Source organism: Astatotilapia calliptera, chromosome 19 (assembly GCF_900246225.1).
Source record: "Astatotilapia calliptera chromosome 19, fAstCal1.2, whole genome shotgun sequence".
Taxonomy (NCBI): Eukaryota; Metazoa; Chordata; class Actinopteri; order Cichliformes; family Cichlidae; genus Astatotilapia; species Astatotilapia calliptera.
In genome coordinates this window covers 18,978,429-19,050,517 of record NC_039320.1, presented here as the reverse complement: position 1 = coordinate 19,050,517, position 72,089 = coordinate 18,978,429, and the positions used below count along the sequence as shown (strand labels likewise).

Genomic DNA, 72,089 nt, shown 5'->3' with positions numbered 1-72,089 from the left:
CACTTTGAGATGATTGGAGATTTGTGACATGGGGCATTATTGAGCTGGAAGTAACCATCATAACATGGATAAACTGGTAATAAAGGAATGGACATGGACAGGAATAATACTCAGGCAGACTGATAGAACATAGGATGGATCCATGCCGTTACGTTGATTACATTCCCTTCTGATCGCATCATCTGAGCGTCACAATATAAACAGACACTCATCAGACCAGACCAGGAATGATTATTCCAATCTTCTCTTGTCCAGTTTTGCTGAGCCTGTATGACAGGAGCTGCACTCAGTGTGATTATACTGCTGTACTGAAGCCCATCTGTTTCATGGTTTGAAGTGTTGTGTTGTGAATTCAGAGATTTTCTTTTGCCTATCTTAGTTGTAGAAGGTAATTATTTGAGTAACTGTTGCCTTCCTATCAGCACAAAACAGTCTGGCTATTCTTCTCCTCCCTCTACCATCAACAGGACATTTTCACCTATCCACCTTCCACTCACTGGATAAATTAGTTTCTTCAGAAAGTTCTCTATAAACCCTAGCTGTGTGGGGAAATCCCAGTAGATCAGAATTTTATGAAGTGCTGAGAGCTCCCGGTCACAACCATGTCACATTCAAAGGCACTTAATTCACCTTTTTTCCTCATTCTGAATCTTGATTTAAGTGTCAGCATGTCTTCTTGAATTTCTAAATGCATCAAATTGCTGCCAAGTAAGTAAAGATCATTTTTTATAGTACTTTTGACAGACATAAAAGTCACAAAGCTCTGGGAAATACTATATCAAAAGAGAAACATATTAAAACAGAACAAAAATAACTGATTAAACAGAAAAGTTTGTAACTATTTTTTCAAAGGAGTCCACAGGGTCAGCTAAATCAAGCTGGATTAAATATCTGCAATATCAAGCAGTCGAACAGTTGTACCTAACAAACTGGCCAGTGAGGCTTACATGTGATTCCTAGAGTTATAAAAGTAGAATGGCAGAAGGCCTGATAGCAGGGCATTGTGCTATCAGGCATCTCTGAACCATACCTTAGTTATGTTGCAACAGGCTTCTTTTTCACTCTCATACTCACTACAGAGGAGTTTAGATGAACTCCAACCTGCTGCTGACCTTCTACCGCTCGTCCATTGAGAGCCTGCTAACCTACTGCATCACGGTATGGTACAGCAGATGCACCAAGGCGGATAGAGTGAGGCTTCAGAGTGTGGTCAAGACAGCACAAAAGATCATCGGCTGCCCTCTCCCCTCCCTGATGGACATTTATTCCTCCCGCTGCCTCAGCAGAGCAGCAAACATTATCGAGGACAGCTCCCACCCTGGCTTCAACATGTTCAGCTACAGGTTCATCAACACAAAAACCCACAGACTCAAAAACAGTTTCTTCCCCAAAGCCATAACCACCCTGAACTCACACATGCACCGATAACACAGCCCCCCCACCCCCCCCTTCTTTTTTTTCTTTTCCTTTTCTTCCCACTTCCTCTATGGACCACCACTGTGCAATACCAATTCTATGTGCAATAACACAACTGTATATATACAACACTATTTATTACATATTACTTTTTTTTAATCCGGCTTGTATATTTGTACATTTTATATATATATATATATATATCTTTTCCCTCCGTTAATACTATCCATATGTATATAGCGCTGCAGAACTGTGCCCCCCCCAGCATGTTTGCACTGAGTAGGAGATGCTCTGTATCTCATTGTACAACTGTATAGTGACAATAAAGGCATTCTATTCTATTCTATTCTATTCTATTCTATTCTATTTATTGCAGAGTCCACCCACTTCGTGTCGCCAGGATTTTTTTCATCTGTAGTCACTTGAATCTTCCTTTTATGGTCTCTTGTCACCACTCTGTTGTGAAACACTAACTCATTGTAGCATGTTAAACGAATGCGTTTACTCATTACTAATGAGTAAACTCTGTCCTGCCCTGCTACTCATTAGTAATGAGTAAACTCTGGCTCACTTTCCATAGTTTGCCTTTTGTCTGTCTGCTCACCCCCAGCTGGTCACAGCGGATGGCTGCCCTCCACTGAGCCTGTGTCGGCCTGAGCATTTCCTTATCATTGTTGCCAAGTTCTTGCTCATAGGGGGGCGTGTGAATGTTGGGATTTCTTTAAAATGCCACAAGGCAGCTATTATTGTGAATTGGTGATATATCCTTCTGAAACCCAGCCTGTTAATTTATATCATCTTTAACATCTTTAAATATTAGCTACCCTAATACCCTCTTTTAGCTCCAAAGAGGCAGGACATCACAAAAACATTTAACCTGAAAGATGCTTGTTTCCTCAGTTCTTAAGAGGATGATTTGAATTGCCTGCATGGTACACAGATCTGTCATCCACTGTACAATGAAGCGATGTGTTTTTCATTTTTCATACAATACTGCTGAGTATGTTGTAAAACATACAGCATGCATCTGATTTTGTAGGACAGATGTACCTGTGTAATAATTAACCTCAGCCTGACGTCTGTGAAGGTTCTCAGTCATCCAGGTCATCGTAGTCAAAGGAGCTTGCAAAGAAAAGCATCTGGACTTCTTTAAGTTGCTTGAAGACGTTTCACCTCTCATCCGAGAAGCTTCTTCAGTTCTAAGGTCAAATGGTGGAGAGTCCCAGATTTAAACCTAGTGGGAGTAACCCCCCACAGAGGGACAAAAGGACCCCCTGATGATCCTCTAATCGCCTGAGCCAAGGTGTGAAACTGGGCGTGGGTCCCAATCAGCCAGAGTTTCGGGTGAGTTCATTGTGAAACCTGGCCCCACCTTATCATGCGAATTCCTGAGGTCAGATGGCCCAGGATGTGAGTGGGCGTTAAGGCGTCTGGGAAGGGATCTCAAAACTGGATTATAGATGGCAGAGAGTTGGTGTCGTAAACCACCAGCTCTGTTCAAAGATGGTCGCTCACAGTGGACATAGATGGCTTCTTTCACTCCTCTTTCAAACCATCTGTCCTCTCTGTCCAAAATGTGAACATTGGCATCCTCGAAAAAGTGTCCTTTATCCTTAAGATGCAGATGGACTGCTGAGTCTTGTCCTGTGGAGGTGGCTCTTCTGTGTTGTGCCATGCGCTTGTGAAGTGTCTGTTTGGTCTCTCCAATGTAGAGGTCTGAGCATTCCTCGCTGCACTCCATTTCAGACCCAGCAACACGCTCAGACAAAAACTGGTTCACCCGAAAGACAAAACGCCAAAACACAAACTTAACAATGTGGTGTATGCTGTACAGTGCAGCGAGGAATGCTCAGACCTCTACATTGGAGAGACCAAACAGCCACTTCACAAGCGCATGGCACAACACAGAAGAGCCACCTCCACAGGACAAGACTCAGCAGTCCATCTGCCTCTTAAGGATAAAGGACACTCTTTCGAGGATGCCAAAGTTCACATTTGGGACAGAGAGGACAGATGGTTTGAAAGAGGAGTGAAAGAAGCCATCTATGTCCACTGTGAGCGACCATCTTTGAACAGAGGCGGGGGTTTACGACACCAACTCTCTGCCATCTATAATCCAGTTTTGAGATCCCTTCCCAGACGCCTTAATGCCCACTCACATCCTGGGCCATCTGATCTCAGGAATTCGCATGATAAGGTGGGGCCAGGATTCATAATGAACTCACCCGAAACTCTGGCTGATTGGGACCCACACCCAGTTTCACACCTTGGCTCAGGCGATTAGAGGATCATCAGGGGGCCCCCTCTGTGGGGGGTTACTCCCACTAGGTTTAAATCTGGGACTCTCCACCATTTGACCTTAGAACTGAAGAAGCTTCTCGGATGAGAGGTGAAACGTCTTCAAGCAACTTAAAGAAGTCCAGACGCTTTTCTTTGCAAGCTCCTTTGACAACCTCAGCCTGACTGTTACTAAAGTGGAGCTTCTGGTGTTAAAGGCCTTTCTTTATTATTCACGGATTCAAAGGTTAAAGTCTAACTTCTTGTATTATCTGCTTCATTTAAGGGTTGGAGGAGACACCCCTTTAGTTTGCTACCCAAGCAGTTTTCAGGGTCAAATCTTTTTCAGGGGCACCTGGCAGACACTCATGACAGCTGTCCATGAACTCATTGCAACTTAAATGAGTAAATGTAACTAATCGTTTAAATTGTTGACATACATAAACAAAATTGAAAAGAGTATCACTGTTTTTATGCTATGTACATCTTCTACAGCCCTACATTTATGATAACAGATGAGAACACAAGTCCATTAACTTCAAGACATGAGCTCTGAACTATGAAAAATAAAGACAGCCAGTCTTGCAATGTATGACCTATACCACTCAAGAATACCAAGGTAGAAAATTATCTCTGCCTCTGTCAGCAGGTAAATGTAGCCCAGCACCACGTTGATTACTAAAACAAGCAGTATTTCACTCTCTGGCTGTATCCCAATTCAGGGTCTGCAGCCTTAAAGTACACATTTCAAGGCCAATTACGTCACAGCGGCGCGCCGAAGGCTGTCCCAATTCAAAGGCTGCTCCTTCATTTCTGTCAAACAAAGCTATGACACGTTTCCAGTGGTTAGTATCATGGTTGCTAGGCAACCTGGGCAGCGCAACGGAGGCTTTTTTTTAAAAACTTTATTGACAAACAGTATCAGCGCAACGGAGGCTAGACCGTCCCATTACACAAGCCTCGCACTTCCGGCCTTAGCGGTCTTTGAGTACGCGGCCCTTGAGGATCGTTGGGGCTGCGTACTTTAAGGCTGCAGACCCTGAATTGGGAGACAGCCTCTGTCTCTCTCAGCTCGCCTGTCTCCATTAGCGATGGTAAATGCGATTCTTTTTACTGAATCGAGCTTTAATGAGTCACTCACCAAAGTGAATCGGGTTTCTTCAGTCATTTGAGTCACTGAGTCAGGTGACCAGAGAGTGCAAAAATGTACATTTTCACTCAAACTTAATTTGTTTCTCTTTTAATGTAAATCCTACTGCTGAGATGAATGATTGTAAAAGAAAACAACTATTTTATAGAGCAAAAAAGATCCCAAAAGTTCTAAAGGGAACATTTATTTATATTTATTTTATTAGTATTTTCCTTAAATGTGTCAAATATATTTTCTCATCTAAATGTCCACTGAGCTGTGAGCCAGGGGGCGGTAATGCACCTTAACATTGGTTGCCAACCAAGAAGAAGAAGAAGCTGTGAGCCAGGAGGGAGTGAGTGATTCGTACTTGCTATGATTCAGCAAAAACCCAAATCCTGAATACAAAAAACAAAATCAAAAACTAGACACTAGAAACAAGGAACAGAAACTGAGAAACTAGGAAAAGGCACAGCAGTGCACACGGGGGATACACAGCAACAGGGGAGTTGTACGACACGACAACAAACAGGGGAAGACTGAGGACTAAAGTACACAGGAAGGTTAACAAGAGGATGGGGAACAGGTGGAAACACAGCTGGGACTAATCAGACATAATGAGACAAAGCAAAACTCAAACCACTGAACACAGGACACGAGACTATCAAAGTAAGACAGGAAACACAAGAGACATCCACAAAGACACAGACCTGACACTGAAACATGACTGACTGGGGAGGCACAGGGAACAAGGAACACAATTACAATAGTTAATACATATTGACCTTCACTAATAATCTACCAAGGCAAATTAGTGCCAGACCTCACCATAGTTAAGCTATTATCCATGTGACTGGCTGAAATTATGTCAAGAATGTGGAGATCCTTTGAACCTTCATGTGGGGTCTCACTGGAGAAATAAAGTCCCCCAACTTAACTCTTAATAGTTTGAAAAAGGATATATTTTGAGCTGGATAATTTATGAATGGGTGGGCTTTTAATTTGGTCTGATCTTTGTTTAAAAAAAAAAAAAGAAGAGGAACATTTTTACTGGTGTTTCTTGTTTACAAAAGTGGAAACCTGAAACTACACAGCAAAAACACGTTTTGGTAACGTATCATGCACATTTTGTAGTTTATTTGAAATGAATGAATATACCTCATCATTGACAAGGAAAGGTGATTAGACAAAGAGAATTTTTGAGAAGACAAAACCCCCACTCGGCAGTACCAAGTGTCTTATGACAGCTTACACAGAGCAACGAATGAGGCATTTGGATATGCATGTTTCTGGCATATTTAGAAGGCTCCATCGAGTCCCTCCGCCACCTTTACTGCTGTGCAGGTTATTTAAATAAAACAATTCCAGGTACAATTTTACACTACAGATAACTCTGGCTTTCTCTTTGTTACGATGGATGTCAGACAAACAAAGAGTGCATTTGACCATGCATAACTTCCAATGAAAAACAAAAAGGAACAATGGACAAATAGTCAGTTGTTCTCCTTATAGTGTTAGTAAATATGCTTGTAAATAGTAATATACCTAGTCACTAGTCAATGTTCCTTTAATGCAACTACCCTTATAACTATCTACTAGTGTAGGGCCTTGGAGAGAGTGAGACTACCCTTTTGTGCTCATGCAAATCTAAGAGTGCCAGGACTCGTGGATGACTGGCTGCTGGGAGTCCTGTGCCAGTCTTCTTTTATGCAGATCACAGTGTGCCAGACCTCGCGGACGATTGGCTGCCTGGAGATCCCATGACCACTCCATGACCAATTGACTGGCTGATTGTCTGCACCTGGGAGTATAAAAAGGCTGAAGATCCTTCACACTATGGGGAATTGCTGCTCTGAAGTGAACATGCAGTGTCCTCCTCGTCTGCGTTGCATGTGAAGCTTGTTTGTTAAAGCTGTTTGCTGTGTTGCTCTTTGTTTAAACCTGGTATACAGCTGAACTTAGTTTCATTAGAGTTTTGTGATGCTGGCTGGCTGTTACTCTTGCCTGTTCTTTTCATTGTGTATTAATTGTTTCCCCGGTGGTCTGTTGAACAGCCCTGTCGGTTTTCAGTTTAATGTTTGTAATAAAACCCCTTAGTTACTCAGATTTCGTGAGAGGGCTTGTGTATGTTTCTCCCCTCCTGTCGCCTAGCAGAGGGGGTCGTAACACTAGTCACACAAACATACTGCAACAGTAAGACTCAGTGATTAGACACAGGGGTTACAGGTGGGTCCCCAACAGTCAGCAAAACAAGTCATAAAAAACAACACAGGTTGTTTCCTTAACAAGAGCATCCGAGGACACACACCCTAACGTTCACATAGAAAGGTGCACACCCCTAACTGTACCCCTATAGTTTCCACCTTTTTCTTTATCTCTGCATGTCAGAGGTCAACTGAAACAAAGTCCACTTATATAAAATCACCCCATCAGACACACGGTATTTTCCTCGTCATTTCACAACTGCCGCAAGGTATATCGTTTTAACTTTTTTTGTCGGACCCCAGACACAGTGGTGTGAGGTAGTTAGCACAAAATTTGGCCATGTAGAAAGCATCGTTTGTTTGGAATGCATCATCACTGTTCATAAGAGTTGAACCCTGGCTCTGGACATTTTCATGACAAGTGACAGCGCAGACATTTGCTAACACTGTGATGTGAAGCATCGTTAAAGTGTCACTTCAGTAATGTTGACTCATGTTTTTTAATAGATGACTTTAAAACACTAAACTCTAATTTCAGTGGTTTATTTTAAGTTTACATAATATAACATGTGATAAGACGATGAGTTTTACTTCTCACGGGCCGTGTTATGTGTATCTATTTATCATGTATGCTACTTTGCTCTGTGGACTGTAAAATGTTTCATTGTGTTCATGAAATAAACCAGACTTTCACTGTCTGCATCTTTTACTGTTTTTCTGTTTGTGTTCACTCCAAATTGACAAAACCTACAGATATCCAGAGTTGACTCACTAACAATGTGGAGCAGTCTCAATGTATTTAGCTGCTTTTTCCCTGAACACAACCAACTGAGAGAAATGTCTGCAGTCCTCACTTTGGTCGTTGCGAATGTTGAAGGAGATTTGTTCCATAGACACATTATACTAGTGTTTCCTACACTTAATCCAACACCACTATGTTCCATTTAAATCCAGGTTCCTTTTATAGTTTGCAGTGAAATTTGTTAAACCATTGCTTAATGGGACAGAAGTACAAGTCACTCTTTACTAACACATTTGTAGATACGTTTATTGCTGAACAACACAGCTAGCAGTCTCACACACTCTTTAGATTTTTTAAGTTTTGTGCGTAATGGTTTAGTCTCTTAAACCTTACCCTTTTCTCCTCAGTATCACAACAGTATGACTCCCAAAGTACGGCTCAGTAAAAAAACCAATGATTCTAAAGCCGTAACACAAAATACAGTTGGAAGATGAATGATTGCAATTTTATGATGCATAGTAAAACTACCCCCTCTTCTTCTTCTCTGAGTTGCTGTTGCTCTTGTGTGTGTGTGTATGCCTTAGAAGTCATATAATACATTAGCAATACCTGAAGGGCAAGCTTTACTTACACAGCCTCACACACAGTAGGTTTTTAAAGTTTTTGGGTACAATGGTTTAGCCACAGATGTAACTTCTACTTTTGATAAAGATCACTCCATCTGCATATTTCTTAAGAAATGAAGCATCTTTATTAAGCTCTTATAAATGTTTACACATTAATAGACACCGTGTGCTCTGAGACATTATAGTCTTCTACTTCTGCTTCCATTGGTTTGCATTTTAAACTCCCAACCTTTCAGGTTGTTATGAACGACTTATATTTCTACCATTTTGTGATATAAAAGTGAACCATGTGGCTTTTTTATTTTCTGTGTGATGGAATGACTTAAGACACGAGTTATTTAAACAATTCTAAATGACAGTGTGATGGCCATGGTACTTTATGTAGGCCAAATATGTTAAGGATAATGTTTATCAATGTAAAATTGCAAAGAACCTTTGAATAGATTATAACATCTTGTAAACAGTTACCTCAGAACCTGTACTGTCAGACCTATGTATGTAAGGTAAAACTTTCCACAGTACTTCCCCTTAAGTAAGTAACTAAACACATAAAGTCACCCTTACCAATATTCAACTGCTCCTTGAAAAAAGTAGCACAAACAGACAACTGACTCAGCAATGATAAGAAGAAAATTAAAAGTTTTGGTTTTTGTGGCTCGAAAAATTAAAGAAAGTGTGTTTAATAATTCAACAAGACCCGCACCTTCAACACATGTACATTCAGATTTTGGATCAGACTTACATTGCTGTTGTTCAATAGTTTTTAGCCTCTCTCAAAATTTATTTTATGACCTTTACGTTTCCAGCCGATAAGGACAATTACTGCATTTCAAATGCACATCCAAAAGCTTTAAACATCCGCTTTGTCTGTAGCGACAGCATCAAACTACAGAGCGTTGTTTTTACTAAAATTCAACATTTTCAGATTAAAATTTGGTTGCTTTTTTTTTCCCACTGTAACACCCCCCTCAATTTTTGTGATATTCTTAGAGATTTCATTTTTTATATTTATGCTTTTGGTGTGAGGGTATCTAATATACAACGTTGTCACTGTGTTTTTGTACTACCAGCTGTGAGGGCTCTGCTTTTGCTTTGAGCAGTCTGTATGTATGTGCTCTGCTATAGAAGTCAGCAGTCTAACCAGGTTATGGGCAGAAATCTGTGCCATCAGAAACTGAATTTGATATGCTTAAATTTGAATTTGAATTGCTCAGATTGAATCTGAATTGCAACTTGAATAAATGCTTTTAAAAACTGCATATGAATTAGCCTAATTTGAAATTCAATTTATTGGTTTGAAAATGATCATGAGTAAATTGAAATTGAATTTTATATTTTGAAAATGAATTCATTTGCTTTGAAACTGTATTCAGTTTTTTGGGACTTACATCCGGTTACGGTTCAAGAGTAATGAGCGCAGATTAATAGAACTACGTTTTACTAGCGGACCGAAAGTGTTACTGATGGGAATCTACAGCATCTTGAGTTGAATTAAGACTTCAGAAGTCATTCGTCATGTCGAATGACCAGCAGATAAAATTTTCATTTTTTTTCCACATCTGTTTTTTGGAAAGTTCAGCTTTTTCACCTCTTTTCAGCACAAATTTGAGCTTCTTCATCTCTTTTTAGCAGAATTTTCAGTTTCTTCACCTCTTTTCAGCAGCTATTTCTACTTCTTCGGCTGTTTTCAGCAGATTCCACTACACAGCATTCATACTGCATTTTCACGGCCAATAGTGTTTCCTAGGGAAACACTATTGGCTTACAAAAGCTTTATATTGTGGTCTGTGACAAATTGGTTATGCTTGAACTCATTTAATACTTGTCCCCTGATAATTTATTCCTTGTTATTTTACAGTTGACCATAATGCTTTAATTTAGACATTGCTGGTGTAACCTTGCTTAACATACTATCCCAGGTTTCTTTGTGGTACCATTAGTTACATCCATGCATATGTTTTAAAGCAAAAATACTACTAATAGTCAGGTCATTTGAATTTTCTTCTGTTCACAGGTAAATTTCTAATAAATTATGTTTCTTTGTACTTACTTCCTGTTTATACAGGGTCATGAGGTCATGGATTGCATCATTGGGTACAACCAAATGAAGGGTTTTTCATTTTGTACAGTATTGTTTATTTTCTTTAAAGTAACCTTTTGAGTTGTATTGTATGCAGTGTTTTACTTTTCAAACCATTTATCTGAGTATGAGTTTGTCATTTGGATCCATAATCTTAATCCTGTTTTTTGTTTAAAATCGTATTGTTTGGTCTAACCTATTTTTCAATGGTAGACACCAAAGAGGTGTGTGAAGTCCTGTATAAAGCAAGTGAGATTTTGCCTACCAGGTTTGTTTGGTTTTTTTTTATATAACTTTTTATTTTGTACTTTTTCCAATTTTATAGTACATGCAAACAAAAACACGAAAAAAAGAACACAAAAGAAACAAACCAAAAAAAAGAAGAAAGGACACCCAATCTGTGGAAGAGGGGAAAAGGGAAGAAAAAAAAAAGAAAAAAAACAACAACAAGGAGAGGTCCCTGCCCTATGGGGCTGAGTGAGTCTTATAGGCTATCCATTTTGTCCACTGTTTTCGGTGTTTATCAGATTTCAGTCTCAAAGTGTAGGTCATTTTCTCCATTATATATACAGTGGGGCAAAAAAGTATTTAGTCAGCCACCGATTGTGCAAGTTCCCCCACTTAAAATGATGACAGAGGTCAGTAATTTGCACCAGAGGTACACTTCAACTGTGAGAGACAGAATGTGAAAAAAAAAATCCATGAATCCACATGGTAGGATTTGTAAAGAATTTATTCGTAAATTAGGGTGGAAAATAAGTATTTGGTCACCTCAAACAAGGAAAATCTCTGGCTCTCACAGACCTGTAACGTCTTCTGTAAGACGCTTTTCTGTCCCCCACTCGTTACCTGTATGAATGGCACCTGTTTGAACTCATCATCTGTATAAAAAGACACCTGTCCACAGTCTCAAACAGTCAGACTCCAAACTCTGCCATGGCCAAGACCAAAGAGCTTTCGAAGGACACCAGGAAAAGTAATGTAGACCTGCACCAGACTGGGAAGAGTGAATCTACAATAGGCAAGCAGCTTGGTGTGAAAAAATCAACTGTGGGAGCAATCATCAGAAAATGGAAGACATACAAGACCACTGATAATCTCCCTCGATCTGGGGCTCCACGCAAGATCTCATCCCGTGGGGTCAAAATGATCATGAGACCGGTGAGCAAAGATCCCAGAACCACACGGGGGGACCTGGTGAATGACCTGCAGAGAGCTGGGACCAAAGTAACAAAGGTCACCATCAGTAACACACTACAACGGCAGGGAATCAAATCCCGCAGTGCCAGACGTGTTCCGCTGCTGAAGCCAGTGCATGTCCAGGCCCGTCTGAAGTTTGCCAGAGAGCACATGGATGATACAGCAGAGGATTGGGAGAATGTCATGTGGTCAGATGAAACCAAAGTAGAACTTTTTGGTATAAACTCAACTCGTCGTGTTTGGAGGTAGAAGAATACTGAGTTGCATCCCAAGAACACCATACCTACTGTGAAGCATGGGGGTGGAAACATCATGCTATGGGGCTGTTTTTCTGCCAAGGGGACAGGACGACTGACCCGTGTTAAGGACAGAATGAATGGGGCCATGTATCGTGAGATTTTGAGCCAAAACCTCCTTCCATCAGTGAGAACTTTGAAGATGAAACGAGGCTGGGTCTTCCAACATGACAATGATCCAAAACACACAGCCCGGGCAACAAAGGAGTGGCTCCGTAAGAAGCATTTGAAAGTCCTGGAGTGGCCTAGCCAGTCTCCAGACCTCAACCCCATAGAAAATCTGTGGCGGGAGTTGAAAGTCCGTGTTGCTCGGCGACAGCCCCAAAACATCACTGCTCTCGAGAAGATCTGCATGGAGGAATGGGCCAAAATATCAGCTACTGTGTGTGCAAACCTGGTAAAGACCTATAGTAAACGTTTGACCTCTGTTATTGCCAACAAAGGTTATGTTACAAAGTATTGAGTTGTATTTTTGTTATTGACCAAATACTTCTTTTCCACCCTGATTTACGAATAAATTCTTTACAAATCCTACCATGTGGATTCATGGATTTTTTTTTTTTTCCACATTCTGTCTCTCACAGTTGAAGAGTACCTCTGGTGCAAATTACTGACCTCTGTCATCATTTTAAGTGGGGGAACTTGCACAATCGGTGGCTGACTAAATACTTTTTTGCCCCACTGTATGTCCTCGATTACATCAGTCCATTCTTCCAATTTTAAAGGGTCACTTTTCAGCCAGTTTTTTGTTATTACCTTTTTGCTTGACAACAACATAATTTTAAACAATTAATGGTCCTCCTTTCTTACATTTTCCCAAATTCCAAAATACATTACTTGTGCCTCACACAGCACGTCATACTGTCACGTGAGCCGTGTGGTGTAGGAGGAAAAGGACCCAAAATGCAGGCAGTTGACTGGTGATGAGAATGAAGTTTTATTTGCAGAAGTGGAGTGACTGAACAGGTAGTGAGACAAGACGAAAGACTGAAAAAACCTAGACTGGGAAAACTAAATAACAAACCTAAGCATGAAACGGGGAGCGGAGAATGCAGAGAGCCGTAGTTACACCGAGAAACACAGACGATCCGACGATGAACAGAAGCCAACACACACTATAAATACACACTAGGTAATGAGGAGATGACATGCAGGGGTGGACACAGCTGACACTAATGGACATGATGAGAGGCAGACCTACAAAGTAAAACCGGAAACACCCAGACTGTTTTGCAACAAAAACACAGGGACCTGAACGGAGCACGGAGGGGAGACACAGGTAGGGATAATAAACACGACAACCAACCCAAAGAATTAATACAGAATCAGAATAAACACCAAACACAAGATGAACCCAAAAAGAAACACAAAACGCTGGGTCAACGACCCAGGATCACGACACATACCCCAGCACTTTCGTCATTGTTACCGCAATGCTTTCCCAGTAAGGTTTAATATTTTTACACTTCCAAAACACATGAGAATGACTGGCGTCCCAGTCTCCACATAATCTCCAGCATTGTTGGGGTGTTTTCAGCTGCTTGCTTTTGATATAAGGAGTAATAAAGAACCTAATCACATTTTTCCAGCCATATTCTCTCCATTGTCTAGAGCTAGTGGAATTATGCTGTGTGAGACATACGGATCGCCAGTCATCCTCTGACAACTCAAGATGTAATTCCGATTCCCACTTTTGTTTGATATATAATGTTTCATTCCTATTCAAATTTTGCAGGCCATTATATAATTTGGATAAAATTCTTGATGGAGGATTTTTATATGCACCTGTTATTATTTCTATTATATGGCTTCCTTCTCTCAAGAACGTCTTCCTAATTTCTTCATTGTAAAAATGTCTTAATTGAAAATACCTAAATAAATCTGATTTATCCAGTCCAAATTGTCTCTGTAGATTCTTGAAGGATTTGAATGTTGTCCCATCTATTAATGTACACATTGCTGTAATTCCTTTATTGACCCATCTTAAAAATGTACTATCCCATTGTCCACTTTGGAATTTTCGAGAATATGCAGGCCAAATCAGCAATTTACAGGCTTCTATAATTCTATATTTCTTCACTATAATCCACCAGAGTTTAATAGTGAATTCAGTAATGAGATTTGTGTTCGTAGACTGGATAGTTTCTTCTCCCAATCTTGCTTGTGGATGACATGATAAGCAATAATTTATCTCCATATGCTTCCATTTTGAGGTGTAATCCGGTGAACACCAGTAAACAATATATCTCAGCTGAGCTGCATAGAAATATTCCTTGAAATTCGGGAGGGCAAGTCCTCCTTTTTCTTTTCTTAATTGGAGTATTTTAAATCTTATTCTTGGCTTTGTCCCTTTCCAAATAAATCTACTAACTAATTTATCCCATCTACCAAATTGTTCATCTGGTATATGGATTGGCAATGAAGTGAATAGATACAGTAGTCGAGGAAGCACATTCATTTTTATTACCTCTATTCTTGAGCTAAGCGGAGCCCATTTAATCAAATCTTTTTGGATTGTATTACTAATCTTTACATAATTTGCCTCGTATAGTGTACTTATTTCACTAGTTAGATAGGTTTGTTTTTTAAATGCCATAATGGAGATGCCAGAAATAAAGGACAGTTAAAAAAAACTTGACTATGCTGATGCTGTCTATTTATCACCTTCTTTGCCACTTGGTCTACAGCACCTCACATGGTCCAAACTCCAACATGATACTACTTCATGATCTCTTGCAGTTGCAGTGCCAAGAAGAAAAGAACTTGAATTACATATAAATTGAATATGTGATTCCAGATTTCCCTGGCACACATTAACACCTGAATGTAACACAGCTGTGTTATCCCATGTTAATAGTTTATTTCAGCCCTGCCGTGTCATTAAATTATGTAAATTTATTTATGATGATAAAAAGCAATAACAACAGTCACCAAAAACCACAATTCCACAGTAGTGATCAATCCTGATCCCAGGTGCCAGTGATTCTTCTTCCAGAGACTGCTGTCCACTTTAGCTCACCTGCTATTCACAGTTGCTCACCACACTCCCCACACCTCTTATTCACAGACTCCTACACACGAGAAAGAGCAAGTAAGTTCATCGCAGGCAAACAAGATATATGACAATCACTAAAGTCTGAGTCATTCAACAACCAAATGCCAGCAGGTGTACGGAACTGAAAAAGTTTTGTGGGAAATTCCACTGTACTGCAGATACACATGCACACATGTAAAACACACAAGGAAAAACAGGACTGAGGCAGAGAGGATGAAGTGGAGAGAAAGGCAGAAACAGGGAGGTCAGCAAGGTGAGGATGGGGATCATGACATGTCTTTAGTCTCTTCTATGAGTTTTGATTTATTTTCCTTTTGTTCCTTATACTTTTTTTTTAAGCTATAAGAAGACAGCATGTACGCGACACAACTACATGAAACACAGAGACTAAATACACATGAGGGATGATCAGGGGAAGTGGCCACACATGGGAGCACAGCTGACACACATGAACCTAACGACAGGACAGGAGAGGTGAAACTAAATACACTGACATTGAATGCAGACTTTCAAAGTAAAACAGGAAACATGGAGATTAGACATGACATGAACTAAACATAACCACGCAGACATGACGCATGAACCAGGGAGACTTAGTACAGGGGGAGATGACATAAACAACTAAGGAACAAGACTAAAGAGCAATCTAGAAATTAACTAGGTGAGCTAAACTAGGGCACAAATGAATACAAAAGATACATATAAGAACTCAAACACTGGGTCACAGACCTAGCCCATGACAGCGTCGGTCAATCTGAATAAGCATCCAATTAAGTTATTGTACCTCCTGTTACAAAACCACAGTTACAGTTGAAAAATAGAAATATTATGCACATGATTATGTGATTTGAGTGGATTTTTGTTTTTTTAAACATTCAGTTATATAAGACGATCTTTGCCTGACTTCTGCTGATCTGTTCAAAACAGTTCAAAATCTTACCACAGATATGTAAAATGTCATTTTTGTAATGCACTGCACTATGAGAACACAGTTACAATGGACTGACACAATTTAAATGCACTAGAATCCACTCAAATATATTATAAACGTCATCAAAATCTACCCAGAAGTGTGGAGTAAAATATAAAATATTCGTGTAAAATGAAAGTAGTTACTGCCTGAAAAGATATCGCGAATTAAACGAGTGCGACGTGATACACAGAACACCACAAGCCATTATTTCTGTTTTTTTTTTCCCGTCTACGCGTTGCGGGCGAGGTAGTAAAATCAGTTACTAGGCGCAGTAGGAAATAAACGGAGATGCATCTGTCGTCTCTCGAACAACAGCAGGAGGAACGCCCTGACTACACCGCTTCCTCAAGTTAATTAACGGTAAATATAATATTTCAATGGAGTATTAAAACTAATACAAACGTTCTTATAATGCGTGTCCGATTTCTGTTAGAGCTAAGTTTCTACTCATTGCCTTAATTCGATGCTTTAAACTGGATCTATTTCCGAGTCGATACCACTTAAATCTCTATTCGACTCTTCTTTACTGTTTAACACTTTATTTTTCACTGCACAGTCTTTGCCCTTACTCCCAGCAAATGGGCGATAAACCAATCGGTGCCTATGCCATTCCCAATATGCGCTGGCTGACGTCGGGGCAGCATGAGTACGAGCATTTTTTTTTTTTTGTCGATGCCCGTGATGCCGCCCCCCACCACGATGCCGCCCCGGGCAACCGCAGGTGTCGCCCGTATCTAAAACCGCTACTGGTCCTGAGGGTCGCTGTTGATCATCTTAGTCATAATGTGGGGAAAAGAAGAAAAGGCATTGCTCTTGTGGCATCATAACCTGGGCCTGGGGATAAGGATGCAACTGTTTTTGGTTCTTTGTCAGACTGGTTTGAATGTTTTGCCCTCAGGATTAATCATTTTTTGTCTGAGGATAAACTGTAAGGACAAAACTCAGTGACCATTGCTGTTTCGCTAGCTGGGCCCACGTCCTCATTTTATATTTGACAGTGTTTTTATCGATAAAGGCAAAAGGCTTAAACATGAATTGAGCTGCGGTTTGGGGAAGGCCTCAGAGTGGACTGGTGGCAACTCTTGGGCCATGTACTAATAAGAAGTGAAAGAATTAAAAAAGGGAAGGGAGTGTGGTCCACAAAAAGTTCAGTTATGTTTATTTGAACTGAGTTAACTATGGAGTTGAGTTTCTTATTTCTTTTTGTCAATATTGTTTGGTCACAAAAATGGTAAATAAATCGCTCACTACACTGGACAGGATCTGTCTCCTGCCCTTCTTTAGCCACTTAGGTCAAGTTCTACCACAGGGTCCCTTGATTTTGTAAAGGAGCGTCTAGTATGGGTTGTCTACAGAAAACTGAAGGGGGATTCAAAATGGAAGTTAAAGTGAATCTTATTGATATTTGGTGCTGCAAAAGAACTCAATAAGTCAAACAATATCAGGTCATATTCCATTTTCTTAAACTAACTTGTTTAATAGGATTTACGTTTTTTCTTTCTTTCTTCAAGGACACTCTTTAGCTCTATAATGTTGTGGTTTACATGTTTTGTAAAAAAGTTAACTTTTGTGTAAAAATCTGCCAAATCAATTATATGGTGAACTTGCAAATAAAGAAATGGGTATCTTGATGCATGCTCAATCATCCAGGTAAGTATATCCCAAAAGGTTGATTCTGTTGATCTGGACGTAGTGCTTTCAGTGGGAGAATCGTCACTCATCCAAGTGACTTCTTTAGTCTCAGCTGACTGCAGGTTTCCCCAACCTTATAAACAGTACATTTGCACAATGACTGAAACTAGTCCACTGAATGAACAATAAGCTGTGAGGTCAGTTCCTTGATCATTAATTTGCAAATTGTCATGACCATTGATCAACTAGCACTAATCAAAGCCCATTGATTAATGACCATTCAGTGGGCTGTGCTGGTCAAATGAGTGCCAGTGATACATTGGGCAATTTTTTTTACCATCTGGTTTAGTGTTATTTAACCATCTGTGGTAAAATTGTTGTACTACACTGGTATGCCGTTGGTGAGAATGCTCTCAATAGTACAGTGGTTGACATTGACTAGTATCCTGGGACACAGGTGAGCTTTCTAAAGGCCTTTTTTAATGGGAGAACAATCAGGCAGAATTCAGTTATTACATAAAATGAGCCTGGAGTTTGGGTCTTACATCTATCAAGAATATTTCAGTAAAAACACCTGTAGAGGTTAAGCCTACGCTTGAAGCCACTGAGGTGTTTGTTATCACTTCCTGTTCCTGCTCAAACACAGTGGTGTTTCTGAGTAGCTTATTTGCTTAGCAAATTAAAAACTTTTAAATACATTCTTTTTTCATAGTACAATCTTCTCGTGCTTCATCCCAAGCACACTTTCTGTTATGCTGCAATAGGCTTCCGGGGATTCCCATGATGCATTGAATTTTTCCTTTCCAGTCACCTTTCTCACTCACTATGTGTTAATAGACCTCTCTGCATTGAATCATATCTGTTATTAATCTCTGTCTCTCTTCCACAGCATGTCTTTATCCTGTTTTCCTTCTCTCACCCCAACCCGTCGCAGCAGATGGTCCCGCCCCTCCCTGAGCCTGGTTCTGCCAGAGGTTTCTTCCTGTTAAAAGGGAGTTTTTCCTTCCCACTGTCGCCAAAGTGCTTGATCATAGGGGGTCATATGATTGTTGGGCTTTTCTCTGCATCTACTGTACAATATAAAGCGCCTTGAGGCGACTTTTGTTGTGATTTGGCGCTATATAAATAAAATTGAATTGAATTGAATTAACGGGGGTGACGCGATTTCACTGGTATGCATGAATTAATTAAACAGTCCAATAACTCCAGCAGTACTTACCTTGTCCTTTTGGTCTTTATTCCAACATCATTTTAACATAACAGCGCAGTGGTCATAAACTGTGTGCCTTCTTACGATTAACAACACACCTGATGCTGATTATGTGCGTCTACCTTAACCTTTACATGAACCAACCATACGAAAACAAAAAAAGGTGACCTTTAGCGGCAACATAAGGTATTAACCCAAAAATGGCTCCTACAACATCAAAGTGGCTACTTAAATGAAATATAAAGTTTGAAAACAGGTTTGTTGATGTTCCACAAACATCGCAGCAAGAAAATTTCTAAGGAATTTTTACATTTCTCTTTGTAATTGTGATTCTACACCTTCTCCTCAGGTTGGAAATTAGCTTCATCTACGCTGGCTGGATGGATGCAGCAAAATCTCTCAAAAAGAAGCTGGCTCTCCTCTTGATTGTTGCATTAATCTTCATTCTTCTATTCAATGTGAATATGCCAAACAACAACAACAAATCCATCCCAAAACCATCTGGGCCTGCGGGTGTTTGCTCCTTGGGAATATCTGAGCAGACCATCACCCCGCTCAAAAATACCAAGCACTTACTGGTGTCAGCATACGTGGACCAGAGAGTGAAGGATTTGGATATACGCATCATTGGCATATTTAAGAGAGACTCCATACAGCCCCTTCACTGCGTTTTTTGCTGCACAAATGTTTTAAGTAAAACCACTCCAGCAACAATTTTACAACATTCTGATCACTTTGGTTTTCCCTTCACCACTACGGACGTCATGTGTCAGATTCCTCAGAACTGCAAAGCTACACGTGTCACTCTCTTGACTACACCAGACAAAGAAAGTGCATCTGACTCTACCTGGCTTCCTATAAGAAACCAAAAGAGCGACAGGCAAAAGGAAGAAAACATGAAGTTTGATTTCACAGTCTGCATCTCTAATCTGTTTGGCGACTACAACAATGTGCTTCAGTTTGCAGAGACTCTGGAAATGTACAGGTGAGTACAGTAACAGCACTACAAGCTACAGAGTGAAACCTATGCAGCAAAACCTCTGTGTAACGGTTGCTGTTAATTGTAAAGCTCCTGGATTTCTTCAGTGATGTTTCTGCTTCTGTATTCAAGAGCGGAGGATAACGTTGGCTTGACTTCAGAGTCTTTGACATTCTCACCAAAGTGAATATTTCCAGTATTAGAAGTTTTGAAATGTAGCAGGTGCTGATAGATATTTAAATGTGCATCTGCACATGTAAGTGTGGAGCATAGACTGTATAAAAACGATGGAGTTTTCCCCACCCATGTTCTTTTTTTTTCTTTTTGTGCTGCCAGCATTAATCTCGTTAAAATGACGTTAACGCCATACCCACATTAATGGGGCAAATCTCCATTAGCCAGTTAACGCGGCTCACCTCGTGCGTGGGGCTGCATGGTGTCAACGTGTTAGCGTGGTTAGCTTGTTAACACGTTAGCGATGTCCAGGCTCTCCTGACTAATGGAGATTTGCCCCATTAATGTGGGTATGGCGTTAACGTCATTTTAACGAGATTAACGCTGACAGCACAACTTTCTTTATTTTTGTTTTCGGGTTTTTTTGTTTGTCTTTTTTATCCAAATGTGGCCACATTTGACTGAGGCCACACAAAACATCCTAACCCCTAAATCTACCAGTATCTAAACCATCCATAAAGGAGGGCTTAGATACTGTATCATGTATCAGGATATAGACTTCCTTATAATGTTGTGTAAATGTTTTCCTTTCGAAGCTGGCCCCTAAACCTAACTGGCTTTTCTGTGGCTTTAAAGTCAAATGTCGTCTCAAACAAAAAATCTCTGCATTTCCAGTTATTTGTTATATGTATACTTCTTAACTCCCCTGTGTGATATGAATGCATTTTTGTAAGCTAAATGCAATAAATAACAAAGGCATGAGTAAACTAATGAAAGCCTTTAAACCTGTTACTTTGTCCCAGGTTGCTGGGTGTGAACAGAGTGGTGATCTATAACACCAGCTGTGGTCCAGAGCTCGACCGCCTGTTGCAGAATTATAGCCAGGAGGGCTTTGTGGAAATGGTTCCTTGGCCCATTGACAAGCATCTGAATCCATCTCGTGGCTGGCTTCACTCAGAGCACGGAGGAGACGTGCACTACTTTGGCCAGCTGACCACACTTAATGAGTGCATTTACAGATCAATGGAGCGTTCCCGCTACGTCCTGTTGAATGACATTGATGAGATTATAATGCCATACCAGCACAAAGATCTGATGTCTTTGATGAACACGCTCCAAAATCAGAATCCAAATGTAACATTTTTTTCTAAGCATTTCTAAAAAAAAATTTCAAATGTCCTTCCTGCACCTGTCAAACCTAAACTGTTCTTCTACAGACAGGAGTATTTCTCATTGAGAACCATACCTATCCCAAGAAGACTTTTAATCAAAGTAAATGGGGACCCCTGCCTCAATGGAATGGGGTGCCAGGCTTTGATATTATGGTGCATATCTACAGAGAGGAGCCTAACAGAAATATTTACCATCCACACAAGTTAATAGTTCAGCCAAGGTGGGTTATAATGGGAAAAATGGTTGAGTGTTCGGCACTAGCATTCATTTAACCCTGAGGCATTGTGTGATTGTCCATGTATTTATGCACCTACAGAGCAGTGCAGCAGACCTCAGTGCATGATGTGCTTATGATGTCTGCAACAAAGTTCAAGGTTCCACCAGACGTCTGTCGGATCATTCACTCGCCAATCAGGACTCCGACCGATCCACCACTTGATCAGCTTCATGTGGACACTCGACTGTGGGACTTTAAAGACAAACTGCTCCCCAATGTGATCAAGGTGCTGCAGAGAACAGAACTGCTGACATCAGAGACGCAAAACTGATAGATGATGGACAGAAACGCAAATACTGAAGTTTTAGGAGAAAAAAGCTGGTCAACAAAACACAGGCTGACCTACAGGGGTGGCATGTGCCAGCCTGAAATAATGTCTTTCCATCCCAAGTCCACTCTATTTTTGCTTATCACAATGCTGCATATTAAAATTAGCCATCATTAACACTCTGAGTCTGGCTACAAGTAACATTAAATATCAATATAATTATAAAGCAAACGGTTTTATTTCTTGTTGTCAGTAGCAATCAATGCTTATGATTGTGCCAGAGCACACAATCATAAACATTTTCAACACATTGGCTATTTTCCGATTTCAACACAGGTGGTTGATTGCTCCACTCTAGAACTGGAATGAAGGCGAGTGTTATTAACCCTCTGGGTTGACAGACAGCCACACCTTCAAATCACATGACCAATTTAAGCTGACATAGCTACAAGCTGCAGTCACGCATCTTCTAGCATCAGGGTCTCTATTTCAGCTTGTGTTGAAAGTCCAGACTTTAAACTATATGCCAGTTTTTACATTTTATTGATAAGCCACTAACACCGGAGTTATGATAAGTGAAAAGAAACGGTAACAACGGCATTTGGACAGCGCAAATAAGGGAAAAAAATGCCACCCTTTCCTATTGGTGGAATAGTGTACCATGTCCACTGATAAAAATGATATGACAACACGTGGGATTTGGTGATTTAGGAACAGGGAAAATTTGGGGAAGTGGCGGTGGCTAAAGAGAGAGCGATATCGACTAGTTTTAGTTTTTAGTTTTAGTTTTTAGTATTCGTGGTGGTTGCAATTTTAGGTAAATGGTTGTATTAACTTAATTGTTTCCAAAGTTTGTACACAGGTTTTTAAAATTTACAATTTATATTTGCATTTCAGGTTATGAAAATAATTCACTAAACGTGTTTGTGGTTTTTACAGTAAACTTTTTCCGTACTCGGTTTTTATCAGGGTTTTGTGTGTGTGTGTGATTTCAGATTTCAGATATTTTATAGATATATGTTTTATATCTATTTTAACCACATATAATGCATATTACAGGATGTAAGAACTGGATATGTGTAGGGTGGCCACCCTAAGAAAATTTCTCTTGTCCACCCCACAACAAAATAGTCATTATGATGTGAGAGCAGTGAGAAACATGAAACATGAGACAGGCCAGGTGCACCACCTTTGAACATGTACACTTTCAATAATTTACATAAGTTGTGATAGAAGAGGCCCTGGGGTGCCATAAGAAGCTAACTTCCTGAAAGACAGGTTACAAACATGCTTGGATTGTTTAATTAAGAACTTCTGTTGTCAAACTCATGGTAAACTTCCTCGTTATACTAGTCGCAGATTGGTTTCTTACGACATTCTTTTCATTCTTATATCACTGTTCTTTGCTTCATGCACTGTACTGAATTATCAGGATAAATAAGATTTTGTCGCCACAATGCAAAAAGTTGAATAACATTTTGTAATTATTTCCTTGTTAGTCGGCAGAGAGTGATAGTGGGAAACTCAAAAATAGAGCAAACGCATCTAGTGAATTTTGTGGCCACAGTAGTGTGTGTGAGATTGCTGAGAGATAGAGATGCCTTCCAGAGAAAAGCAAGCTTGCTTGTCAAGCATCAGAAACTACAAAGACATGATGAAAATAAATGCATGCAGAGGATAAGCACACACCAGGGAGCACAAGAAAAAAAATGGGAACAAGAACATCACGACAGGCACAAGCTTGACTAATGCAGTAAAGTAATGCATGCGATAAAAAGGACGTTGAATGCCACTTCCTGACTGGTTTCACAGCCGCAGACTTTCAAATTGCATTCTTCTTGTACAAACTGGGTTAAATGCTAACATCATGAAAAAGAGTTATCCCTTATGATGAAAGAACAGCCAATGATGGGGGGAATTGCTGTTTTTTTGATTGGTTGTCACAGATTTTGAGATATGGATACAAAACTTAGATAAAAGAAACCACTTGATGCAAAAGTAAATTATGAACCCAACACTGACATGTTACTACCTCTTACACTCATGTGACAACTGTAGCAGTTTACAAAAAGAGATGACTGGTGCTTTTCAGTGTAGCTGGAAGAAGTACAAAAAAACGAAGTCCAGGAAATCTTGCTAAATATTCTGAGTAAGTTGTTACGGTTCGGCGTTGGCAGTGTATTGTTTTAGGCGTTTTGTTTTGGCGTGACTGTTATGTGTTTCCTGTTTTACTTTGAAAGTCTGTGTTATCTTAGTGTTCAGTTTACGTTTCCTTGTCTCGTCAGGTCTAATTTGCCCCAGCTGTGTTTCCCTCCTGTGGTCCATTCCCTAATTGCTCCTTCTATGTATTTAAGCCCTGTGTTTCTGTATGTCATGGTTGCGATCTTCCCCCCCCCCCCCCCCCCCCCCCCGTTGTAAATAGTTTGGCGCCTTGTGTTTGGTGATGTAAATAAATGTCGTATCTTGCTTTAAATCTCGTCTTGGGATTATTTTTGTGGAAGCCCGTATTAGTTTTTTCTCGTGTGTTTTTGCCTTATTTTTAATTTTCCTGCGTTGCACCCCGGTTGCCTAGGCCGGGGTGTAACATATGGGGGCTCGTCCAATCGCTGAGGGGTCCGAGGACCGCTTCAGCCGTCCGCAGTCGCTGGAGGATCCGAGGGACCGCCCCAGCCTCCATCCGCCTTCGCTGGAGGGTCCGGGGAACCGCTCCAGCCTTCTGCAGCTGGTGGGCTGCGTGTCCGTGTTTGCAGCTGGTGGGCTGCGTGTCCGTGTTTGCGGCAGAAAACACCTGAGACACCGTGGGCTCTCTCCGGTTTCTAGAGCTTCCTGCCACAGTCCAAAGACATTAGCCTACCACAGCGATGCAGGCCTCGCCCTACGACAGCGGGTATAGGCTCCAGCACACCTGCAACCCTGATAAGGATAAGCGGAAGAAAATGGATGGATGGTACTGTTTACATTTCCTCTGCTATGTGTTAGTCACTTTGATAACAAATTAACCCAAGGGGGGGGTTTAGCCTTATGAAGGAGTATCAAAGCAACATTAAGAAAAAAAATGATCGACGATCTAGAGATTAAAGTCGTAATTCTATTCTGAGAAAAACGGTCGAAATGAGCATTCTGAGTTTGTGGAATCGTACCTCAGAGTCAGTTTTAGCAAAAAGTACAGGAAAGTCTTTCTCTTTCAGCCCATAAACACAGTGTGGTAATGGTGCCGAACGCTCTATCTGGCCAGAGAAAAACACACAAATGTGGAAGAGTGGATTTGCACAAAAGGAAATAGCCTGTAACTGACAGATTTCGACTTTATTCTCAAAATGATCAGCAATATGTTTTCTTAATGTGCCCCTAATACTACGTCGCAGTTAGCTGTGTGTAGTTGGCATTGCGCGATAAAGCTTAGACCACGATCAGAAGCGAGTGCGTCTATAGTGCACAACGCAAAACAAACAAACAAACAAATAAAACAAAACAAAAAGCCCAGTTCTCCAAAACGTTTTGTGCGATTTTACGAATTCGTTTTTTCCTATTGACTCGTTTCTTCCCCCCGGATAATTCTGACGTATGACAATGACTTGGTCACGCCCGGATAGAGCAGGAGAGAAGAAGACTCCGAGTGCACTTGCAGACCTACGAATTCAAAGTTTAACTCTTTCTCGACTGGTGGGCACAACCGGGGGAACATACTGACCACAGTTCAGCCTCGAGTGAGTTACCTGCTGAATGGTGAATAGTGGCTTTAAGTTGATGTTTAAGTTCATACAAATATTCTAATTCGACCACTCCGAGTATTTATCTTCTACTCCGATTTCGATGTAACTTAAATAGCGTTTTCTTGTGCTTAAGGAATAAAGTATGTCAGTAAGAATTAAGCCATTTTTATGCTCAATGCCTGCCCCTGTCAGGTGGTGGTGCATGCTAAAAATGAGGGTGCAATTTGTGGTGTGTGCTGTCATTTTGAAAGCGATTTTTGCAACCTGGAGCATTGCGCAATGGCTGCCCCAGTTGGGTTGATGACATGAGTATGATTGCATCACTTATCACCATTTTAATCATATTCTAGTACAGAAGCCCTGAGCTATATAGCTATACAGAGGGAGATTTTGCAGCAATCTTTTTTAAAAAGTGACTTTCTGGAATAACTTTGCAAAAAAAAAAAACTTGCCAAAGTCTTATCTTCTGGTTTTGACTTCTTCTCTTCCTATATCAGTGCTGCCATGATACTTTCTTGGGATAAAGGCGGATTTACGTTGACAAAGTGGTAAATTGCACCCTGTTGCAAAATACCCCAGATGAGCAAAGGGCTAAAGACTTGAAGGATCTAAATCTTGACAGAGAGAAACTGTGAATAGAGCTTTGGATTTAAAGTGGTGTTTTGAAACGGTTTCATTTAACCTAAAAAATAGATGTGCCAAAAAAAACCTGTACTAGACATGGAATGTGATCAATATTTATTCTTTTTTTGGGGGGGGGGGGGTTGCACCAGTTCTGCTGCCTGACAAAATTAAAGAAAGAGCTTTGCAAAACAAAATTTGGATGGGATGAAGTAATACTAGAAAGCATGTTTAAAGTAAAGTAAAATTTTATTTATATATTACCTTTCAAGATAAAATCACAAAGTGCTTTACAAAGGCAGAAAACGGACATTAAAATCTAAAACAAAACAAAATCAACCAAAATCAAGTTTAAACAGATACATTTTTAACTGCTTTTTAAAAGACATGACTGAGTCCACAGATCTCAAACTCAAAGGGAGCGAGTTCCATAGTCTGGGAGCCACTGATACAAACGCTCTGTCACCTTTTGTTTTTAACCTTGTATGCTGGACAGCCAGCAACCCCTGGTCACAGGACCTCAGGGACCTGCTGGGGTGATAAGGAAGAAGAAGATCACATATGTAAGTTGGAGCTACACCGTGCAGGGCCCTATAAGTCATGGTTATGATCTTAAAATGGACACTGAACTTGACAGGGAGCCAATGCAGATGAATCAGCAGGGCAGTGGCATGGGAGTATTTGTGGTGCTTTATCAGAAGCCTAGCAGCAGCATTTTGAACACCCTGCAGTCGTTCCAGGGAGGCATTACTTAAGCAATTAACAAGGAATTACAATAGTCTAAGCGAGAGGAAACAAAAACATGAATAATCATTTCCAATTCGGAACGTGACACAAAGGGACTCAGCTTAGCGATATTTCTTAAATGGCAAAAACAAGAGCGAACCAAGGATTTAACGTGTGTGTCCAGCGTCAGAGCTGGATCAAATGAAACACCAAGGTTCCTAATGGAGGATTTAATATAAGAAGCAAGAGGGCCTAGATTTTTAACCATGAGGGGAACAAATTTCTCAGTAGCAAAGACAATGACTTCCGTTTTATCAGCATTTAGTTGAAGGTAATTACCAGCCATCCAATCTCTAACGGAAAGCAGGACTGCAAGATTTGGAGCTTAGAAACATCAGGTGGCTTAAAAGAGATATATAGCTGAATATCATCTGCATAACAATGATATGAAATATCAGAGAAAGAGCTAAGAAGTTGCAGAAGAGGGAGTAAATACAACAAAAACAATAACGGTCCTTAGACAGAGCCCTGAGGCACCCCATAGGCAAGAGAGCTGATGGAGGATCTGAACTTAGAGGTAGCCACAGAGAAAGATCGATTTATCCAGGGCGAGGGTTTTGTAACAGGGGCTAGTCTAGTTTTAAAAGGGCAAATATTATCGATAATAGAAAGACAATAATTATTAAAAAGATTTGTTAATAAATCAACATCATTTGAAGCAGGTAGAACCTAATTAAAAACGTCAGAAAAAGTAGCAGCAGTAGAAGAATCTAAGCTAAAAGCACGACTCTCAGGAGGAGGAGGCAAATAAAAAGACAAATTAAATATAATACAATGATGGTCCGAAATAAAAATATCCTCAGAACTAATACAGTCAATGGTTAAGCCAATAATAAAAACAAGGTCCAGGGTGTGCGCTTTGGTGTGGATGGGGCCAGATACATGCTGTGTGAAGTGAAAAGAGTCCATGATGCTAAGAAAACCTCTGGCAAAGAGGTCAGAGTCATCATCAATGTGCATATTAAAATCGCCAATTATTAGCAATCTGGACAACTTCAAGATGGAAGATAAAAAGTTACTGAATTCCTTTAAAAATTGACCGTTAGGTCCATGTGGATGATAGACTACACCACAGTAACACGGATCTTTATTTCCAATTTTAACCAGCTGTAGTTCAAACGTTGACATTTTTTCAACCATCAATGAGCGACAGTGAAACCAGTTTCGATACACCACAGCCAGTCCTCCGCCACGACCAGAGGTCCGCGGCCGACTGACAAAGGAGTAGGGGAGACCAGGGACAGTTGTAACGTGGGTCAGTTGTAACACTTCCAATTTCTCCAATCAGGGCTAAGTTTCAAATGATGTGATTCATCCTGTGCATGCCCAATTCAGTTCTGCTATCACATGTAAAAAATCAGCACATTTTGTCAAACACAGACAATTTACACGAAAAAAAAAAAGTAATTTGTATGCCAAAAAGTAAGCTTTTCTACTTTATTTCAATTTGTAATAGCATTATCTGCTTTGCAGTTAAACTCATCAAACTTAAATTATGTTATTTGTATGTCTATGGGGATATATTCTGTGTAGGTCTTTAGTGCTAATGTTTTAGCCGTTGGCTGTAATGTTAGCTAGTTCATGGCTATAGGAGTCTGGGTCAGTTGTAACAGCAACAGTCTGGGTTAGTTGTAACAATAATGCAGATGTTACAACTTACCACACTATTACTTTAACTTATATTAAACAACTTGGGGCAACAACATCAGCAGAGAGAGGTTCACTGGTCGCTTTTGTATATGAGGTTAATGACATTGGCAACACAATTCCTCCACTGTTTGTGTTCCCACACATACATTATGCAGACCACTGTGTCAGAGATGGACCAGTAGGAAGTATTGGTAGTGGAAATCAGGATGGGTGCAAGAAACAGATTTCCTCATCTTTCTGAAGCACTTTGCAAACCACACCAAGGTAAGCCATGAAAAAAAGTAATGGAATTGCGATGCTGGTGCACAACTAAATTTTTTCAGCTTCATTGTTATGTTCAAAAGTTGGTGCAAGAGTTGTAGGTAGGTTATAATGCCCACTGAGCCAATGAGGCCAAACTCAAGGAAGACCAACCAAAATTAATGAAATATTCAGTTGCAGAAAATTCCATAATTTGTCCTTTTTGGGGGGTTGGAATATGTTCAAAAGCTAAATTTCTGCATTCTGTTACACACACACGTAGCTAAATAAATGGCTCTAAGTACATTCATGTGTTGAATAAAAAAGATTACATGTTAATGTTTTGTCAGTACCCTTATTTCATTGTGTTCCATTTCACCCCAGACTATGGGGTTAATTGTAACATTTCACTCTTTGTGTTTGAGACCATACCATCCAATGGGTAATTGTGCTGCAGAGACAATAGCTGCACTATTTAATAGCAGAGACATGTAAATACTTTGAACTGATAAGAAAATGAGCTGTAGGTAGCGCAAAATCCTGATATGAGGAAAGGAACAGAAAGGACCTACAGCCCACCAAAAAAAAAAAAAAAAAAATGCGGAAGGGGGAGTGACGGTTGTATAGAAGCACAGGGCTGACTCTGGGCGCAGGTCCAAGAATTTGGAAATGGGGAAAATCACACTGCCAAAGAGGAAATACAAGGAGAACAAACAAGGTAAGGAATGGTTTTGAGAACAGGCAACGACGAAAGTCGAGTAAAAAAAAAAAAAAAAAAAAAAAAAACATGCGGATAGTATTTGAGGAGCAAGATTTAAGAAGCTCATAAACATTTACAGTATTACTACTATTTCATTTAGATTGCTACTTTCTTTAGATATTTATGTTCACTTTTTTCTTTTTAATTGGGTTCTTTTTCTTTCTAATAAAGGCGTATAGGGCCACGTGAGGAAAAACATTGTAACGTTGAAATTTGAAGTCGTAATTCTATTTCCAGAAAAACGGTTTTAGTACCAAGTAAGGAAATAATTTCTCTTTCAGCACACAAACGAACCACCTCTCCGATCTGATTTATTTTTGCGCGTTTTTCTGTTTGCAAACCGTTTTATTCGATTTTTCCCGAATGATTTCCGCTAGTATTCTGACGTATGACAATGACTTGGTCACTTCCAGACAGCAAAATCAAGTAGAAAAAGAGCAGCAGAGGAGAAGGCTCCGAGTGCACTTGCAGACGCACGGATTCAAACTCTATTTCTCGACTGGTGGGCACAAACGGGGAACATACTGGCCACACTTCAGCCTTGAGTGAGTTACCTGCGGAATGGTAGTGGCTTTAAGCTGATGTTTGAATTAATACAAATATTCTAATTCGAACATCAGCTCAATGTTTATCTTCTATTCGGGGAGATTTATATAGCGTTTTCTTGTGTCCTAGCGTTTATACCATACACACATTTGTAACTTCATTGTATTTGCATTATAATTTCGCCGAGCTATTTTGCACCACAGAATACCGTTCTTATTTTATTGTATTTATTTTTTCTCGGGACATTATGTAGTTCACCTATGAATTGCAAGAAACATATTATGGCAGTAACATGAAGTCTGCATTCACTGCTGAAGTTCAGCAGTTTGTGAGACAATATGCTGACGGTACTTAGTTCAGTTTAAAAACTTTACCAGCCCTGGCCTCATAGTTTTTTCTTTTATTACACCATAATGGCCCCTCTGTCAATTCTTACTTATGTTTTTTTATTGCTCACCCTTCAACTTTCCTGCTCCTTTGGTGTCGCACCCGACTGTTGTACTTTTCCTCTCCTCTTGTTTCATCTCTCCTGGTTATAAGAAGAATGCCGTCATGTCTCGATCAAGCTTCATCGAAATGTATAATGTGTAATTTGATGTGATTATTAGGTATTTAAGACATGCACCAACTTAATTAATGTATAAAATTAGCATCTATTATTTAACTTCTTTATGGAATGCTCTGAGTACACAGACATGCATGTCTTTGAATAGTGCAACAAATATGAACAGGGAAGGTACACAAAGTACACTCAGTGAAAGGGAAAATTTATTCAGTTTTGAAAAACAAAATGACATCAGTGGCACAGTGCACACATCATTTTCTATTGAATCATGGCCTTGTAAAAAATATGTCAGTGTTTTAAAGGTTGCTATAGTAATGCACACTATTTACACATGGTGCAAATCCACAAAAATGTGGCAAAGATCATGTTCACTAAGAAAACCTACTGAAGCTCACATCAGAAATTACTATGAGGTGTGATTTATTTCTTTTTATCCCCCTATGCTGAGCCATGTACTATTGTATACTGAAAAAATAAAATAGTAAATTAGTTTATGATATTGTAAGTTTAAAACTCTACAGTAATACACCAAAGGTTCAGTATAACTGGCCTTTTTTGGAAACTCACCAGGTTGGAAAAGAAAATGAAGAGACTCTATGCCATGTTTTCTTTCTCTTTTTTTTAATAACTTTCCAACTTTCCAAAACTATTGTTTATATTTCCCACAATATTTGTGTGACCAGCAGGATGTAGTCAAAGGATTGCTCATATGCAGGTTTTCACTATGATGCTTGCTCTGCAAAACTATGTAAACTGTTCAGGTTTCAGGCTCATAAAAGGGGGTAAAAACACAGCAACACTTTAAAAGGTATAAAATGGTCATAGAGCAATGCAGGCTGGAAGGAAAAGATAAAGAAATGAGGAGTGGCTCACAGTACAGTATATCTTTAATGGGAACTCTGCTCTTGTTAGGTTTATGTATTACATCTGTGGATGTCCTGCTATGACAGTTCAAAATTTCTGCCATGATAAAGGTTTATACCATTATATATAACTTTATACCTGTGCTGAGCATGGAAAGGTATCCCATTCACCTCTACTCTGGTCATCTTGGTCTCCAGAAGGCTGATAACTTCTTGATCCTCTAGGGATCTAGTTATTTGGTTCTCACGGCGGTAAGTTGCCATAACTTTTCCACATTTCTCTTAAGATCTAACGCCACAGGGCTAATGAAGAGGAAACATTGTTGAAATGCATGATGAGTTTGCATAAGCTGAGTTGGCCCTTGTGACACCTGAGTGTCCTAATATGGTTGTCATTGTGCAGAAAGAGCTAGATCAGCTTTAGTTCCATTGCTTGTATGTGTGCTGATTAAAATACTAATGTACCTTGTGCAGACAGAATTCAGCCACGACGTTAAAATTTTCCATTATAGCTTTAGAAACCATTAAATGTTCCATTAAAGTGCAAGATTTCACACCTTTTAAATGATCATTTGAGATATGACCTATTGCAAGTTCCTGTTTTTATAGTTTAGCAAAACGCTCACTTCTGCTGTTTCAGCATGATACACATTAGTTTATGAAAAGTCACACTCTGTATGAGGGCGACTGGAGAGATCGATATCATGCTTAAAATTGTCACGTGGTTAACTAAATTATGTGTAACTTCTGTTGTCAATAAAACAGTTGCTTGGACAGGCGAGTGCAAGCCCTGCCCTCCTTGAAACCCTTGCGAGTGAAACGTGCACTGGTGTCTGTGTGGTTGCTTACAGTAACAGTTTCTGCTTACCAGCAGGATTGACTTGAACCCAACAACACCCATCCTAGGCGAGTCTTAGTGGCAGCTAGACCCCCGGGGTTCCAGGACAAACTGGTGCTGTAGATAAGGTCAGTGTGATCAGCAACAATGAGCACTAATGGATGTTCAAATGATTACAATGGAAGATCTTTGAGGTACTTATGTTTTGTCAGAATGAATGCAGGAAAGGTCAGTCAGGTCAAGGCATTTAGCAGTGAGTGCTGCACTAATATCAAAGGTCATTTGAGGAGGCTGCAGGTGACCAATAATGATATAGGAGAGCCACTGATGGTTTGTAGACCTTGGTGGTTTTCGTCAAGTTCTTATCTGTGCCTTAGATACTAAGTGGCATGGCAGGGTTAGATAGGAGAATGGTATGCTACAACTCATCATCAAGTGCTGCATAAGTTTTGAGTCTGACTTGTCTGTAATCTGTATAGGATTTCTGTTGCTGAGCTCAGCAGGCTGGAATAATCCCAAAAGTGGTGCATTGACTGAAGTAGTGATCATCTTTGTTTTAATAGGGACGAAGGACCTTAAATGATTCTGTATTGGGATAAGGAAGGATTTGCGCTGACAAAGTGGTAAATCCCACCCTGCCGCAAAATATCCCACATCATAACAGTCCCTATATTGAAGGACCAAAGGTTTTGCAGAAGCCGGAAAGTGATTCCCCTCCAGTCTAATGGAAAGCTCCATAGAACCAGTTGACCCTGAAGTCAAAAGTGAGTCCACAGTAAATTTTACTAAAGTAAAAGACTTGCCAGATGCTACATGTTGATTGATGACATACTTTTCAGGCTCCCGTTGAGTCTGAGAGGAGGCTGTTGCTTAGTTCCTTAAACTGAAAACAATCCTTCGTGAAGTAGGATGTAAGAGAAGAAGGCTGGAACCCTACTTAAATAATCAACTCTGTATAAATCCTACAAAAGAAAAGGAGGTAAAGAAAACTTGTATGTGTGACCTTTCTTGGCTCTTGACAGAGGCGGTTGCTTATTTTCCTTTCCCCTCTCCCTCCCTTGTCTTTCCTGCTTGGCTTCTCATGTCTTTTGGATTGTTTTTTTGTTTGTTTGTTTGGTTTTTTTATGATTTTATGGCTTGCCGACGTGATAGATGATGGCAGGGCTGTGAGTACTCAGACTGGTGGCATTTCATATGGTCAGAAAGATTTTGAGATCAGTTCTTCAGCAACAACAGTTCAACAACAATGGATTAAATACAGTTCTGTGTGAAGTTGAAGCAATTGTAATTGATCAACCCATAACAAAGCTGCCTGATGATCCAAAAGACCTAGAGTCATTTACTCCAAATCACATCCTCCTGATACGTGAATACCTGCCTTTGTTACACAAGAGACAAAAAGACAACCAAAAGAGGAAAAATCTAAAACCAGGGTATATAGTTATTTTAATGGGTTCTTCTGTCCCCCGAGATTCTTGGCCCCTTAGACGTGTTCGTGAAACCATTCATGATAAAAATGGACTTTAAAGACAAAGACCAACATTCTTGAAATCCCTGTAACTAAACTTTGTCTTTTACATTAGACTGTAGTTTAAAAGTGTATTTAAGTGCTTTTATTTTATTTTATTTTGTGTGTGTGTGTCTAAAATGGAAGTACTTTATTTTTAATTTGGCTCCTTATTTGCTTTATAATTAGAATTGTCATGTCTGACAGCCATTGCACTTAGGGCCTGGTGTGTAGGAGCCATTTTTGTGTTTTGCTTATTACCTTATGTGTGCCTCTAGGTGTCACTTTTTGTATTTGTAAATGATTGTATGGAAGGTAGAACATTTAATTAGGGTCAGGTGTTGCTGGTTGGAAGGACCAAACAGTTTGTGACTGCGGTGATTTATGTTGGATCTTACGATCAATTGTGAAATATCAAATGCAATCAATGGTGATTGCTTAGACTGCTTAAACTGACAAGGTAAATACAGCTGGAGTTATTGACTGGACTTTCTTGTCAAGTTCACCAGTCATACACCTCAGTGGCTTCAAGCGTAGGCTTAGCTTGTACACCTGTTATATGGTTGACTGTATATATATTTGACTATCACATTAAGGGGTTTTGGGGTGAAAAAGTTAATGTTCATCCTCAATCTTCGTTCTGCAAATTTGTTTGTATTATCTTAACCATAGCTCTGTAGCTAGCCATTCTATGCCAGCTAGCCCAACTTCATAAACCATACAAACACTGGTGCTGTTTAATTTAGTGTTTTTAGAAATCCGTCAGTCAGAAGGATGATCTGATATCGTAGTGTTGGTGTTGTTCCCAGATCATCATGAAAATGTTGTTCCAGGTTATTCTTTTGCGCGCCAAGCCATTCATGTATTTATGAAATTCCAATGTTGCAAGGACAATATCAGTTCTGCTTACCATTTATTAAAGGGTCAGGGTCAGGGTCCGTTGATCGGTGGACAGAGGCGGTTTCTTGCAGCTTAAGTATAGTTTTTTGTTTTACGGCGGTTTTTCTCGAAGTCGCAAAAGTATGACGTCACAACATTGATTGGTCACTTGCAATGTTGATCCTGGAACAACATTTAGTATGATGATCTGGGAACAACACCAACACGACGATATCAGATCGTGCCAGTCGGATCATGGAATTTCATCTTTAGATGGAAACTGGCAAACTAACTTCCTGCTAACTTCAAACTCTCTTTCATGCATGCCTGGATGTTAATGTTACTGTAACAGCTGGGAGGCAGCCACACTGATCATTTTATTGAAGATGAAATCATTTGGGCCACTTTTAACTCAGTGATACCACAGTGTTTGTTTTGGCTATGGAAATCAAAGAAGAGTGGACCCAGGAATGGATAATGATGTTGTTTTTATGCTTGCTGTGCAACCTGTGTCATGGGTGTCGCTCGCTGATTTTGATATCACATCATGAGGCATTTGTCACAATATTTGCGGCCGATTGTGTGGCTCTCGATTTCTCGTAACGTGGCGGGTTGTGTCACAGCTGGGTTGAAGACACAAATGTTTGAGTGTGTTCGTTTTTAATGATATTCCAGTACAGAAACTCGGATACAGTTATACAGAGGACAATGTTGCAGCTGTTTAAAAATTGGAGACTTTGTTAAAAACACTTTGGAAAAACTATTTGCTTCTGGTTTTGATTTCTTCTCTTCCTACATCGGTACATTTGTGCCCAGCACCTATCATTCAGGAGAATACTGCAGCAGGTTACCACACCTTAATAGTGGCATTAATATAAGTGACTGCATGATGATGTTGTGGCAGTAAGCAGAGTGATCAATGCGGAGGGTATGCTGGTGCCCGTAAGAGGCAAATTAAAAAAAAAAAAAAGGTTAAAATATAATACATCACAAGCCCACGTGGGGGTTTTGAAAGAAATTTAACACTGCCAGCTTTGCACAGATCCACAGATGTAAGCTACATTCATGTCTGTGTTTTTCCTCCATATTCCCGTGGGCATTTTTTTTCTAAATAAATTTAACAGCTCGTTACCTCTCTACCAGAAAATGTACACTACCAGTCAAAAGTTTGGACAAACCTTCTCATTAATGTTTTTACTTTATTTTTACTATTTTCGACATGAAAAGTATAAAGCAAGATTTATGGAATTATGCAGCATAGGAAAAATTGATAACTTTAAAAATCTCTTATACAGTCCCGTTCAAAAGATTAAAACATCTTGAAAAATGGCAAAAAACAATCGTATTTTGCATGATTGGATCTTAACAAGGTTCCAAGTAGAGCTTCAACATGCAATGAGAAGAAATGGGAGTGAGACAAAACATTTTTTGATGCAATTAAAACAATTAAACTGAAACAGGCGGTTTTACAGCTGATCAAAAGTTTAGGATCACACCTCCAAAAAAGCCCCCCCTCCTAAACTGAAGTCAAAGTTCCAAACATGAAGTCAGTAATGAGTAGTTCCACGATTATTTTTGATCACTTCAAAAATTTGTTGCTGCATGCTTGATTGCAAGCCTTTCCTTGAGGCGACTGAAAACATTTCTCCAAGTGGTGAAGAGGCCTTGAACTTTTGTCCATTTTTGTAAACTTCCCTTGTCATCCATCCCCAAGGTTCTCAATTGGATTTAGATCAGGGGAACACGCGGGATAGTTCAGAAGAGTGATGTTATTCTCCTGGAAGTAGTCCCTTGTTCTGCGGGCATTGTGTACTGTAGCGTTGTCCTGTTGAAAAACCCAGTTGTTACCACAAAGACGAGGGCCCTCAGTAATAACGGATCCTCTCGTCAACATCTGGACATAGCCAGCGGCCGTTTGACGTCTCTGCAACTCCCGAAGCTCCATTAGGAAGTTGCCTTGCAACTCTGCATTTCTGTCCATTTGATTTCCACCTACACACAAGAACAGTTAATGTGATTAAATGAACAGATGAGACAGTTGTTGATGACAAACAATAGTATAAAATGATTAGGAGAGGCTAAATCAGTGCACTAATATACTCAGTTTAGGTGTGCTTGATCCCCCGTCTGAGCTCATCTCATATGTTCTCCAAAGGTTGTTGGTTTTCCATTATTCCCATCAGCAATTCATCCAACTGCTCCGTGTCCTTATTTGCAGGTCTTCTGCCAGTCTTAAACCACTCTTTTCTGGCTTCTGCAACAGTCTTTTTAACTTTTTTTAAATATATATTTTTAAGATAAGATAATGCTTTATTGTCAGAGTCATACCTAGTACAATAGTACAAACGAAATTGGAAATTGTCCCACATCAGCACTATGCACACCTGAACACAACACAGTAACTTAAAGTGGGTTTTTTTTTAAAGTGCAAAAAAGGTATGAGCAAAAGAAAAATGAATGACTTAATAAATATATAAATGAATGGGTGAATGTTCATTGCACGTGATGGCCAATCAGGTCAGCTGTTAGCATTGCTTAGGGCTATTGCCCTGTTGTAAAAGCTGTCCTTGAGTCTGTTTATCCACATACCAGTACCCTGAATCTCCTGCCAGACAGCAGCAGCTTAAACACCCGGTGCCCTGGGTGTGTGCAATCCTGTAGGATGCTGCCTGCCCTCGTGAGACAGTGAGTGCTGGACAGGTCCTTCAAGGAGGGAAGAGGATGTCCAATGACTTTTTTTTTTTTTTGGCCCATATTAATCACCCTCTGTCGTGCCATGGTGCAGCTGGACAACCATACACACCACTAGTCGTAGGTGTATTAACTGTTATTAAACATTTCTTAATTGCATGGATCAAACAAAGGAAAAAAGCATGGACATACTTTTTCTTTTTAATGTACTGCTCACAGCATGTATTAGTTGTAATGTTGTGGTTCTTTCTTTTTGTTTCTATTTGCACATTTTTAAGCAAATACCATCACAAGAGCTCATTCATTTCAGTTTAAAAAATTTTTTTCTAATGCCAAATCAAAACTAAAGTCACCTCAAGGCACTCGAGTTTTGGACAAAATTTGACTTTTCTGCCAAACATTTCTAGACAGCCACCTTTGCATTGAGACGATTTTTGTTGAGGCTTCACTGAACAGTAGATCGATCAACTGGAGGATTAGATGCATCTCAGCTCCTGTGCCAGGTCTTTGCTGGATTTTTTTGTTTGTTTATTTGTTTGCCTTTTAATAGATACTGTTCATCTGCTGTAGATAGTTTTTTTTTTTTAGGCCTGCCACTTCTTCTTTTGCCCTCCATTTGTCCAGTTTCCTCATATTGTTAAGGATACACTGCACAGCATGCTGAGATATGACAAGGTTTTGGTTAATATTTCTTCAGGAATGACCTTGTTGGTGTAGATTCAGCTGAATCAGGCTGCATGTAACAAGGTGCTTTAACATAAAATTTATGATTGGTTGTTTGCTAAGTTGTCTGTGTAGACACAACACTGGCTCATTCTTGATTTAAGTGTCTTTTCATGTTTGAATGATTGACAGGTCAGTGTTAAGGGATTTAACAAACAACCCAAGAAAATATCCCACTGAAAATGTTTAGGGTTTCCTTTTTGAAAGCCTGGTGAAGTATTGCTCATGAACAAAACTAGTTTTGAAACTAACCACAATTCTGTGTTCTGGTACAGGTTGGGAACTGGTTTCATCTCCACTGGCTGGATGGAGCTGTTAAAGCATTTTAAAAAGAAGTTGGTTCTCGTCTTCATCACTGCACTCTTCCTCTTTTTGGTCTTCACTGTGAAAACGCCCAGCACATACAACTCAATCCCAAAACCATCTGGGCCGCCAAGTGCTTGCTCCATGAGGATATCCGAGCAGACCATCACGCCGCTTAACAATACCAAGCACTTACTGGTGTCAGCCTACATGGACCAAAGAGTGAAGGATTTTGATATACGCATCATTGGCATATTTAGGAGAGACTCCATCCAACCCCTTCACTGCTTTTTCTGCTGTACTGGTTATTTGAGTAAAACCACTCCAGCAACAATTTTACAGCATCCAGATAACTTTGGTTTTCCCTTTGTCACTACGGATGTCATGTGTCAGATTCCTCAGAATTGCAATGCGACACATGTCACTCTCTTGACTACACCAGACAAAGAGAGTCCATCTACTGATCAATGGCTCCCAATAAGAAACAAAGACACAGTTGGACAGAAGGAAGAAAACATGCAGTTTGACTTCACAGTCTGCATCTCTAACCTCTTTGGTGACTACAACAATGTGCTTCAGTTTGCACAGACTCTGGAGATGTACAAGTGAGTACTGCAACACCACCACAAGCTACAAAGTCAAAAATGTGCAACAGCAGCTGGTCCTGACACAGAATGAAACCTAACAAGCTCTGCAAAGGCTCCTCTTCAATGCAGTGTCTGGATTGTATCACATTGCACAGTTGTGTCTGTTACTCCTGTTGCTGCCAGAGTTTTTTGTTTTTTTTTTTAAAGTGTAGTTGGACAGTGTCTTACCACTCAGACGTCTATCACTAGGTGTTAAACATTTACAGTAGCACTGTTTAAATTTCTGCAGGAGCTTTTCAGACACTGTAGGAAAATGGATTTTTAGCCCTGTAAACTGTGGATTTCCAGCTGTTCAGAACCAGTTAGGAATAGACAGTGTCCCTCCTACTTGAGAAACACCACAGTCTACTCTTAATGATTATAATATTATTTTTTGTCTGTGTATTTTATCAGTCACATAGCTGCAAGCTATTGTGACAGGTACAGGCTAATACAGTATAAATAGTATAACACAGTATAAATATTATACTAAGGATAGAAAAATGACCAACTGTTTGCTATATAAACCACAATTGTTTTAAGTAATCTGTTTTGTTTGCTGACAACGATGAACTAATTTGCCTTATTTTGTCCCAGGTTGCTGGGTGTGAACAGAGTGGTGATCTATAACACCAGCTGTGGTCCAGAGCTCAATCGCCTGTTGCAGAGTTACAGCAACGAGGGCTTTGTGGAAATGGTTCCTTGGCCCATTGACAAGCATCTGAATCCATCTCGTGGCTGGCTTCACTCAGAGCATGGAGGGGATTTGCATTACTTTGGCCAGCTGACCACACTTAATGAGTGCATTTACAGATCAATGGAGCGTTCTCGCTACGTCCTGTTGAATGACATTGATGAGATTATAATGCCATACCAGCACGATGACCTGATGTCTTTGATGAACACGCTCCGAAATCAGCATCCAAATGTAAGCTGTTCTTGTAATAAGTTTGAAAAAAATAACACAATTACATTTCATCAAAAATTCAGTATCCCATACAATAAGTTGTATTTGACTTGTTTGTATCTGATTTGAAGGCAGGAGTGTTCCTTATTGAGAATCATATTTTCCCAAAGAAACACTTTGAGCCAAGCGGACGGTTTCACCTGCCTCAGTGGAACGGGGTGCCAGGAATTAATATTCTGGAGCACATCTACAGGGAGGACCCCGCCAGAAACGTATACCATCCATACAAGATGATAGTTCGGCCAAGGTAAGCTGAATTTGTCAGACGGAAGATTTACTCTATTTAGGATACAGTTCTTCGGTTTACTCAATAATACATACTGTATGACTGCTATTAAAAAAAATAACTACAACTAAATAAAACAGTACCTTAGTTATTGAACTTCTCCAAAACCATGATAAACATACAAGAAACATCAAATGACCGTTTGCTACAATAAGTCTCAAGTACAAAACATATTTAAGAACGTCTGAATAACTTGAGGGTTATTTTTCTCCAATCTTTCCTTAACAAGCTCTTAAGTTGAAGTTATTCTGTGAAACTTTCCATATGGAATGTTCTCTGAAAGTTATTGCCAAAAAACCCAGAACAACCTTGAGGGAGCATTCACTATCCCCCAAGGCTGATTTGTGAAACCTTCAGAGAACCTTCAGGGCTCTTCTAAAGAACAGGATCTTCAGTAATCAATGCATTTTAAAACCTTAACTCCAAGCAGTTAACTGTCTTGTGTTTTGTGTCACAGAATGGTGGAGGGGACTTCAGTCCATGAAGTGATCAAGAATTTTGGAGAACGCTACAAGGTTCCACTCGATGTTTGTCGGATCATTCATGTCCGTGTGGCTCTACAGGGATCATTAACCCTGGAGCAGCTTAATGTGGATAAACGACTGTGGGACTTTCAGGAAAAACTCATTCCCAACGTGGACAAAGTGTTGAAGAGGGTGGGGATGCTGAACTTGACATAGAACTAATGGATAAGATGTACAGGCACTACGATGGACACTTTTTAAACACAGTGAATCAGATCGTGAATGTGCATCTTTGAATCAGGGGCATTTGTGAATTCATTGTGTCATCGTTTTCTGAAAACATATTTTGCACCTGGTGCCAGTAAAATCCCTACATTTCAGTGAATACTTCTTAATTGCCATCATTGAATAATTACAAGCTTTTTGAAGGACACATTGGTTCTAATACTGTGTGATATGAGTGTGACCATTTAAATAGTCCTTAATATAAAACTGTTGACTTGAAGAACTGCAAATATTTTAACTGCCCTGCCTGAAGAGAGAAAAAACATTTACTAAATCCACAATATAACATACCATAGAATTTCTCCAGTGGTCAGCTGGATTATGAATGTTAGATAGAAAGAGCTTTGGGGAAAAAGGTACTTTTGTTTATGAGGGAAGCTGTGTAAAGAGCTTTGAGTGCTCAGAGTAGTAGCAGCTGCATAAGAACCACTGAATCTACCTTGTTTTTCGATCAGATTTGGACTTTTCAAAATAAAGCTTAAAGACTTTTCTGGGAATAAAGGCAACATCTCAATATAAAGAGACGAGGCCCTGCCTCTCAAGGCCTTGTATATTGTGAAGTTTGAAGATGATCCACAAAAAATGTGGGTAATATAAAGTTCTTATCATTATTAACATTTGGTGTGACCTTGAGCCAATTTTCACCAAAATGAATGTCTCGCGCTGTTATTGGTATTTACTATCACATACAACTTGAAAATGATATCTTAGACTTGTATTAGCATTCCAAGCTTTACATTGACTACATATTTTACATTTAATAACTATCTGAGAACTTGGAGTAGCCAACAGCAGATGATCCTTTAAGTAAATTGGCATCCCACCAAACTGAACTGCTGACATGATGATGGCACTAGTTAGAGGATCACCAAAGCATATGTCCAGCTTTGAGGTTTTTGGTAACTCATGTGATCTTCTGTGATTTCACATACATCAGTATGGATCATATAGCATATAATGACCGTTTTGGCCACCTGGTATTCTCTGGGAATCCAACCTTCTTGTCGTTGTGTGTATTATTTAAATATTTTTGTCATTTTTTTTTCCCAGCCACCATGAATCACGAAGGTCCAGGGAATTTCTTGACTCTTACAGCTGGGTATGTTTTAAGTCAAACTGCTGTGCTAATACTGTACTTTTCTCTGAGGAAATTCTTGATATTTTTATTATTAAGTTTGACTTTTCAACAGGTATGTTTTTTTGTGTCTTTGGGGGGAGCAGGTTTAAGTTATAATGGCAATAATTGTTACTGTCTGCAGCTTGGATGATGCCTACAGTTTAAAGGTCATGATCCGAATGTTGCCTGTTAAATGTAAAAGTTCGATTATATTATGATATTATAGATGTTTTTGTTTCACTTCCTCAGGTATACCTTCCTAGCATGAGATTGGACCCATTGCCTTCAGATTTACCTTAATTGTTTTGAGGCATTAATTACGGTTAAACTGGATCCATGTGGTTATTTGGTGTTGGGTTGAGAGGATTTGCAGTTTGTGAAGTGTGTTATCCTGTTGAAAGCAACCATCAGACGGTGATTTTGATCATAAAGGGATAGACATGGTGAGCAACAATGATCAGGGTGGTGTTTAAAACAGTTTGCAGTTTGTAGAAAGTGGTTCCAAGAGTGCCAAGAAAGTGTTACTCACACCATTACACCACCACTAGCAGCAGTGTTGGAGAGTAACTAAATGTACCAGCGTTATGTATTTAACCTCCTAGGACCCGGCGCCCACATATTTGGACATCACATTTTGGGTTGTCTAGACCAAAATACAAAATTTTTCTCTACAAGGGCCAGATAAACACTTACATGGATATTATGCTGCCACTGTTCTATCAAAATCAGTAAAAATAGCAAAAAATATTAAAAATGCATGCCATGAAAGAGCTCAAGTCTTAGGACGTTAAAATACAAAATATGAGTAACTGTATTCCGTTACAGTCACAGTTTAAATGGATGATATTCAGAATAAAGTTACTTTGTTTAAATAAGTGGAATATAGGGCAGTCATTTTGTGTTTCATAGGCTATCCCCTCTTTATCCCTTCGCCAGTTTTGGTGATTAATTGCAGTTGGTATTAAATCTAGTTCTTTATGATTCTTTTACTGAATACAGAGAACACGACTCAGTCTTCAAAGTGTTTATAATTATTTATTCAATCAAATTCCGGAAGAGAGAGAGACGTGCACAGCCCAAAGCCATTTTGCAGATCTCTAGCATTAGAAGCCAAAAAATGTGTATCATACAGGTGTTATTTTGGTCCTTTACACGTCACACATAGTTGCGATAAAAACAACTCCTTCCTTGTTATTTAGTTCCGCTTTTTCTGTCTGGTTTCCTGCATTTTATTAATATGCCTCTGTTGCTAAGTCGACCTGTCACCCTCTGACCTAGTTCTCTCTCACAGCTGGCCTTGCTTTATACAGGCCTTTATTATTAAAATACATAAAACAATACAACCAGAAAAAAATCACTAAGAATATATATTTGTTCCGTAACATTGGGCACAGGTTTAGCTCGAATGGATGAGCGTGCACTTATATGGCCCATGGCCGAGAGTGGCCGACCAGGGTTTTCAGTATAACCTGTGGGATCCTTTTTTTTTTTTTTTTTTTTTTTTTTTTTTTTACCCTGGGATGAATACATTTTCTCTGATTCTGAAACCCAAACAAAACGCGCAATGAGAGGCTCTAATGTTGATGCTGTCAGTTACACACTGGACCTGGCACCAGCAGAAGGGAACCAGCAGTGCATGAGCAGGAATGCGTTTTTTTACTTGGAAATTCCAACACCACTTCAGAAGAAGAATAAGATGGGCAAAACTTCAGTACCTTCGATGTGCTATTGCTGTAGTTTTTAAAATATTGATCTGTAACACACTGTTGGGATGTCAATTTATGGTAAAATGTCTTGCAAATACAAGTACATTAGATAATGCAGTTGAAGAAAATCAAATAAAGGGCCAAATTATAATTAAATTAATAACAAAAACTATCCCGGGCATTGGATACAGTTTATTTATAGTAGCATGCCAGTGAACATTCAGTTGATGGAATGAAAACAACAACAAAATACATAGTTTTTTCATCTGCAAATGTGACAAATGTGCTACAGCACAAAATACTCACATTCAGACCACTTTGTTCGAATGCTACTCTGCAAAATCAGTTTTGTTTTAAAAAATAAAATAAAATAGAAAAAGTGCAAATCAAGCACATCTGCTTGTGGTTTTGGTTGTTGGGGTCTTAGAGTGTAACATTTATTCTGTGGTCTTGGAGAGCTGGATCATGGTTGTCCAACTCTAGATGCTGGTTTGTTAACTTGGTTCAGACACAGCCAGGTGGAAACCTTTTGAGAGCCATTGGTTTCTGGTCCAGTAAGGCACAGTCCATCTTGTAGACCAGGTATTCAAGTCAAGGATGTACCTGAAAAGTGGAATATGCCATCTCCTTAACTTGTAACTTATAACTTGTCTTATACGGGTGTAATAGCACATCAGAAAGTTTAATTCCTCCCATATGCTAATTATATACAGGGATGAGTGATGGGCATGGAATGGTGATCTTTGCATTGGACTCTTTGCTCCACCGTTTGACCGATGAAAGAAGCATGAACAGACAGGCATTGTTTAGGAGGTTGACACATTTCTTGTCTAACCATTTCATTGCAATCAGACCTTCATCAGACCTGTAATAACAGGCTCCATGGCCCTTCTTCATCAGGTCTTTGTCTGCCATCAGGGGAGCTCCACCGGTGCAGTTTGATCATACAGTACCAATGCACCTGACACCCAAGGAGGTGTGCAAGTTCTGGACCAAGCAGAAACCTGTGAAGAGCTGGGGTTCTTTTATGGGTTTGCATAGTGTTTTTGACAACTTTGCCCCCTTAGATGGAGCTTCTGTTCCTTTTCACTCAGGGGAGCATTGAAGAATGTGGACCCCCCTTGATACAGCAGCAAGTCGTGGATGATGCCAGATGAACTTGCTTGGCAGAACAATTTAAAGCCACACACATGCACTCCCATACTCTCACTGAGTATGCCAGTTGCTGTACCACTGGCCTGGTGTTCAATCAGTTAATGTTCATTAAAGTATATCTGGAAAGCGCTCTCTGTGCCCCACTCTCTGACTGGAGTCGTGGTCCTGAGGGAGCTATCACAACGGTATCCCAGAACTCTCTAACAGCAATAGAATATTTGCGTAGTTGTAAAACGCATGACAATATATTAAGTAATCCAAAGTATTTAGAATACGTTACCCTCATTGAGTAACTTGACAGAATACTTTACAAAATACATTTTGGGGTATGTATTTGGTAATACATGGGCAGTATGGGGGCGCGGTGGTTAGCACTGTTGCCTCATAGTAAGAAGGTCCTGAGTTTAATTACTTTTTTTTTTTTTTGCTTTTTTGCCTGTCCCGTTCGGTACTTTAGCAATCAGAATTGTTGTCTGAAGGCCAGGAAAGATGCAAAGGGAAAATATGGCAATGCCATATTGGTCCACTTTATTGGTAAATGGCCTGTATTTGTAAAGCGCTTTACTAGTCCCTAAGGACCCTAAAGCGCTTTACACAGCCAGTCATCCACCCATTCACACACACGTTCACACACTGGTGATGGCAAGCTACATTGTAGCCACAGCCACCCTGGGGCGCACTGACAGAGGCGAGGCTGCCGGACACTGGCGCCACCAGGCCCTCTGACCACCACCAGTAGGCAACGGGTGAAGTGTCTTGCCCAAGGACACAACGACCAATATTGACCAATATTTCAGGCCAGGGTCTTACTGTGTGGAGTTTGCATCATGTTCTCCTCGTGTTTGCGTGCGTTCTCCCCGGGTACTCCGGCTTCCTCCTATAGGAAGTCCAAAGACATGTATACAGTCCAAAGACATGTACTTAGTGGGGTTAGAGTAACTGGAAACACTAAATTGCCCATAGGTATGAACGCATGAGTGAAATTGGTTCTCTGTCTCTGTGTTAGCCCTGTGACAGACTGGCAGCCTGTCTAGGGTGTACCCTGCCTCTTGTGCTAAAACAGCTGGGATAGGCTCCAGCGCCCACTGCGATCCTGAAGAGATAAGTGGAAGTGAATGGATGGATGATATTCTGTAATCTGTAGTGGAGTACATTTAATTAACCTTCCCAACACTGAACAACAGCCTGAAGAGCTTTAATGCTCAATTCTAACCCTACTATCCAAATGTCACAGCAAAAATCGAGACTCTCCAAACCAGCAATGTTTTTTTTTTTTCAAATTTTCTTGTCTAATTTTGATGAGTTTGTGCTAATCTTAGCCTCAGTTTCCTATTCTTAGCTGACAGGAGTGGCACCTATGATTTTCTCCTGCTGTAGTTCATGTGTTTCAAGGTTTGATGTGTCGTGAGTCCAGAGCTCCTTTTCTATGTGCTCAAATTGTTGTCATAAATATTTTGTACTTGCAAATCAGGGTGTGTGTGTGTGTGTGTGTGTGTGTGTGTGTGTGTGTGTGTGTGTGTGTGTGTGTGTGTGTGTGTGTGTGTGTGTGTGTGTGTGTGTGTGTGTGTGAGAAAAAGATTTGTGTGTGGACTTACTGTAACTTGTAACTTGAGTGCAGAGTTTCACACGTATTTTTTTGGCTAAGTCCACACACAAATCTTTTTTTATGCACACACAAATTCTTTTTACACATACAAATCCTGATTTACAAGTACAAAATATTTATGACCACAATTTGAGCCCATACTTTTCTGCATCCTTTGGTTGTAACGCTGGTTGAGTTGCTGTTTCCTTCCTATCAGCTCAAAGCAGTCTGGCCATTCTCCTCTAATCCCTGCCATCATTTAGACTTTTTTGTGCAGCTCACTGGTATTATCTCTCTTCCAGACCTTTTTCTGTAAGCACTAGAGATGGTTGTGTGGGGAAAATCCAAGTATATAAGCATTTTCTGAAATACAGATTGGCACCAACAACCATGACAGGTTCATTAAAATCACCTTTGATCACCATTCAACCACTCAGTTTTGTCTTCAGGGAGTTGTCTTGACCATGTCAATGAGCTGCTGCCATGTAATTATACCCTATCAGCAAAGTTTTAGTTTATTATCCTTCTTTATCCTTTCTGTCAGTGCGCCCCAGGGTGGCTGTGGCTACAATGTAGCTTGCCATCACCAGTGTGTGAATGTGTGTGTGAATGGGTGGATGACTGGATATGTAAAGCGCTTTGGGGTCTTTAGGGACTAGTAAAGCGCTATATAAATACAGGCCATTTACCATTTTACCATTTAATTGCATATTTTGAAATAGATTTTTATGGGTTTTTTTTTAATCTAACAAACTGTGATCATTACTTTTGCTGTAACCATAAATCTTTATTTTTATTTTTCCTCTTTGTTTTTGTGAGCAAATCAGGTGCATTGCAAAAGGTTAATTTTCTAGGACAAGGAAAGAATGGATGAAAATGTATTCCTCTGGTTGTCCAGTTCTACCCTATAACCTATAACTACAGCAAAAGATTATTTTAGGTTTAGAGCTATTTAAACCAAATGATTACTTTTACTTTTACTGTTTTCCACCAGTAACATTTAATGTTTAAGTGTGTATAACAAAGACAAAAGATAATTACGATTCATGTAGGAGCTGTGTATATTTCCAAACACTATAGGAAAATATTCTGGTAGCGCTTTCTATTACAGATCAGTAAAAAAGAAGTTATAGTAGGGAAACAAGGGGGAAATAAGAACGTAATAATGTGGTAATTTCTAAGTTATAACTATGCATTTACCCAAGGGCGTAGATTTGGCATGGACGGCAGGGACATGTCCCCACCAATATCCTGCGATTATTGAATTGTCCCCACCAATAATTTGATCTCTTCGAGTAAAGAACAACAATCCCGATAGTAAGAAAAAAAAACAGATCTGTCAACATCATTCACCCAGCGGTGCAGAAAGAGTTAAATTACGCCCTCTACTGGAGTCCTACGTCATGTGACAAATATGGCCAGTGTGATTGGCTGTGCCTTTCAGGGAGCTCTGTTTAATTCTAGCAGCGGCGATGACCTGCAGGGAGGAGAGGAGGACGGCAGCAAAGAGGAAGAACCTGGATATAAGAAAGTATTTTTCAAAGAAACCTGTAAGTCACTTAAACTCAAGTTCACTCATAAAATGTGTCCGTCACAATAACGTTACAGGCTATGCTAGGCTTTGGCCCACATCAGTCTAAAACTGTATGTAACCATGAATGACGTGTTTTGGAAACTAACTGCACAAAAGGCAGCACTATTAGTTCTCTCAGTCTCAGAGCAGCATTTCTAATTTTGATTGGAACTGTCAGAGAAATCAGCAGCCTTGAGCAAGCCAGGATATTAGTTTACAGAGGCTGTTAAAATTATATGTCTAACGTTAAAATGTTGGTGACACAATAATTTCATCCTAATGGCACCGATGTATTCATAGGGTTAATTTTTGAGACAATATATTATGAGCTAGTCATGATTTTACAAATATTCCACCTTGTAGTGCAGTTTGCACAAATTGTTTTAAAAATGCACTCAGCCTACAAACATTACAGATGAGTCAAGATCTGCACAAATTGACAGAATAGGCTGATGATTTGGTGCTATGATTAACTAGTATTTATTATCATGACAATTGTTAGGCTGCTGATGTAAACTGATTCAATATGGTATGTTTGACAAAGAATCTGAATTGACATGTCTCACTTTTTATATGGCACGAATCAATGTGTTATTTTATCAGGTGGCAATATGTCCTAGTGCAGTCAGAGGGGAAGAGCCAGGGCCAAAGGTGAGGCACATCAAGCACAGAATAATAATTGTAATCTGAGGATAAAACGCAGGTACTGAGGCCAAAAGAAGCTTCAGTGCTCTCAGAAGACTAACATGGCTAAGGGTTAACAGTGACTCAAATGAGATTAAACAATGCTGCTGTATGTCGACCAGGAGAGACTGGACAGTATAGATGTAAAACCAATATGCCAGCAGTTTCTCAGTTAACGAGAGGAGAAGGCATGTGTTTGGCTCCTTCACATAGAGGACGTTGAGTTGTTGTGTGGGACATGTAGTCCATGTCTGTTGCTGTAACAGTAGTTCATGTTTAGAATAAAACATCCCAGCTCACTGACTTGATCGGGGCAGTAGTGCCTAAAGTGTTGCATAATTTTGCCGAGAGATCTTTTACTTTGTGGTAATCTTAGATGAGTAGTTTTATGGACAAAAAACAGCAGGTCACTGAGTGTTCCCTTAGTGCTAATGTATAAGAAATGTTGGTGTAGTATAACTGAAGTAATGTTGTTGAGTCCTTAAAGTCATATTCTTTAATTGTCATGACTGTATTTTAAGCTATTTTTATTTTAGCATGATACCTGATTTATACGGAATATGACTGAAGTAAACTAAAGTCTAAAATACTTAGTCATTTGTTTAATAGTAATTTAACATTATATAATTCACATATAAAACTATGAATTGTAATTTTAAATGGTTTAAAAACATGCAGAATAGCATATGTAGGCAAGTATATTTCTCCTTTTTTTTTATCAAGAAGCAAAGACAAAAAGGACAAAAATAAGAAACAGGGCAGGGTTCAGTGGTTGAATCATCCGTCCCCACCAATGCCAAAACCAAATCTACGCCCTTGCATTTACCACAGTAACAACCACTTAATATCCATATCAACAGAAATCACCTCAAAGAAAAGGCTGCCAGTAGATGGCAGGCTGCTCCCTACCGAATGTGCACTTTCTGTTTTATCCCTGAATAAAATCAGAGGAAGTGGGGGACCAACTGCTAGCTTTGGCACGTACAAATTCCAAAACACTTAGAAAGTTTGCTTCCTTTTTGGCTTGCCTCATAGAGCCATGGTTGCATAAACCAATGAGTTATAACAATAGATTTGGAATCAACCCATATTCTAGCTACTGCTGTAGAACTGCAAGGGAAGTAAAACATTTTTTATTCCTTTAGTTATATTTAGGAGCATGTCTCTTGTAGTTAACTTATGCCACATACTGTCAACTTACACCACTAACAGAGTAGCTAACCGTAGGTTAGTTGGTAATACTTAGAGTAGTCATAAAAACCAAAGTTGGATAAAAGTAAGGTTGTCGTGAAATAAGCTGACCATTATTGTAAATATGAATAGATGTGGTCAGTTGTACTTCTAAAAAAAATACATACATTTGCCCAAAAATTGAGCACTCCAGTTTTAAACAGTTTAGGTGAGTGGGTTCGAGGTTTGGTATTCTCGTAATATAGCTATCCACCCCCAGTATATTATGTAGTGGTTTATTTTTTAATGATAGACTAAATATTCCAATATGTTATTTTGTGCATAAAAGGAAAAAGATTAATTTATTATATAACTTTGTACACAAATTATAATGGTGCATTTTTTTTTCCAATAGAAAAGTCTGTATCTGGTAAATAGATGCTGAAAGAACAACAAATTTCATCATGCTTGCTTTAACATTGTTTTTCTTCCAAAACGTCAAATTTTTCGGTATGCAAGGGGTGCTACTCGCTGCAGGACAGGATATTTGGATGATTAGGGGTCAATGAATGATGAAGGCAGTGCAGGACACTGGTGACCAACCCTGAATTAACAAGCAGGGGAACATGAATGGCATCTTATTTTTGTGTAGTGGACATTTTAAAAATGTGCTCCAATTATTATGTATTGTCATCCATGTATAAAATATGCTGTGAAAAAGGGTCCTCTACACGCCTATGCAAATTTAATGTATTTCTGTGTATTGTTCTGAGTCAGAAAAACAGGATCTCACCATCGGCATAATCCCAGCACACATTTCCCCATTACCAATATCATCCGTGCACCATGATCAGTCACGCATCAGCATCCTGAATTTGTATTTTCTGAGAAATATGTTCAGAGCCTGCAAATCTGCGAGCAGTCTCTTGTGTCTCGCTTGTGCTGTGTGCCCAAACACTTGTGTTATTTCTAGAGTACGGCTGAATAATCTGGTAGAGCAGCCACATGGATCATTTTATTACAGATGAAAGAACTTAGACAGTTTTTCAACTCTCAGTGTTGCCACAGTGATCTTATGGACCTACAGTGGAGTTTGTGGTCTGAATATTACCTCTTAAATGTGAAAGTTCAATAATGAGAACTGAAATAGTGAAATAAACCAGTAGTACAATTTTAGTTCTTTATGTTCGTTACTTTAAATAGCAAGAATTAAATAAGTCATTTTAGAGACAGTATGCTGACAGTACTTACTTTAGGGTCTGCTTTTATTGCACAACAATGGCTACTTTTAAACTCTGTGATGTAAAGTGCCATCTAACCGGTCTTTCCGAAAATTGAAAAACCAGATATACAACTCAAATTTGGCCTGGTGCCAACTGCCTGTTTGCTTTCATTTTCATTCATATGTGCCACCTGAGTGGTAAAGCTTGCAATACGATCCTTGTATTGTGCAACCCAAAAGAAACCACAATTTTTGGATTTATTTCTAATGCTTTTGGCTTATTTGCAAACAATATAGATTATTTTTAATTAGTATTATTACTATTATTTGCCTGTTTGCAAGCCATCTTACTCGGAATTTTCAGATGTTCAGATGTCCGTGAGTATTTCCATTCCATTTTCCTGAAGCTCCATATTACAGAACAGAGCTTTACTTTTTAAACGTGTGTGTTCTATTTGCATATGTATTTCACTTTACTTCTTAACTGGCTTACAAACAAAAAGCGATGTCCTACATTTGTTAAGAAACTATATTAATAATACTAATATCAATTGCTGTTATTTAAACTGTTATAAATTAGTTGTCTCATAATCTGTGCACCATAGCTCAAGAATATCTCACGAATGGAATAAAGTCTTTTTGATTCAGAACAGTGTAAAACAGAGACACTGAGTTTTGTGTTCATAGCTGTTACAAAACTGGGTTGTTTCAAGATGGGCATGATAAACTCGCTCATCAGGTATTTTTGGTTAGCAGCAATGTATGACACTACCTGGCATCAAAACCTTGGAGAAAAGACGGGGACACTAAGCTGTAGAACATTTTTTTTAAATAATTAATTGAATTGATATTGAATTGATTGATTGATTGATATACCTTTATTAGTCCCACAAGGGGAAATTTCATAAGGCTGCCGACCTATTGCACGCAATGGCGGCACCATCTTACCCTCCGACCAATACATACATTACACAAAACATCACATGGGGAAGACAGGTCAGTGAGGTATAACAATGGAAAATGCACCACATGAGGAAAGATAGGGAGAAAAAAAAAAAAACTCCCCCCAGACTGAGCTCCAACAGGGAGATCAGTTTGAGAACAGGAAAAAAAACACCTCTGCACATAGCGCATGAATAAACTCTTAATACACCAAAGAAACACATGACAAGCAACAGGGGTGGGTAAAGGGTGAGAGACAGCCGAATTAGACAGTACATCCGGGCCTGCGTGCGCCGGTCTCCTTGATCTACCGTCAGCATCAGAAGGGAATAAGCATCGAAGGCGTTTGGAAAGGGAGGGGAGATGAGTGTGTGCATATCAGTGTATATGTATGTGTGTGCGTGTCCAGAGTACTTCCCTGCTAGGCGAAATAAACAGTCTTCCAGCCAACCCAGGTGGCCTTCCATGGAATGGGAAGGAACCAGTGGCGGAGCGGGGGGGGGGGTGGCTTACTGGGCTTAAGCCCGGGTTGTTTTTTCAGAAGCCCGGGGTCTTTTGGAGTGTAATTTTTTCATAGTTACATGCCTGGCTGACAACTGTATAAAGCAAAAAACTACACACACTATTCGAATCACATAGTGCACACTGTGGGAATTTACGACTGTGCGTAAATCCCCCCTAATATTGGTATGATCCGAGCTCAGGCAGTAAGCGGGGCGGGGCAGCTGCTGCCTACGAGTGCGCTGTTGGAGAAACGGAGCTAGGCAGACAGAGGAGAACTGAAGTTTGACCAGGTACCAAAGCAAATCATTCATACTGTACAAATAATGTAAATATGACTGTGTATCATGAAAGATTGATATCAAACTGATAGGTGGGAATCACCATACATCCCACGATACGATATTATCACAATACTTAACGCACGATACGATATTATTGCAATTTTTTAAAATATTTTGCAATATTCAGATTCTGTACATAAAGGTAAAGTTTATCAATATTCATTTTATCTAATAACAAAGTCTCACACTCAGTCTTTCTCTCATTTCAGTCAGTTTTATTGGTTTTTTTTTTTTTTTTTTTCCGCCTGTCCCATTTGGTTCTTTAGCCATCTTTAGTCAGTTTTATTGTTGACAAACTGAACGGTTTGTATTACAGTCTAGTCCAACTTAACTGAATGCAACCATCTGGTACAATTATAACTATTCTGAACTATGCAATTTATGAAAACTATGCAGCCCGTTCAGCAACTAAAGAATTTGAAAGTAAATTAAAACAAAATATAATTTTACATTAAATAAAAAAAGTTTTAAACTTAATTAAAATAAAACATGTCTTAAATGAAAATAAGTAAACTCTGAAGTCAGAGCATGTTCCAGTCCACAAAAACTTTTTTGTAACAAAATATCGATTTCTGCTGTCCCTGTATCGATACATTATTAGAAAACAAAATATCACGATACTACACGGTATCGATTCCCCCCCCCCCCCCCCCCCCCCCTACAAACTGATCACTTCACCCATATTACGTTACTTGCTCTTCAAGTGAATCAACAAATGGCGAAATGAAAAGCCGAACAACAACAATGCTCTTTCTTTAGAGAGTCTTAGCTTACATGTGTGTTTATTTCATATTTTCAGTTGTTTCCCTCCACGGCTAAATAAATCGGTTTCAGTAATTTATGATATACAAGAATGGACATAAGGGGCTTCTTTCAAAGAAAAAACTCAGGTAGTCTATATATTATGCTTTGTATGTTGTTCAGTATATTTCTATGCAAAACAAGAGGAACTTCAATACACAGCAGTATATTCACAATTTAAACCACATATTTACATACACTTTATGGAAAACACAGGAACATTTTTTTACTGTACAACATCAATTTAGAGTGAACTTGTTTTGTTTTGGATAAATAAATATTGAAATATATTTTGAATTAGTTAAATGTCAGAATAAAGAGAAACAGAGCTTTCTATTTTTTATCACTTTCATTAAATTTAGGAGTACATGTACACTAAGTTTATTGTTAATTAATAAGAAAACTCCAGACGATTCCATTCTGAGCTGAAGAAGCTTCTGATAGGTTAGTAGAGTCCATGTGAGTAAATTGGTGGCACACCTGTGGACGCATATAAGGCAAAACACAGAGCCTGTTTCTTTGACATGGGAAAATCAAGAGATGTCAACCAAAACACCAGGAAAAGAACTGTGGAGCTCCATAAGTGTGGCTCAAGTTTGAATACAATTTGGTGCCATTTACAATTAAGAAATACAGATAGTTTCTCTCTTTACTCTTAAAGTTAACAAATATGTTTTTTATATTTATCAATCTAAAAAAAAATAAACATTTAGTCTGATTTGATGTTACAATTAAAAAAGTGTTTGTGTTTTGATCTGAAGAGTGTGTAAATATCTGGTTTCAACTGTATATTTGATGATTGTCAGCACAAAGAGGGAGAGAGAGGAACAGAGAGGGAGATGGAGAATGAGGACAGAACAGAGATGAACAAGAGCAGGTGAGACACACATGTTAGTCAAATGGTTGTTTACCAAAAGTATCACCGTATCATAGGTCCTCATGTATCTCGTACCTAGTGTTTCTTTTTAGGTTTACTATTTTTCAAATTTATTAAGTTATGCAGGCTTGTTTGCAAAACAAGGCTAAATAATTATATAAACTTTTCTCAATCTAAATAGTGTACTTTGGTAGAATTAAAAAATAAGTGTAGTGCAGGTCTATGATGATTTTTAGTGCTACTATCATCTAGTTCTGATTCTGGTTCTGTCTTGGTTAAGTCCTCAGTAGTCCTGATTTTGAACTCTTGTAGTCCTGTTTTAATTCCGGATCAGTTCTGGGTCTGGTTGAATTGGGGTTTAGTCCCTGTGTCTTGATACAGCCCCGATTTTGTTCTGCCTTGCTGCTTAATTAAAAAACTAGTTTAAGGTGTCCTGCATATGTGATATATATTTTTCCCTATATGAAGTCATTCTTTTTTTGAACAAAACTCAAGCAGAGCCTATTAATCTTTCAGTCGTTTCTAACCTCCCCCCCCCAAAAAAAAAATAAATAAAAAAAATCTCACATGCATACTACCCTTTAGGGCTAAGCCCCAGGTGTTTCAAATGTCTGGCTCCGCCTCTGGAAGGAACAGACTAAACACAGTCGTTATCAGGGTGTTGGGTTTTAGAGAACAGACTGTGAGAGAATGTTCCAGGGAAAAGTAATACAAAAAAAACACGAGACTAGGCAAGGACATAAGAGGCTAAGCAGGGAAGCTAAGGGAGAGGAGGAGAGGAGAAAAGTGCGACCACCTTCATCAAGAGCAAGAGCAGAATGCTGAATCCATCACCATAAAAACTGTTCGCTTCACAAGGTACAACAACGTATTTCCTTCCCCCTCACATTTCAGGATTTGGTTTGTTCCACGAGCTGACACTGAGCCCTCTGCGAGATAAAGACGAAAAGTAGGTGGAAATTAATTAAATTCATAGTGAAAGAAACTGCTCGATTTTCCTAGTATTAGTTAGCTTACTTCATTTCTAACAGAAGATTATGTGTTTGTATTTTTTTAAGCCAATTTGTAATTCGTCCATGTACACCCTGTACATATGAACACTAAATAACCGATCTGTCGACCTGGTGCTTCTTCCTCAGGCTTAGCTGTCCGACTCTCCCCATACAGACATTCCCGACCCTGAACCAGTGACACTGATATGTGAAGGAAGTTAATTCTTTCATGTCAACAATGTGTATAATTGCAGGCAGCCCTTTGGGATTTTTTTTCTACCTGGTGTTTTGTAATAACACATCATGATTATAACCAACATAAACAGAGTACTTCTGGAGAAATGTGCATTGCTCTGTGTATATATTGTACACTGGCTATAACTGTTGTGGGTGGGGAAAACTAGTGAGCTAAAACAGATGAAAAACCCTTTGAGTTCCACTAGGTTTTCTTTGAAATTGATATCCAAGGAATTATTTATGTTATATTTGCTAATATTTTGTATCATAAATAAAGGTAATTAAGCACAAAATGTTTTTACACCATTTTATAAATTACATTTATCTTTCCTTAAATCCAAAAAAGCTCACAAATATAGTATTTGTATTTGGCGTACCAATCAATGTAATAATAATAATAATCATAATAATACCACTACAATATTCTAATGTAAAAAAATAAATAAAAAAAAAGACTTATCTAAGCAGTGTACTGATCCATGTCTCCACAGTGTTATATTTTTAGGTTTGGCATGGTTTCCAACATTAAAGTGGTAATGGCGCCATAACCTGCAGACTTGAGCAGATATTTTTCAGTTGCATGAGTCAAACAGAAAAAGGTGTAGACATGGTTTTTCTGTTTAACTGGTCTCAGTATAACTAGCTTTTCTTGAAACTCTTGCTAGGTTAGAAAAAGACAAAAAGACTATGCAACCTTTGGTTTTTAACAGTGCCCAACCCTACAAAACCATTGTTTGTCTTCCCTGATTGAATTGCTCTTTGGAATTGCATTCCTTGTCTTCAGCCAAGGGTTAGAGCTCGCGTGTGAGGTTGAGGGAGATATGGCACTGTAAACAATTCAACCAGAAACTTGGCCTGAACGTTTCCAGTAATGTTAACCTATAACTTTCTTCCACCTGCTGCATGTGGAAAATTAATCCAGCTCTGCTTTGCACCTAAAAGTGACAAAACTAAGACATTTTCATTATTATCATCACTGCTTAAACAACACTTCTCTCTCTCCGACCAGAAATACCAATTTATGTCATGTATTCACACTCATAGGTGTAAGCGTGTCTTTCATTGCATTTATGTTATGTGTTCATATTAATGCTGAGTATATTCATATATTGAATTGATATACCTTTATTAGTCCCACAAGGGTAAGCTGCTTCTTCATTGCATATGTATTTTATAATCAGGTTTAATTCATGTCTCTTTGCACTGAGCTGTGGATTCAAACTATCTCACTTCTGATTATTTCCAAAAATAATTTAACATGTAACAATTTGTGTATGTGTTTTTTATTCATTCATTTAATTATTAGTTTGTGTTTTTCCTTCTCTCTCTCTCTTTTTTTTTTTTTTAAATTTACCTTTCTGTTATGATGCTCGGGGCATTTCTAAACCTCCACCAGTTCAGCCCCCATTTTCAAGCCAATTCCCCACACGCTGTCACTCTAACTCGTCTGGGCTTGACCTCTCACTGGTCCTTGTCCTTGTTCCTGTGTGACCTTCAAATCTCCATCTCTCTGTTTCTTCTCTCTTGATCTTTTCAGTCTTTTTTTGTAGGTTAACTCCCAGCATGGCAAATATCACGTCCAGTGCCTTCAAACAGTCATGTCACTGATTAAGTCTCCAGCTCGTAATTCAAAGCTCATGTTCCATCAGTGGTATTCATACATGCTGCTGGACCCTTCAGTGTTATAGGTCAGTTGCACTGTCTTTTGCCTGCTGTTATTTCTTCAAGTACACGGTGTTCTGTCTGTCTTCTGTCTTCATCAGGAGATTGACTGTCCTTTAAGCTTCTTCTCAGGATAAGGACAAAATGAAAGGTCAAGCTGTAAAAATTTTAAGCCAAAGGCTGGCCTGTTTGTCATCCCAATTCTGTTAATCTATCATTTTGCCGCTGTACTCATGTTTTGAGGTTGAGTAAGTCCATGGGCACCTGTATTAACACACTAAAACACTTATTTAATATCATTTTCATTACTATTTCTTAAGACATTCATTCTCTTCCTCCACCTAGATTTTAACAAGTCTCTCTCTCTCTCTGGTTCCACACTACACAGTTCCTTTTATGGGCATGCAAAGTTGTTCACTTCCTGCCAGACACACACACTGCACCACACACCCTCATATTTTTATCTGTTTCTCTCTTTTCCTGTTTCTCAAGGGCGTAGATTTGGTTTTGGCATTGGTGGGGACGGATGATTCAGCCACCGAACCCTGCCCTGTTTCTTTTTTTTTTTTTTGTCTTTGCTTCTTGATAAAAAAAATTAAAAAAAAGAGCGAGAGAAACATACTTGCTTACATATGCTATTCTACATGCTTTTAAACCATTTAAAATTACAATTCATAGTTTTATATGTGAATTATATAATGTTATATTACTATTAAACAAATGACTAAGTATTTTAGACTTTAGTTTACTTCAGCCATAATCCATATAAATCAGGTTTCATACAAGAATAAAAACAGCTGAGGCTTCCGCTTCCGGCCGATGAAGTAAGTAGCAGCGAAAGGCAGCTCCGCTAAGATTTTTGATTATCCAAACCTCCTGGGACACATATTGACTTTGATTTGGACCAAGATTCAACTGTACAAACTCCTCCTGACCAAAGCGAGTCATGAAGAGTAGTCAGAAATACACGCAAAAAACTTTGTCGTCAGCTTCTGCTACATCTGGCGGCGAAGAGCCACAACACGACATGGCGGACGAGAACTCGCCAATCTCCGTGAGGATCCTTCGGAGCGAATTGCAAGCCTACCGAGACGGTATGATGAACGATATTAAGACGCAGATAGATAATATGCATGAAAACTTACGTGAGGACATTTCCTCGCTAAGAGAAGAAGCTAAAGCAGACACCAATAAGCTTCGACATGAGCTATCACAGAAAATAGAGGCACTGCACGAAACTCATGCAGAAACAACAAGTATACAGAAGGACATGGAGCGGGCCCTCTGCGACACTACAGACAGGTTAACAGCCTTGGAGAAAGATCACGAAACCCTAAAGAAAGATTACAACAAGCTACACGACAAATGCCTGGATTTAGAAAATAGAAGCCGCAGAAACAATCTGCGTGTGGTGGGCATTAATGAGGACGCAGAGGGGGGAAACCCCAGCCGTTTCATGGCAGAATTTTTCTCAGAAGTGCTCGGGAAAGAAAATGATGATTCGCTTATCATGATAGACCGAGCCCACAGAACCCTCGCCCCGAAACCACGGACAGGGGAGCGCCCAAGAGCCATGATAGTCTGCCTGCACTACTACACCGACAGAGAGAAGATTTTACGATTGTCCAGGGAAAAAGGCCGCCTCTTCTACAAAGGATCACCTGTACACATCTTCCCGGACATGAATCCTGAGGTCAGCAAACTTCGAGCGTCATTCAACCCCGTGAAAGGGAAACTACGGAATGCTGGCGTCCCGTACAGTCTGTACTACCCCGCCAAGCTGACTATAACGGTGAACAACGCTAAGCACTCATTCACAGATCCGCGCGAAGCAGAGAAGTTCGTCAGTACCCACGTCCAGAGCCCAGCCACATCTACCGCTTAGCCACATCTTTACAAACATGACCCAGGAGGGAATAGCATATAATAATAGACAATCTTAAGGAGTTTAGTGGTGAATCTGATGTCTACAGCCTGTAAAAAGCTGGACAAAAATTGTTTTTCTTTTCTTTTCTTTTCTTTGCAAATGAAGAAAGGGTTCCGGTTTGAGTTCATGAGGTTGTTCTTTAGTTTGGTTCAAGAAAGTTGTGAATTTCAGAGGATCACTTTTAGAAAGCTCAGAGTAAGATCCATCAACCACTCAGTAACAGTTAATAACTATTGGTACCTCTACTGAGAGAGCACCACAAAATCTTGTCAACTTTGTAACATGGAACTGTAAGGGACTCAGGGGACCAGTGAAACGAGGAAACATTTTAGCTCACTTAAAAAAAGTAAACGCGGATATAATCTTTTTGCAAGAAACGCATCTAAAAGTACACGATCACAACAGATTACGATGCAAATGGATAGAACAAATATTTCACTCTACGTTTAATGCTGGAAGCAGAGGCACAGCCATACTGATCAAAAAATCAGTACCATTTACAGCAAAAATACTACCAGACACTCAGGGTAGGTATGTTATTGTAACTGGCAAACTTTATGGTCATTTAGTTATGTTAGTGAATATTTACGCTCCGAATGTGGATGATGAGCAATTTATACGGTCGATAATATCAAAGCTTCCGGATATCGATACTCATCAATTAATCATAGGAGGTGATTTTAACTTTGTGTTAAATACTAACCTTGATAGATCATCGAGTAAACCTGCCAAAATATCTAAATCGGCAAAAGCCGTCCAGGAATTTATGGGAAACTATGGAATAATTGATCCGTGGAGAGTTCAGAATCCTAATGTGCGACAATATTCATTCTATTCTCCGGTCCACCAGACATATACCAGGATAGACTTTTTTTTTTTTATTCGATTCTAAATTTCTACCATCAGTAAAGCACTGTGAATATGGCACAATAATGTTGTCGGATCACAGCCCCCTCCTTTTGCAACTAGCCCTCGGGTTCAATCACACAACAAAGATATGGAGATTTGATAATAGTTTATTATCAAATAAACAGGGGGTAGAAGACATTAAGAACCAAATTGATTTCTACCTGTCAATTAACAACACTCCAGATATTACCAAGTCTACCTTGTGGGAAGCAATAAAAGCGTACATTCGGGGGCAGTTAATGTCGCGGAAGAGTCTAATGAATAAACAACGAAGAGAAGAAGAGAGACGTATAAAAGACAAGATACAGGAAGTAGATAGACAACACACAGCGTGGACAAGAAGAAACTGTCCCTGCAAGCTGATTTAGAATTAATGTATACCGCAAGAACAGTCAAGCTTCTAACCAGGGCAAAATATAAATATTATGAACAGGGGTAAAGGATGGGTAAAGTTCTAGCACAACAAATCAAGAGACAAGCAGCAACAAGATTGATCACAGAAATTCGCACCATTACGGGACAAATAACGAGGGACCCAAAGGAGATAAATAGTATATTCAGAAGTTTCTATGTAGACTTATACGCCTCGGAATCAAAAAAAGAACCCCGCACTATTTGAGATGTTCTTTAACAAGTTTAGTGTACCTGTGATCAACCCAGATAAAGTAGAACAACTCGAAAAATCCATAACTATACAAGAGATACAGCAAGCAATAGATAATTTACAGAACTCCAAAGCTCCGGTTCCAGACGGTTATACTTCGGAATTTTACAAGGCCTTTAAAGACCATATCTCACCCCTGTTACTAGAAGTATATAATGAGGCACTGGACAAAAAAGCTCTACTGCCGACTTTATATCAGGCAAGCATCTCTTTAATCTATAAAAAAGAAAAAGATCCTTTAGACCCGGCTTCATATAGACCGATCAGCTTAATTAATGTAGATAATAAGATACTTGCAAAGATTTTGGCAACACGCCTGAAAACTGTTCTGCCAACAATTATATCTCAGGACCAAACAGGATTCATTAAAGACAGGCAGCTGTTTTTTAATATTAGAAGACTTTTAAACATTATCTATACGCAAGACAAGCATAATCCTAATCCTGAAATTTTGCTTTCTTTGGACGCGGAGAAGGCCTTCGACAGGGTCGAGTGGGATTATCTCTTCTCGACCCTGTCGAGGTTCGGATTTGGCCCTAAATTTATTTCTCTGGTTAAACTACTATACATCCAACCAAAAGTGTCAGTACAAACAAATAATGTCCACTCCGACTATTTCGATCTGAATCGTTCAACAAGACAAGGCTGTCCTCTTTCACCTCTGCTTTTCGCGTTGGCTATTGAACCTTTAGCTCTTCTACTGCGCTCAACAGACGAATATACAGGGATCAGAAGGGGAAAAGCAGAACATAAAGTCTCGCTTTATGCAGATGATTTACTACTGTATATTTCTAACCCTGCAAAATCAGTCCCAGTCATCATGGAGATTTTGCAGAATTTTGGAGAAGTGTCAGGATACAAATTGAATTTATCTAAAAGTGTGCTATTCCCAGTCAACTCTAAAGCAATAGGTAACCCAAGTTGTTTCAATACCTTGCCATTTCGGGTTTCTAATCAGTTCCAATATCTTGGAATAAATATCACTCAGGATTATTATGGTTTATTTAAACACAATCTCTCTAAACTATATGATGAAACCAAAAATAACATAGACAAATGGATTAATCTACCAATTTCACTAGCAGGGAGGATAAACATTGTTAGAATGAATATTCTTCCCAAATTCTTATTTTTATTTCAGTGTATCCCTATTGTGATTAATAAAGCCTTTTTTAATAAATTAGACTCCTTAATATCCTATTTCATATGGAACAGAAAGAATCCAAGGATCAAGAAAAGCTACCTACAGAGACCGACATGTCAGGGAGGGATGGGGTTACCATGCTTCCGTCTGTATTATTGGTCATGTAATGTTCGTTCCATGTTGTTTTGGTTGCGGACTAAGGGGGCCGACTGGACAACGAGGGAGAATGAAGGCTGCTACCCCTCCTCATTAGAAGCTATGATCTATTCAGCTCTCCCTATCCCTAAACATGACTTTAAAAATCCTGTAGTCTCTCATACAATTAAAATCTGGACACAGATAAGGAAACATTTCGGGTGGAAGGAAGCTTCCATACTAACTCCACTCATGAATAACGCATCATTCACACCATCACTTTCAAACATTTCATTTCTCCAATGGAACCACAAGGGGCTGCACTCAATAAAGGATTTATTCATCAACAAGGTTTTTTCCCACATTCCGGCAACTGCAAGAAAAATTTGACTTGCACAGTAATGACTTTTTCAAATACTTACAGATCAGAAGCTTTGTAAGGAAGCTTTTTCCATCTTTTCCAGGTCGGCCCCCAGACTCTGCCTTAGATAACTTATTTCAGTTTGATCCACTCAAGAAAGGACTAATAACAAAAATTCACAACGCTTTGGAGGGACCTGTCACACTTGACTATCTGAAAGAGGCCTGGCAGTGTGACCTTGGTACGAGAATTACAGACAATCAATGGACAAAAGCCCAGGAAAATGTACACTCTTCCTCTGTTTGCATTAGTCATGGACTCTTACAGTTTAAAGTGCTACATAGACTCCATTTATCAAAGTTGATACTGTCAAAAATGTTCCCCAACGTAAACTCGTCGTGCGAAAGATGTAAACAGCAACCTGCTTCACTGGCGCATATGTTTTGGAATTGTCCCTGTATAACAACATATTGGAATAATGTCTTTCATATCTTGTCTAAAATTCTAAAAAAAACCACTTAAGCCAGACCCAATCTGTGCTTTATTTGGAGTGAAGCCGGTTGTTGTAGACCTATCAGCCACCCAAAATAATGTGATACGTTTTGTGACGCTGCTGGCACGCCGTTTGATTCTACTAAATTGGAAACAAAAGGTGCCTCCTACCACATCAGCGTTAATACAAGATGTATTGAGACACTTGCAGCTCGAAAGAATTAAACTCCTACTAAAGGGGAGGTTGGAGGAATTCCATTCAACCTGGCAACCTTTTATAGATTTCTTCAATACTGTACAGATATAAATGGTCACTCAGCCTCATTGTTAGTTCGATAAATAGCATCCTCTGTCCAACGTTATTTGTTGTTGCCTTTTTTTTTTCCTTTTTACTTTGTTTAATTTCTATTGTATATATGTAATCATTATGATAAAGAACACTGGAAAACCAAATAAAAAGATTTGAGAAAAAAAAAAGAATAAAAACAGCTTCAAATAGAGTCATGACAATAAAAGAATATGACTTTAAGGACTTAACAACAATACTTCAGTTACACCAACATCTCTGACACATTAGCACTAAGGGAACACTGAATGACCTGGTGGATTTTGTCCATAAAACTACTCATCTAAGATTACCACAAAGTAAAAGATCTCTCGGCAAAATTATGCAACATTTTAGGCACTACTGCCCCGATCAAGTCAGTGAGCTGGGATTTCTTATTCTAAACATGAACTACTGTTACAGCAACAGACATGGACTACTGGTGCCCCACACTACAACCAATGTCCACTATGTGAAGGAGCCAAACACATGCCTGCTCCTCTCGTTAACTGAGATAAACTGCTGACATATTTGTTTTACATCTATACTGTCCAGTCTCTCCTGGGTGACATATGGCAACACGTTATTCATAGTTACATACAATTTTAGACTGATGTGGGCCAACGCCTAAAACGATGTGTCCGGAGTTTGCTGTTCTCATCGGCTTAGATATTTGAAGTTTACTCAGCTACATTCTCGCCTGAAAATATGTTAAACGTTTATTTTGCGACCCAGAAAGCGTAATAAGAGTAATACTAAAACTAAGTAGCTGCAGTAGTAGTAGCCATTGTTGGAAACTGGAATTGGCTGGGCCAATCTGGAATATGGTTTTTCAATTTTTTTGTCCGGGTGGAAAAACGGGAGAAGTTCAGGAGAATGGTGGCTCCGGGAGATTATCGGGAGGGGCACTGAAATTCAGGATTCTCCCGGAAAAATCGGGAGGGTTGGCATGTATGCCCTAACATAGCCTGTAACGTTATTGTGACGGACACATTTCATGAGTGAACTTGACTTTAAGTGACTTACAGGTTTCTTTGAAAAATACTTTCTTATATCCAGGTTCTTCCTTTTTTGCTTCCGTCCTCCTCTCCTCCCTGCAGGTCCTCGCCGCTGCTATAATTAAACAGAGCTCCCTGAAAGGCACAGCCAATCCCATTGGCCATATTTGTCACATGAGAACTCCAGTAGAGAAGTAATTTAACTCTTTCTGCACCGCTGGGTGAATGAGACGTAGACAGATCGTTTTTTTCTTTCTATTGGTTTTGTTTTTCTTTACTCGAAGAGATCAAATTATTGGTGGGGACAATTCAATAATCGCTGGATATTGGTGGGGACATGTCCCTTCCGTCCATGACAAATCTACGCCCTTGCTGTTTCTACAGCCTAATCGAACTCTTTTTTTGTATTTACAGTCTATAAACCCTCTGTAATTCTGCTAAATGTTGATATAAAAAGAATGCACTCTTATTACACGCACACACACTTAAATATACTAAGCTTTTTGCCTTTGCAAGCATTCAAATCAAAATCTTCAGCATGCTTAGCAGAGCTCTTTCAGACCTCAAGACAATTAACCGTTTGTTTTTTCCCACACATATCACCATTCTTTAGCTCAGTTTTTTAGCATCCTTCACACAATACATCAGCATTTTACAGGCTTCCCTGAACTTCGTCGTCCCACACACACACTTTTCTCTCAGACTTCCTCTGTTCACCCACTCTGCTATGAACCCACGTAGTGTTATTATTACTTATTTATTTTCTACAAATCACACAGAATCACTCAAATCCACTACCCACAACGTTCACACACTTAGAATCACCCAAAACATGCTTGTGATAGACTATTTTCGTCAAACCTGCTGTTTAGAATCAGAAAGAGGAAGTAGACCGCACCCTGTTGAGTGCATATACGACCTCAAACTGAAAGAAAAACAATTAAAACCTCTAATAAATTTTCACATTACACACCAGCAGGTTCAGCGATGTTCACAACAATATATTTATAGAATCACCAAAGATTAAAGGATTTCACAACATGCACACTTTCATTTCAACACACTCTCAGCATGCTTTCAGCCTTTAAATCACTGTTAAATTGCAAAGTTCTTTGAAATGCCAAAAATACTTATTTTATATTACAAAGACATCTTATAATTTTACAACAAACATACGGATCCCTGACATACTCAACACAAGAACCAAACCAATTTTGACAAATTTAACAAGCGTCCAACGCTAGGTCCAACCTTTTTCTGACCAATTAACCCGTATCAGTTCCAAACTGTGACTGGCCCGATTTCTAAACACCCTATTTGAATTTTTTAAAGCGTCCAATGCCCGAGGTCCAACCTCTGCTGCCCAAAAAAGTGCAGATACCGTTCTAAACAGCAAAGTGATCCAATCACTGGCTATTTTAAACCAAGGCCCCAAGTCTTGGCAGGTGCCACCTGGAGTAATCCTCCTAGAGGGTCTTTTTACACGTCTGTAAAAAGCGGGAGGTCTCCACCTCTGAGCTTGTGCACTTCTTAGAAGTCCCAGACTTCCGTTCTACAGTAATTTTATTATACTTTGAAACAACAACCAAAAGTCCACCAGAACTATTTGACCGATGCAGGTCCAACCTTATGATCAATAGGGACTCAAACCCATAAAAATTTATTAATTTAAATTTATTAATTTCCAGAGCTATCACTGACTCCACACACCAAGTTTTACCACGATCAGACCAAAATTCAAATTTGGGCCCACGTGGATTTTGGCATTGCAATGTCTGATTGGTTGAAGTGACGTGAACGTGGCATCATTACTTTGATTCTATTGGCTAAAACGATTAAAAAGAGGTGTCAATCATGCAAATTGACCAAAAGAAACCAAAGTTACAGCCCTCGGAGTTTAAAGGGCCAGACACCAATTAAACGCTTCATGCGCACTGCAGAAAAGGGCCATTACCATGTAAATGTGTGGTTAATTCTTCAAAAATGTATTTTTTTAAAAAGAGCATTTTTAGGCCTGTTAATAAAATGTATTAATTTTTGCTCTTTAATACCTAAAAAATTCATGGTGTCCAATTATGTGCCAAAATTGGACATTTTTGTACAACATCTGGATATTCATGTATTGACAGGGCTGTAATTTTTCACTGTTTCACTTTAGAAACAGTAGAAACAAATCTTTGCACAGATGATGTTTATATGTTGGTTACTGAAATCCTGGAACCAAATGTGATCTGAGGCATATTTTTAAAAGGTTTATATGCTAAAAATTAAAAAAAAATATTAGGCGAGGATAAAATATACATTTTCTATGTTCCAGTCTCAGTAACTTTGACACAGTAATATCTGCTTCAATATTTACACCTCTGATGAAATCTCACAAGTGTTAGCTTTATTTTGATACCAAGATTGTATGGACAGAGTTTGTAATTGCAGAGAAATAATCAATTAAATTTGGGCATTACATTTTCGAGCAGGAAGCTCAGAAACCCCCTTGGGGCTTAAGAGGTTAAAAATATATATTTAAATCCCAACAGTTGTTTCAAGATGGGCATGATAAACTCACTCATCAGGAAGGTATTTTTGGTTAGCAGCAATGTATGACATTACCTGGCATCAAAACCTTGGAGAAAAGACGGGGACACTAAGCTGTAGAACTTTTTTTTTTTTTAAATAATTAATCCATCGGCATAAAAACTGTTTGCTTCACGAGGTACAACAACTTATTTCCTTCCCCCTCACATTTCATGATTTGGTTTGGTCCACGAGCTGACACTGAGCCCTCTGCGAGAGGTAGGTGGAAATTAATTCAACTCATAGTGAAAGAAACTGCTCGATTTTCCTAGTATTAGTTAGCTTACTTCATTTCTAACAGAAGATTATGTGTTTGTATTTTTTTAAGCCAATTTGTAATTTGTCCATGTACACCCTGTACATATGAACACTAAATAACCGATCTGTCGACCTGGTGCTTCTTCCTCAGGCTTAGCTGTCCGACTCTCCAGTGTGTGTGTGAATGGGTGGATTACTGAATATGTAAAGAGCTTTGGGGTTCTTAGGGACTGGTAAAGCGCTATACGAATACAGGCCATTTACCATTTTTAGTTAACATACTTGTTTTGATTTAGCCATATCAAATATGTATTATGTAATAGGCAAGCATACTATCCTGGATTTGTTTATGTTTTGCACTTTTACAGATAACATAACATCTTGGTTTAAATCAATTCTGACAAGTTTAAGTTACTGGTTAATCTGAGGTCACAGGAAGAGACCAGGTGAACAAGGGGGAGAATCCTAATTTAACAAAGCTGATTTTAGAGTGTTTATGAAGAAATGAATGTATCGTTGTAATATGTATTGATTACACAGCATAGCTTTTATTGCTTAGAAGGAGTAGCAGTATAGAATTGAGTAGGGAAATGTTTGCCTTACCTACCTAATGGAATAGTCCAGGGGTGAGATTGTTTGGTTAAGTGGACTATTTAAGCAGACGAATGCAGGTGTTTGAGGAGAAAGGAGCAGGTCAGTGTAGCTGAATGCATGTGAGCTTATTTGCTGTTGATTTAAGTTCAGTTATGTTTATTTGAACTGAGTTAACTATGGAGTTGAGTTTCTTATTTCTTTTTGTCAATATTGTTTGGTCACAAAAATGGTAAATAAATCGCTCACTACACTGGACAGGATCTGTCTCCTGCCCTTCTTTAGCCACTTAGGTCAAGTTCTACCACAGGGTCCCTTGATTTTGTAAAGGAGCGTCTAGTATGGGTTGTCTACAGAAAACTGAAGGGGGATTCAAAATGGAAGTTAAAGTGAATCTTATTGATATTTGGTGCTGCAAAAGAACTCAATAAGTCAAACAATATCAGGTCATATTCCATTTTCTTAAACTAACTTGTTTAATAGGATTTACGTTTTTTCTTTCTTTCTTCAAGGACACTCTTTAGCTCTATAATGTTGTGGTTTACATGTTTTGTAAAAAAGTTAACTTTTGTGTAAAAATCTGCCAAATCAATTATATGGTGAACTTGCAAATAAAGAAATGGGTATCTTGATGCATGCTCAATCATCCAGGTAAGTATATCCCAAAAGGTTGATTCTGTTGATCTGGACGTAGTGCTTTCAGTGGGAGAATCGTCACTCATCCAAGTGACTTCTTTAGTCTCAGCTGACTGCAGGTTTCCCCAACCTTATAAACAGTACATTTGCACAATGACTGAAACTAGTCCACTGAATGAACAATAAGCTGTGAGGTCAGTTCCTTGATCATTAATATGCAAATTGTCATGACCATTGATCAACTAGCACTAATCAAAGCCCATTAATTAATGACCATTCAGTGGGCTGTGCTGGTCAAATGAGTGCCAGTGATACATTGGGCAATAAATTTTACCATCTGGTTTAGTGTTATTTAACCATCTGTGGTAAAATTGTTGTACTACACTGGTATGCCGTTGGTGAGAATGCTCTCAATAGTACAGTGGTTGACATTGACTAGTATCCTGGGACACAGGTGAGCTTTCTAAAGGCCTTTTTTAATGGGAGAACAATCAGGCAGAATTCAGTTATTACATAAAATGAGCCTGGAGTTTGGGTCTTACATCTATCAAGAATATTTCAGTAAAGACACCTGTAGAGGTTAAGCCTACGCTTGAAGCCACTGAGGTGTTTGTTATCACTTCCTGTTCCTGCTCAAACACAGTGGTGTTTCTGAGTAGCTTATTTGCTTAGCAAATTAAAAACTTTTAAATACATTCTTTTTTCATAGTACAATCTTCTCGTGCTTCATCCCAAGCACACTTTCTGTTATGCTGCAATAGGCTTCCGGGGATTCCCATAATGCATTGAGTTTTTCCTTTCCAGTCACCTTTCTCACTCACTATGTGTTAACAGACCTCTCTGCATTGAATCATATCTGTTATTAATCTCTGTCTCTCTTCCACAGCATGTCTTTATCCTGTTTTCCTTCTCTCACCCCAACCCGTCGCAGCAGATGGCCCCGCCCCTCCCTGAGCCTGGTTCTGCCAGAGGTTTCTTCCTGTTAAAAGGGAGTTTTTCCTTCCCACTGTCGCCAAAGTGCTTGATCATAGGGGGTCATATGATTGTTGGGCTTTTCTCTGCATCTACTGTACAATATAAAGCGCCTTGAGGCGACTTTTGTTGTGATTTGGCGCTATATAAATAAAATTGAATTGAATTGAATTAACGGGGGTGACGCGATTTCACTGGTATGCATGAATTAATTAAACAGTCCAATAACTCCAGCAGTACTTATCTAGTCTTTATTCCAACATCATTTTAACATAACAGCGCAGTGGTCATAAACTGTGTGCCTTCTTACGATTAACAACACACCTGATGCTGATTATGTGCGTCTACCTTAAATACCTTTACATGAACCAACCATACAAAAACAAAAAAAGGTGACCTTTAGCGGCAACATAAGGTATTAACCCAAAAATGGCTCCTACAACATCAAAGTGGCTACTTAAATGAAATATAAAGTTTGAAAACAGGTTTGTTGATGTTCCACAAACATCGCAGCAAGAAAATTTCTAAGGAATTTTTACATTTCTCTTTGTAATTGTGATTCTACACCTTCTCCTCAGGTTGGAAATTAGCTTCATCTGCGCTGGCTGGATGGATGCAGCAAAATCTCTCAAAAAGAAGCTGGCTCTCCTCTTGATTGTTGCATTAATCTTCATTCTTCTATTCAATGTGAATATGCCAAACAACAACAACAAATCCATCCCAAAACCATCTGGGCCTGCGGGTGTTTGCTCCTTGGGAGTATCTGAGCAGACCATCACCCCGCTCAAAAATACCAAGCACTTACTGGTGTCAGCATACGTGGACCAGAGAGTGAAGGATTTGGATATACGCATCATTGGCATATTTAAGAGAGACTCCATACAGCCCCTTCACTGCGTTTTTTGCTGCACAAATGTTTTAAGTAAAACCACTCCAGCAACAATTTTACAACATTCTGATCACTTTGGTTTTCCCTTCGCCACTACGGACGTCATGTGTCAGATTCCTCAGAACTGCAAAGCTACACGTGTCACTCTCTTGACTACACCAGACAAAGAAAGTGCATCTGACTCTACCTGGCTTCCTATAAGAAACCAAAAGAGCGACAGGCAAAAGGAAGAAAACATGAAGTTTGACTTCACAGTCTGCATCTCTAATCTGTTTGGCGACTACAACAATGTGCTTCAGTTTGCAGAGACTCTGGAAATGTACAGGTGAGTACAGTAACAGCACTACAAGCTACAGAGTGAAACCTATGCAGCAAAACCTCTGTGTAACGGTTGCTGTTAATTGTAAAGCTCCTGGATTTCTTCAGTGGTGTTTCTACTTCTGTATTCAAAAGCGGAGGATAACGTTGGCTTGACTTCAGAGTCTTTGACATTCTCACCAAAGTGAATATTTCCAGTATTAGAAGTTTTGAAATGTAGCAGGTGCTGATAGATATTTAAATGTGCATCTGCACATGTAAGTGTGGAGCATAGACTGTATAAAAACGATGGAGTTTTCCCCACCCATGTTTTTTTTTCTTTTTCTTTTTGTGCTGCCAGCATTAATCTCGTTAAAATGACGTTAACGCCATACCCACATTAATGGGGCAAATCTCCATTAGCCAGTTAACGCGGCTCACCTCGTGCGTGGGGCTGCATGGTGTCAACGTGTTAGCGTGGTTAGCTTGTTAACACGTTAGCGATGTCCAGGCTCTCCTGACTAATGGAGATTTGCCCCATTAATGTGGGTATGGCGTTAACGTCATTTTAACGAGATTAACGCTGACAGCACAACTTTCTTTATTTTTGTTTTCGGGTTTTTTTGTTTGTCTTTTTTATCCAAATGTGGCCACATTTGACTGAGGCCACACAAAACATCCTAACCCCTAAATCTACCAGTAGCTAAACCATCCATAAAGGAGGGTTTAGATACTGTATCATGTATCAGGATATAGACTTCCTTATAATGTTGTGTAAATGTTTTCCTTTCGAAGCTGGCCCCTAAACCTAACTGGCTTTTCTGTGGCTTTAAAGTCAAATGTCGTCTCAAACAAAAAATCTCTGCATTTCCAGTTATTTGTTATATGTATACTTCTTAACTCCTCTGTGTAATATGAATGCATTTTTGTAAGCTAAATGCAATAAATAACAAAGGCATGAGCAAACTAATGAAATATATAAATGTAAGCCTTTAAACCTGTTACTTTGCCCCAGGTTGCTGGGTGTGAACAGAGTGGTGATCTATAACACCAGCTGTGGTCCAGAGCTCGACCGCCTGTTGCAGAATTATAGCCAGGAGGGCTTTGTGGAAATGGTTCCTTGGCCCATTGACAAGCATCTGAATCCATCTCGTGGCTGGCTTCACTCAGAGCACGGAGGAGACGTGCACTACTTTGGCCAGCTGACCACACTTAATGAGTGCATTTACAGATCAATGGAGCGTTCCCGCTACGTCCTGTTAAATGACATTGATGAGATTATAATGCCATACCAGCACAAAGATCTGATGTCTTTGATGAACACGCTC

General features: G+C 39.3%; 3 protein-coding genes across 14 annotated transcripts in view; all 3 read left to right on the top strand.

Annotated features, from left to right (window-relative positions):
• The first annotated feature begins 16,284 nt into the window (after positions 1–16,284).
• On the top strand, positions 16,285–21,937 carry LOC113012727 (uncharacterized). Of its 3 annotated transcripts, none has more exons than XM_026153027.1 (5): positions 16,285–16,358; positions 19,190–19,825; positions 20,797–21,127; positions 21,211–21,386; positions 21,483–21,937. In XM_026153027.1, exons 2-5 carry the CDS (start codon positions 19,221–19,223, stop codon positions 21,712–21,714), a joined length of 1,344 nt encoding a protein of 447 aa, XP_026008812.1. In that variant the 5' UTR covers positions 16,285–16,358; positions 19,190–19,220; the 3' UTR covers positions 21,715–21,937. The 3 variants fall into 3 exon arrangements, with proteins under 3 accessions (XP_026008812.1, XP_026008814.1, XP_026008813.1); XM_026153029.1 differs by lacking the exon at positions 16,285–16,358 and adding an exon at positions 18,740–19,096; XM_026153028.1 differs by lacking the exon at positions 16,285–16,358 and having other exon boundaries at positions 18,740–19,825.
• Positions 21,938–24,455: 2,518 nt separating this feature from the next.
• LOC113011802 (uncharacterized) lies at positions 24,456–41,514 on the top strand. 8 transcript variants are annotated; one of them, XM_026151559.1, is made up of 7 exons: positions 24,596–24,658; positions 32,330–32,421; positions 32,857–33,272; positions 38,369–39,001; positions 39,620–39,950; positions 40,061–40,236; positions 40,733–41,514. In XM_026151559.1, the coding sequence occupies exons 4-7, from the start codon at positions 38,400–38,402 to the stop codon at positions 40,953–40,955; spliced, it is 1,332 nt and encodes a 443-aa protein (XP_026007344.1). In that variant the 5' UTR covers positions 24,596–24,658; positions 32,330–32,421; positions 32,857–33,272; positions 38,369–38,399; the 3' UTR covers positions 40,956–41,514. The 8 variants fall into 8 exon arrangements, with proteins under 8 accessions (XP_026007341.1, XP_026007347.1, XP_026007344.1 ...); XM_026151560.1 differs by lacking the exon at positions 24,596–24,658 and adding an exon at positions 29,522–30,026; XM_026151557.1 differs by lacking the exon at positions 24,596–24,658 and adding an exon at positions 29,522–31,707.
• A 9,524-nt stretch (positions 41,515–51,038) lies between these two features.
• The window catches only part of LOC113011803 (uncharacterized), a 22,895-nt gene continuing 1,844 nt past the window's right edge, over positions 51,039–72,089 (top strand). Inside the window, exons 1-3 of one of the 3 annotated variants that reach the window (XM_026151564.1) lie at positions 51,039–51,614; positions 70,154–70,789; positions 71,777–72,089. The exon at positions 71,777–72,089 is cut by the window's right edge and continues 18 nt beyond it. In XM_026151564.1, the coding sequence (XP_026007349.1) occupies positions 51,601–51,614; positions 70,154–70,789; positions 71,777–72,089 (963 nt within the window). In that variant the 5' untranslated portion in view covers positions 51,039–51,600. Of the gene's footprint in view, positions 51,615–66,946; positions 67,338–67,359; positions 68,070–70,153; positions 70,790–71,776 lie in introns of those variants that run through there. The other 2 variants (XM_026151567.1, XM_026151566.1) reach the window with 2 other exon arrangements.

What these genes read in the sequence shown, in the direction of transcription:
- LOC113011802 (XM_026151556.1), top strand. Translation starts at nt 24,573, where the DNA reads ATGCAGGCCTCGCCCTACGACAGCGGGTATAGGCTCCAGCACACCTGC. An exon ending in CGGAAGAAAATGGATGGATG is followed by an intron (nt 24,659 to 38,368) that starts GTACTGTTTACA and finishes GTTCTGGTACAG; the next exon opens with GTTGGGAACTGGTTTCATCT. An exon ending in CAGACTCTGGAGATGTACAA is followed by an intron (nt 39,002 to 39,619) that starts GTGAGTACTGCA and finishes ATTTTGTCCCAG; the next exon opens with GTTGCTGGGTGTGAACAGAG.
- LOC113012727 (XM_026153027.1), top strand. Translation starts at nt 19,221, where the DNA reads ATGGATGCAGCAAAATCTCTCAAAAAGAAGCTGGCTCTCCTCTTGATT. An exon ending in TCCAAAATCAGAATCCAAAT is followed by an intron (nt 21,128 to 21,210) that starts GTAACATTTTTT and finishes GTTCTTCTACAG; the next exon opens with ACAGGAGTATTTCTCATTGA. An exon ending in AAGTTAATAGTTCAGCCAAG is followed by an intron (nt 21,387 to 21,482) that starts GTGGGTTATAAT and finishes ATGCACCTACAG; the next exon opens with AGCAGTGCAGCAGACCTCAG.